This window comes from Physcomitrium patens, chromosome 22 (genome assembly GCF_059467195.1).
Source record: "Physcomitrium patens ecotype Gransden chromosome 22, ASM5946719v1, whole genome shotgun sequence".
Classification (NCBI taxonomy): domain Eukaryota; kingdom Viridiplantae; phylum Streptophyta; class Bryopsida; order Funariales; family Funariaceae; genus Physcomitrium; species Physcomitrium patens.
In genome coordinates, this window is record NC_143431.1 from 13288661 (window position 1) to 13360749 (window position 72089).

At 33.5% G+C, this 72089-nt stretch overlaps 1 protein-coding gene, 1 long non-coding RNA gene and 3 other non-coding genes across 5 annotated transcripts; 2 read left to right on the top strand and 3 right to left on the bottom strand.

Moving 5' to 3' along the window:
- Window positions 1–44420: 44420 nt before the first annotated feature.
- On the top strand, window positions 44421–47016 carry LOC141044785 (putative glycosyltransferase At5g25310). The gene is made up of 5 exons (XM_073530349.2): window positions 44421–44727; window positions 44898–45223; window positions 45335–45507; window positions 45605–46273; window positions 46382–47016. Exons 1-5 carry the CDS (start codon window positions 44421–44423, stop codon window positions 46725–46727), a joined length of 1821 nt encoding a protein of 606 aa, XP_073386450.1. The 3' UTR covers window positions 46728–47016.
- Window positions 46993–48051, top strand: LOC149986662 (uncharacterized). The gene is made up of 2 exons (XR_016499985.1): window positions 46993–47228; window positions 47353–48051. It is a non-coding gene; the product is annotated as an uncharacterized LOC149986662 (long non-coding RNA).
- A 167-nt stretch (window positions 48052–48218) lies between these two features.
- Window positions 48219–48306, bottom strand: LOC141044792 (small nucleolar RNA U36a). Its single transcript, XR_012216497.1, has one exon. It is a non-coding gene; the product is annotated as a small nucleolar RNA U36a (small nucleolar RNA).
- A 40-nt stretch (window positions 48307–48346) lies between these two features.
- LOC141044791 (small nucleolar RNA SNORD14) lies at window positions 48347–48468 on the bottom strand. Its single transcript, XR_012216496.1, has one exon. It is a non-coding gene; the product is annotated as a small nucleolar RNA SNORD14 (small nucleolar RNA).
- Window positions 48469–48521: 53 nt separating this feature from the next.
- Window positions 48522–48611, bottom strand: LOC141044789 (small nucleolar RNA Z103). The gene has a single exon (XR_012216494.1). It is a non-coding gene; the product is annotated as a small nucleolar RNA Z103 (small nucleolar RNA).
- Window positions 48612–72089: the final 23478 nt, after the last annotated feature.

The following is a 72089-nucleotide window of genomic DNA, read 5'->3' on the forward strand; positions in this document are numbered from 1 at the left end:
TGTCGTCGTCAAGAAGGATTATGTTTATATTGTGGAGAACCAAAGCACACTGCTTAATATTGTCCAAAAAATGACGCAATCATAAAATGAGGAGTATGGCTGTGAAAGAAGATAATATGTCAGAAAACGAGTTTGTCTAGCTAAAATAGGGACTGTGCAGTTGGAACCTTGCACAACATCTAGTAAAGGTCCTATTCTTTCCTCAGAGCCTTTTCCTTGTTTTACATTAAATGTTATTTTAGGACCTAAATATTACAAAGCCTCTGCCTTATTAGATTCAGGATCCTTGGCGTGTTTCTTAGATGAAGAATTCACTAAAAGACATAGCATATCTTTAGTAAAGAAAACTAAACCTGTTCATGTAGAAGTCATAGATGGTCGTCCATTATCTTTTAGAGATATTACTCACAAAATCCTTCTTATAGAAGTAATAATCAATGGTCATAATAGCTTTGTAGTATTTAATATCATTAGATCTCTCTCTAATCCAATCATTTTAGATTTATCATTGTTAGAAAAATATAACCCTCAAATAGATTGGATTTTTCAAACTCTTATTTTTTTTAAAAGTATAACTAATAGTGTAGTTAATCAAGTAGAGAGTCATAAGTCTAGTTCAATTAAACCCGTATTTATAGGTACAAAAGCTTTCTTATATGCTGCTATGAAAGAATCACCATATATTATTTATGTCACACCTGTTTCTACTGGTAGAAAGACTTCAAGTGGCATTCCAAGCCAATATCAAGAATTTCAAGATGTATTTGAAAAAAAGAATGTGGATACACTCTCGGAACATCATCCCTATGATTGCTCAATTGACCTTCAAGAAGGAGCACAATCGCCATTCGAACCAATCTACAGTTTATCACAAAATGAGTTGGCTGAACTCAAGGAGTATATTGAAGAAAATCTAGCCAAGAATTTCATACACCATTCTAAATCTCCGGTAGGAGCTCCAATTCTATTTGTGAAGAAAAAAGATGGATCATTGCGGATGTGTGTTGATTATCGAAGACTCAACAAGATTACCATCAAGAACTGGTATCCACTACCTTTAATATCTGGACTTTTTGATCAGCTGAATCAAGCTAAGAACTATACAAAAATAGATCTCCGGAGATCATATAATCTAGTACGCATCAAAGAAGGAGATGAATGGAAGACTGCATTTTGAACTAGGTATGGACATTTTGAATACAATGTCATGCCTTTTGGACTTACAAATGCACCATCAGCTTTTCAACATCTAATGAATGATGTTTTTTGAAAGTTTTTGGACGATTTTGTGGTCTATTATCTAGACGACATCTTGATCTATTCTAAGAATCTAGAAGAACATAAACTTCATGTTCGTCATGTGTTACAAAAATTAAGAGATGCAAGACTCTATACCAAGATAGAAAAGTATGTATTCTATACTACTCAAGTCGATTTCTTAGGTTACATCATTTCAAATGATGGACTTATGATAGATCTTAAGAAAGTTCAAACTATTATAGATTGAAAGATTCCAAAAATGATAAGAAATATCCAATGCTTTTTGCCAACTACTATCGAATCTTCATCAAGGACTCTCTTGAGTTGCAGCTCCACTTACATGTTTGACTTGTAAAGACAAACTCTAATGGAATCAAGAAGCGAAAGTTCTTTTTGAATCTTTGAAGACAGCATTTGTTTTTGCATCAATCTTGTATCGTGTTGATTTTTCCAAAGCATTCTTTATAGAAACGGATGCATCAGACTTTGTTCTAGGTGTGGTTTTATCACAAATGGGAACAGATGACAAACTTCATCCAGTAGCCTTTCATTCAAGAAAATTCTCAGTAGAAAAAATCAATTATGAGATCCATGACAAAGAACTTCTTGCAATCATGGATTCTTTTCAAGAATGGCATCATTATCTAGAAGGCACTTCCAGTCTAGTCATTGCGTATACAGATCACAGGAATCTCGAGTATTTTATGTCAGCATACGTATTAAATTGTCGTCAAGTTCGTTGGAGTATGTCTTTATTAAGATTCAAATTCATCATCATTTATCGACCAGAAAAACAACAAGGTTTGTCTAATGCCTTGTTTAGTCGTTCTTATCTTGTACCAAAAGAAGGAGATGTAACTTTTGAGCAACAAAGAACGGTTCTCTTATAGCCGAAGCAATTTCATCTTTGAGCAATAAAATCAACATTGATTATTGATTTAACTTTTCTTAAGCAAGTCCAGTTAAGTATGTCTTCAGACCCTCTTGTTCATGATATCAAGAATAATTCTTCTAAATCTCATGATCCTTCTAAATTTAAATTCAAGAACAACCTACTCTATTTCGAAGGACACCTATATGTTCTAGAAGGAGAAGTATGTTTATGTATTCTTCAAGCTCATCACGACTTCTAGCAGTAGGATATTTTGGATATAATAAGACTTTGGAGTTGATATCTAGGGATTTTTGGTAGCCTCAAAAGTGGAAGGCAGTTAAAGATTTTGTACAATCATATGATGTTTGCTCAAGATCAAAAAATCCTCGTCATCGACCTTTTGGACTTCTTCAGCCATTATCCATTCTAGAACAATCATGGTCTTCTGTTTCTATGGACTTCATCATGGATCTTCTAATCTCAGGTTCTTATGACTCTATATTTGTGATAGTAGATCGTTTTACCAAGATGGCACATTTTGTACCATGTACAAAATCTATCATAGGTGAAGAAACAACTAAGCTCTTTCTTGACAATATCTATCACTATCATGGATTATTCAAAGATATTATATTAGATAGGAGAACTCAATTTGTATCAAGATTTTTGTGGACTCTTTTCAAGATTCTAAAAGTGGATATAAAACTATCTTCGACATTCCATCCTCAAACTGATGGACAAACAGATTGTATTAATCAAGTTTTGGAGCAATATTTAAGATGTACCATTAACTACCAACAAGATAATTGGACAATTCTTTTGCCATTGGTAGAGTTTATTTACAATAACACGGTACATTCTTCTACAAAATAAATAATTTTATTTGTTAATTATGGTTATCATCCACGACTTGATACTTTTAACTTTTCAAAAGTTGATAATCCTACTGCAAAAGATTTGGTGATTCATTTATTAGAGCTACATGCAACGATGAAGGCACAGTTAAAAGAAGCTCAAGAACAACAAAATATCAATGTAGATGTCTATTTAAAAGAACAACCACCGTTCCACTTGGGTAATAAGGTGTTACTACTTCGTCGCAATATTGAGACCACTCATCCTTGTGACAAGTTGGACTATCGAAGGCTGGGACCATTTTCTATTTCTGCACAAATCAATCCTGTTGCATATCGTTTACATCTATCGGAATCAACGAAAATCCATCTAGTATTCCACATGTCTCTTCTTGAACCATACAAGACAGTGGACATATCAAGAAGACGATAAGCTCTACCTCCTCCTATAGAAATGGATAATAATGAAAAGTTTGAAGTAGAAAAAGTCTTAGATTCAAGGCGGTGCCAAAATAAATTGGAATATCTTATCCATTAGCACGGATATAATATTAGTGAATGCACACGGGAGCCAATAAAGAATCTTACAAATGCAACAAAGGCGGTGGAGGCTTTTCATCAATGACATCTATCAAAATCAAGATGAAAACCTTCTTTATAAAAGAAACAAAATCTAGGCAAGATAATATTCTACTTTCAATTCTTGTTCGTAGCTTCTTTGTAGTTGTGACGCTCAAGAGATGGAGAACCAACAACCAGTGGATTCGACTCAAGAGCCTTCATTTACTGACCTATTGGATGAGACATCACGATTGTCACAACCTTGAAGATGATGTAATCGAGATGAAGATCTTCAAGAACGATATGTTCTTCCTCAAATAGATGGCGAGATAGAACGCGTTTGGTATCACGATTTGAGAAGGAACTCCCAATGTTTGGTGATTTTGCTAGAGGTAAGAACAACTCTGATTGTATTCCAAATGTTCTATTTGAAGGAAGTTATGAAGGCCTCAACAATGATCAAATAACTGGGTGGTTTTCCTGCCTTGGTATGAGACACTACCGATGGTTGAGAGGCCCTATCAATCATCTTTGAAGAGAACAAAGATCAGAGTATGTGGCGAATACAATTTGTCGCATCATAGATTTCTTCAACATATGATGACCGCTTCTCGTGGAACTCGTCCCTAGAAGGAGGGGTATTGTCATGGACATACTCATGTAAGCTATTAATTATATAAACAAATAGGTAGAAGTAAGTAAAAATAGATAAAAGTAAGTTAATTCTATAGTATTTAATATAGAAGCTTCCTAGAAGCTTCATAGATGCTGCTTTGACTTCATAGGTGTCTTTAATTGACTTTTTGGATTAGAAACGTGGTCAACAAGTTGGCCATGTGCCACACATATTGTTAGCTTGAAAATCAAGCTAATTATGTAGCCCACACGTAGAAAAACTTGCCTTGTAAGTCAAGGCATGTGTCCTACAAAGTCAACATATTTTGGAGGTCCTATAGAACGTTGCCATGTAGCCTCAAGTTAGATAGTATATATAGAGAAAAGAGTGAAGCCTTCTTCACTCTTGTCAACTCCTTTCTTGCTTCTAGTCTAGTTTCAAGGGTCTCTAGTTTTCTTGTCTTTTGGCAATAGGCATTCCAATTTTTCTTTCAATATACATACTTGTTTATTTATATTTTGTTACCTTTCTTTGAGTGAAGGCTCACTTATCTGAATTGTCTTTTCATCGAGTTCTTATCCTTGACAAGCATCCATTGTATTAACGTTCATTAAATTGATACTAGAACTACCATCCACCTGAATACTCGAGACCATAATACCATCAATTGAAACATCGATGGTTGGTGTACTTGGATCAAGGTTCATACTGACTTTACAAACTTCTTTATTGTGTTGCCTATGCCATGTTAACGAGGAATTCAATGTAAAATGGCATTTTGGTGCGACTACTAGAAGTTGCTTCTTAGAAATAGAAGGCCAAATAGCATCTAAATCCTTCAAAATGTCATAGGGTTCCATATTTAAGGTAATTCCTAATGCCCTCTTTCTTTTCATTGGGTTGACTTTAATTCCAAGAAGAAAGATATTCTTCCATCTTCGACTTGGAATTGGAACAATAGACTAAGCTTCCTTAGAATTTGCGCCCTCGAGAGGATCTTTCAATGAATATGATGTTTCTCAAAACTGCATAAAAAATGGAACAGCTTGAAACGAAGCCTCCGTGATTGAGACCTCATTCGATTGTCCAACCAATGTCATGTTGTAACATGACTATATGGTGAAAATATAAATAAAAAAGATTTTATTAATATTTAGTCATCTTAGATGTTAGAAATAGTGACCAATTCCAGTGCCAATATTCAGGGGCCAGTTAATGTCACCTCATTGCAAGCTATACCACTGTACGTGATATCAGCAATATGCTCTACCGATGTCATCAAACCAAGTACCCTCCATACCAACGAGACAACTAGGATCATTTTCTAACCCTACATGGAACAAGTCTAGTAGGTATATATCAGTGGAGACACTCAATATGCTTGATGGAAGTGCAAGAAAACCACTTCGTTATTTTCGTTGCAGACAAATTGGTCATTATGCTAGTGAATGTCTCAATCCCAAAGCCAGTAACGATTACACTCTAGTGTGTCGGAGTTATAAGTAGTCAGGGCATACTTATCAACAATGTAATGCTCCGTTTAATTTCAATAATCAGGATCAACAGATCCAAAGCCAAAGAAAAATTGAAGAGATAAATCAAGGTCCTCAAGTTACTCCGATAAATCGGGTGGAATGTGTCCAAGCCATTCTTACCATGAGTCGACAAAAGAGAAAAAGACCAATTCAACATTTGGATGAGCTTGATGCGAAGGGCCAATTTGACCCAATTACAAGGACATCCAATTCAGGTCCTATTACGGGCCTCTTATCTAATATGAGACGTGACTTGGTTGGGCAACCCAATGAGGTATTGATTACAGAGGCTTCAGTTCCATTTCAAGCTGTTCCGTTCTCTATGCCGTTTCAAGGAAATGTCCTTTCTATAGAAAGATCTTCTTAGAGGTGGAAATTCCATGGAAGCATGGTCTGTTGTTCCAATTCCGAGTCTAGGGCGGAAGAATAGGGGACGTCACGGAGTTAAAAGAAAAAAGGAGGAAAAGGAAGAAGGCATTGGGAGATTCGGATTTTAAGGTCAAAGAGCTAGCTTCAGGCTCCTTTGAAAGATGTAAGACTTAGTTTTCAGAGGGTTTGGGAGGATTTTGGCAATCGTTGCTCAAAGTCAGTGTTTGTATTGTGATTTGGGTTTTTTTTTGCAATAAAGTTAAGGTTGATACTCTTGACTGTTTTACAAAATTAGAGAGACATCTGTGGTTGAAATTTTAGAGGTGACTAAATGGTTGAGTATGCCAAGTGCATGCAAAAATTTGTATTAATCTAACTATACGGATAGAGGATATTTGATCATTAGCGTAGAGAGGTATCAAAAATTGATATATTGAGATTGTTTAGGATTTTTGTAATATCTAGAGATCTACTAGCTGAAATAAGGTGAATTTTGACGTGATAAGTCGAGGACTTAAAGGTGGAGCTACACACAAGGTTTGAATGAGAATTAACAGTTGGAGAAGGAGAAATTATAAGTCAAGATTTGTCATCAACTTTCTAGGTGACTGTCAAGGGACATCAGTGTGGATTTATAGCATTTTCTTGCAATCTGTAAGTTAGATTGGATTGAAACTTCTTAAACATTTAAAAGACTTGCAAAGACACTAGTGGTAGAAGTTTTACAACAATTGAACGATCAGATTGAGAATTATAGCTTGCCGAAGCTCTGTGTATAGGGTTAGGGTTAAAAAATTAAAAAAATAAAATAAAAAAAATTAAAAATTAAAATAAAAATACAAATAAAAAATTAAAATAAAAATACAAATAAAAAATAATACTAATAAAAATAAAATAAAATAAAACTAACAAATAACAAAAGAATTTGTACTTATAATATCTTGAAGTTATTAAAAATAGTGTTTCTAAGTACTTTGTATTGGGATTAAGCTTTTACATTGAAATTCGAAATAGTTTGTATTTAGATGGTTGAAATCCACTAGACTACTTGGATACTTGCAAAACATTATTATATCTTCTATATCCAAATATTTGGTGCATTTTTAATCTACATAGCACATAATATGACATTAATAGTGAACCCGACGTGAAACGCTTAAGGTCAGAGGTATTGGAATTCATTTATTTTTATTTTTATTTTATAGAGAACGAGAATAAAAATTTTGAAGGAGCTTTGGGAGGAGCTTCAAGTGGAGCTTTTGGTGGGGTTTCTTCTAATGGACAAGATATGTATATAGATCCATCCGTTGCTAGTATGTTTCAAGCCTTATCATTATCTATGCAGCAACAATAAAGGAGTAATTGCAAAGAAGCTTTAGCAACCAAAGCATTGCAAGCAGTGGTCAATAAAATTGATCAATTTGATGGAAGGGATATTTCAAAGTATTTAAGATTTTATGTTTGGAAAATAGAATTAAATTGGGTTTTTGAAAAGAAGATGGTTGAATTATTTGGACTTGCCACGATATCGGAAATAAGACAGCATATTACATCAATTATGGAGTATTATGGAAATTCATGGGAAATTTTTTCACATGTATTGAAAGATGAATATTTCTTGAAGGACACTGATCGGGTTACTAAGAAACTATCTCTAGAATGGATTGAGTGGCCTAATAATAATTTGCAAGCAACAAAGCTACTAAGGAAATTTGAGAGACAATATTCTCAATTATCGAAGGTAAAAAAATTGACATTAGAGCCGAACAAGGTTGAATTATTTCTTCAAGCTGCTGATGGAGAGTTACTAGAGAAATTGGAGTTGTTTCTTGAAGACAAAGAAGAAGATGAAGGATTGACAACAAAGTAAAAAAATATTAGAAATGCGGTGGGTTTTCTTGCAAAAGAGAAAAGAAGAAGGATAGGAGTAATATTCCAAAAGCAATACAAGCACCTTAAATTCCAATATATACAACACGACCAATAATGCCTACTGTTCAACCTTCAACATCTTTATCAAAGAAAGGAGATATAGAGATTGAAGAAATTATATGTAGAATGCGAGATCTTCAAATTAAATTGACAAGACTTGAAGAAAATACTTCTACAAAAAATTTGAAGAATGTTTCAAAATAAGGATATATACAAAGATGTATCTGGTGTGATGATGCTTCATATACTAAGGATTGCAATGAATTTAATAATATGGTACAGTAAGGAATTATTTACTAAAAAGATGGAAAGATTGTATTAAAAGATACAAAGGATCTTTTTCAAACTAATTTTGGTAAAGGAGGTATGAGAGCATTGATTCAAGATTATTTAATAGAACATGGAATAGCAACATCAAAGAATGCAAGTTATGGTGGTAGAGTAGATGATGACTTTGGTGGAAGTATAGAAACTAGTGAATTTTGGACTTCTGACATTTCTACAATGCTAAAAGGAAAAATACCTAGAGAAGCATTATTGAGGTCTGGAGCTACAATACAAGATGCAACAGGTTGAAAAGATCTTGTTGAGTCAATTTTAATTCATGCATATATTGCTAAGAGCCAACATGAAGCTTTGATGGAAGAAAAGAGAAAAAGAAATTTTGATGATACAAGAGAAGGAAATTCTTGTAAGAGGCAAACTCGAGGAAACAAGGTTCGTGAGGGGGCTTCACAAGAATTGTCTATAAAGGATACTTCAGCATTATTGGAAGAATTAACAAAAGAAACAAAAGATAAAGGTAAATCAATTGCTTATAAGCTACTTTCTGATATTAAAGTGGCAACAAATTTAAAAGGGGTGTCAGAAGAACGTATATTAAATACTAAGATGGAATTCACATTGAAAGAAATTTTGGGAATCGCAAAGAAGGAGTTTCATGATATTATCATTGACAGCATTAAGCAAAAGCAACAATTAATGGATGAAGCTAGAATGAGTCATGCTATTGATGCAAGATTATATTAAGATGAAGAAAAGGTTGATAATGGTTACAAGCAATCAACAAATAAAAAAAAATGGATATAATCAACGAGTACATTTTGAAGATTATAATGATAAGGAAATAGAAGCTTCAAGCCATTATACTCGAAAGTATTGAGCAAGGGTAACTATTAAAATATTGGTGAAAGTAGGAGATATAGAAGAACCAATTTTTGCTTTAGTTGACTATGGTTCTGAAATAAATCTTATGTCTAAGGATCTTTATAAGAAGCAAAAATGGCCAATTGATATGGAACATGGATGGACAATACGAGCAGCTAATAACACATGAGGCAAATTATATGAAGCTTGTCCTGATGTCAAAATTTGGATTGGAGATATTGTGACAGAACAACATTTCTTTGTTCAAGATACAACATCTTATCCATTGATTTTAGGACAATCTTATATTATGACAATTTGGATAGAAACAAAGGTACTTAACGATGGTTCTGCTCATGCAAGGATACATAGTGAAGATGGAAGGAAAGTTGTACAATTTCTAACAGTATTTCTTAATCATGAACGGAATCGAGATAGGTTGAGAGAGAAACCATTGCTAAGGGTTGTTGAAGGATTTAAAGATTTTGAAGAAGTACCACTATAAAGCGGGATTATGGAGGTACAAAAGAGGAGGTACTTTTGCGAGATGAAGGTACCTTTGATGCAAGTTTTATTGGTATTTTTGAGGATGGAAATATTATATATAAGAAAATTGATGATTTTAAAAGAAAAGAAAGAAAAAGATTATATAATATTGAAAGAGAATTACACAAGTTAAGGACATTAGAAGATGATGAGAAGATTTTAGGTGTTTATGAAGAAAATGGATTGGAAGATTCTTTGGAATTAATTGTATCTATTGAATTAGGAAATAATGATAAGATTGTGGAAATTCACTCGAGGAAGGTTTATACTATAATTGAATCTTTTCAAGCACCAAAAGTTATTATAGAGACAAAATATAAAACAATAGATAAAAAGTTAAAACCTGTTGTTGGACCTTTACCAGAAGATTCTAAGGAATAAATAAAAGAACCATCTAAAAAAAAGAGTTTAAGAGATCCAAAGAAGATTGGACATCAGTTTATAAAGGAGAATTTTGAAGAATTGAAGATTGGATGAGATGGTTCTTTATTTCCAACAGAAATTGAATATTTTAAAAAAATATTTTCGAAACGAGGTAAATCATTTGGCTTTGGATCTGGTGAAATAGGATGTGTAGATCCTAATATTGTTACTCCTATGGTTATTTTTACAATACCTCATGTGCCTTGGAACTTAAGGCCAATTTCCGTGCGGATAGCATATTTATCTAAATTGGTGGAATTATTGAAAGAAAAGTTGTGAATGAAAATTTTGGAGCCTTCTTTTGCTCCATATTCTAGTCATTGGTTTATGGTGTTTAAGAAAAATAAATCATTATGTTTTATTCAAGATATGTAGCCAATGAATGCAATAACTATAAGAAATGCAGGTATAGGATTTTTAGTAGATGAATTTGTAGAAGCGTTTGTGGGAAGGACAATTTATTCAATGTGTGATTTATATTCGGATTATGATCAATTTCAATTTGCGCATGGAAGTAGAGATCTAACAACAATGAGAATGCTTCTTGGATTACTTAAAATGTATATTCTCTCTCAGGGTGCTACTAATTCAGTTGTACATATGATGAATGGGATGAATAAGGTATTAAGAGACTTCATTCTTGAAAAAACTATACCTTTTTTAGATAATGTTTCTATCAAAGGATGTAAAAAAAGAAAAAAAGATGAAACTTTAGATGAGAGAGGGTGTCGCAAATATGTTGTTGATCATATACAAGATTGTGAAAAGATTTTAATTCAACTTGAAGAGATTTATCTTATACTTTGAGGAGCAAAAACTATATTTGGAGTGCAAGAAGTTCTTATTGTTGGATATTTGTGTGGATTTTATGGGAGAAAGCCAGATCCAAGCAAAGTTGATGCAATTGGAAGGATGAAAGATTCATGTGACTCTTTAACAGAAGTACGTAAGTTTTTAGAGGCTTGTGTATTTTATCATAATGAAGCAATGCAGAAGCTGAAGGTGTTATTGGTGACACCTCCAATTTTAAGAAGAATTGATTATGACTATAATAAATAAGTAATTCTTATTGTGGATACTAATCCTATTGCTATTGGATGGGCTATGGGTGAAGATGATTCAAGTAGAAATAGATTTACAGTTCGATTTGGAGCTAAAGTTTTAAGTACTCATCAACGTGCATATTTGCAAGTCAAAAGAGAACTTTGGGGAGTTATTTCGGCTATAAAAGATGAAAGGGATTATTTAATTGGTGCAGTAGTAGTAATTGAAACAAATTGCTTGCTATTACTTAGAATGATTACTAATTGTTCAATGCCGAATATTGCAATGTTAAGATGGATTGCTTATATTAAGTCATTTTATTCGGAATTAAAGCATGTTATTGGAAAAGACAATTTAGTAGCAGACATGCTATCTTGAGCAAGATATGAAAGAGAAGACAAAATGGTTGAAGACATTGATGATGTTGGATCAAAATTCTATTCAGTATCAAATCTTAACAAAGAAGATAAGCTATATCTAGAAGAATTTTATGAAAGACAATTATTGGATATTGGTCATTACTTGAATACCTTGACTAAGCAAAAAAATTGGTCTGTAGAAAAATTTAAACAAATAAGAAAAAATACATATGGATTTTTGTTTCAAGAAGGATTCTTATGGAAGAGACCAAAGAAAGGAATTGGAATGCCTTAAAGAGTGATAGGCAATAAGGAAGAGAAACAAAAATTATTAAAGGGGTTTCATGATAGTTTATGGGCAGGACATAGAGGAATTTGGGCTACTTTTGCTAAACTTAAGGAACGATATTGGTGGAAAAATATGTATTGAGATGTGTTCTTATTTATAGAGTCATGTAAAATTTGTTAAGCGTATTCTAATATACAACATTGAGATGGACTTTATGCTACATATCTTCTAGCTATTCATTTTAAATGGATTATTGATTTGGTTATTATGCCAATCGGGTTATTACAAATGAGATATTTGGTCTTAGTTCGTAAAGATTTATCAAATCAAGTAGAAGGAAGAGCATTGAGAACAAAATCTACAGAAGGAATTTGTAGATTTTTGCTTGAAGATGTTATTTGCCACTATGGATGTGTAGGAAAAATCACTGCAGATCATGGAGAATTAAATGCACAAGAAGCTCGTGAATTCTTTGAAAGATGTGGAATTAAATTATCACTGACTACTGCTTATAATCTTGAAGGAAATGTAAAAAGTGAATGTAGTCATCCACCGATTGTGAAAGCATTAATTTAAGCCTGTAATGATAAGGGTAGAGAGTGGCCACGACTTTTTTCATTTGCATTATGAGCTAATTGGACAATTCATAGTTCAATAATGAGATATATGCCTATTGAGCTTATGACAGGTCAAAAACCAATTATGTTAATTGAAAAAAAAGTATCTACTTGGAGTATACTACCATAGGAAGATAGATTGATAAGAGAAGAACTTCTAGCTATTCGAATTCAACAATTAGAGCAAAGATCAAAAGATGCGCTAATAGCATTAGAAAGGTTAAAAAGAGCGAGGTTACAAAATAAGGCACGATTTGATAAGTAGCATCGATTGAAACCTAAAGCAATTGAAGAAGGTGATTGGATTTTGGTCTATGATAGTAGCTTGGACAATCAATATAGTACTTTAAGAAAGTTTTCTTAACGATGGTTTGGACTGTATGTGATAACAACTGTTCAAGATAATGTAACTTACTCATTATGGAAGTTAGATGGAATAAGGTTAAAAATACCAATTAGAGGGAAGCGAGTAAAAATATTTAAAAAAAGATACAGAGAAATAAATATAGAAGACCTTGATGAAGATATAGATATTCCTCAATAGGAAGATGAATTTGACTTAAATAGTAAAAGTGATTTAGACAAAGACTTGGAGAACATATTAAAAATAAAATAAAAAACTAGATTATTTAGTGCATTGTGATTGCTCATTTTACTTATTTTGGAAGAAACCTCCCAGCATAAAGCCGTATAGGGGGATTCGAACATGGAGAATGACCATATATATGAGCTCTAATTGTTAGGGTCACGCAATTAACCGCTACTACTAAATGCTTACCATACTGAAGAACACTTAACTTTTTCTCCTACTGTCCACTCTCTCATATCAATACAATAACATCCACAACAACGATTTCAGTACCCTATGTAATTCATGAATACACAAGCATATCCCAAACCCTAGAACGAACAACTTTCAATCCACAGAATCTAATCAAGACAATTCTTTCAATTACAATTCTTCTCCACTAAACTTATAACCTTGCGATAAATAGTGACTGGAAACTTCCATACATTCTCAATCTTTCACAACAATTGATAAATAGTGATCCATAAATAACTTCATAAATCAAATATTAATTCATTAAATCAATTCTCTTCACTAAAATCAACACTAACACAAAAGAAACAAGAAAATTAAGAAGAAGAGATAGCACCAAGCTTATCCCCGGCTCAGTACTATCGTAGTCTGGTATTTTTTTTTCCTCTCCCATCCTCATTATACTATCCCAAGATACCAACTCCTATACTACAGATAATAACTACTTTTCCTGACTATTCATCCATTCTATCTGCTGAACCACCTTTTCAACAGTTATCTATCCTTATTTACACCATATACTAGGTATCTATATTTTGAAAATAACTACTTATTCTACATAGTCCTACTCCTAACTGTGCAGCATCCTTGCAAACACTCAATTGATACCTATCTAAAAATTATCTAACAAAACTCTACAAAAATTACGATTCCTCTGGCCTATCTAATTAATCAATTGCCGCAGTATCTGTTATTGGTTCCACCGATTCCAATTCCAATTGTAAATCTTTGTCCTCTTCCAATCCTTCCATTGACTCCTGCCTTAACTGAGCTAAAAGGTCTTCATTGTACTCACCCAGTTCACAGACTTGAGCTTCCAATTTCAGGATCTAGGCATCTCTCAATTCCAACTGGCACTGAAAGTGACTCTTCTCTTCTGGAACTTCGGGAACTGGCAACGTCGATACTTGTGCTTGACCAATATTGACTAAATCCTCTGCCAATCTTGTCACTTTGGTGTTCAAGGCCTCCATTTCAGCCCTTAACTACTCCGTTTCACATCTGTATTGGTCACTCAATACCAATTTCTCTTGCGCCAATAACTCGGTCTTTTTTCATTCCATTACCAACTAACCCTTCACTTTTTTCAGTTCCAAAATTGAATGATTGCGAGCCTGGAATAGTTCTTGCCTGTGGGTCTCCACCATGCGCTCTCTTTTTTTGTCCCAAGCTTCCTGTTGTTCCCCAATTTGTCACTCTAATAGCAGCTTAGATTCTACATTTGCTTGGATGATCCGTTCTTGCTCTTCAATTCTTTGTGTCTGCTCTGATATCACCTTTTTGCTTGCCTCTAATTCCAGTTTATCACTGCCCTCTACATCTAATGCTTGTACCATACAATGTATTTGTAAAATATACTTCAATAAAGAATTTTTAAGATGTACGCCTTCCGACAGTCGGCCCTATAGAAACGCTAACTAATTGATATCTAACAACATCGGGACTTCATTCTCCTCCTCCACCATTGAACGAATCGGATCCGTTTGGGGTGCCACTAGATGACTGGATTCTCCAGTTTTATGTATTACCTCCGTTGTATTGACATTCTGTGCCAACAAATTCCATTCTCGCTGTGGAGGCACTGGCACTAGTTTAGAACTTCCCTCTACTGGCGATATTTGCCGCAATGTGTATGCAATCACAGCATACACATAATTAGAATGTAGCAATGCTGTAAACTTTCATATTTTGTGCTTGGCTCCCATTTCCGCATGAATATGGGTTGCTACATAAGTTGCCCAATTGAACACCATCCCTTCAAACGTCCCTACTACTACAAACATTAACCGTTTTGAAATATATGTGTTGTGTCGATATAACCCTAGATGCCTTAGCACAAAGCACAATCATTCTATGAGCTCTAGTGTAATTGCCTCAGCCGTCCGCCAACCTTGGTTCTTCTCAAATGATGACATGCCACTTTTGAAATAACTTCCTGGTCGGAAGTCACTGAACTCCTTAGCACCCACCGCAATCTCTCCTACTCAAAGAAATAGTATTTTTTCGAAGATCTTTTCATCAATACTGATAATGCGTCCTTGTACTACGCTCGATCCATCCTGTGGATCATAATTCGCAATGTATTCTTCCACTAATGCCACATTAATTGAAGGCAAATTATCTGACCTTCGTAAAAACTAAAACATTTGTACGTTTCGAAAATCTCGTATTCTCCTTGGCGTCCAACAAATCTCCAGCTTCATAGGCTCTATATTGGTAACGATAACTACGGATGGTGGTCCTAAATTGCATTTAGCTTTCACATTTCGGCCACTTTCTTCTCTGTCCGTAGCTCTCTTTGTACTCTTCATCGCCATGACGCACACTCTTTCAAGCTCTAACCATCAATACTACGCTCCAGTATTCCAAAAATACCCGAAATTATAACACCGAAAAGAAACAATAACAGAATGCGACAACTGAGAATGACCATAAATGGGTGCCCCACTCCTATTCTTTTACCTAGTGGTGATAACGACAATATGTTACCTCTACTGTCCGTTTCTCATCCCCGTCCCATCTGACACATTAGTAATTACTAACTATCCTTTCAGCCGCCTCTACACCTTAACGCACTTAATTAGGTCTATCCTAAGTACATTCGACGTGACCTCCTCTAGAAATTGAAAACCCATCTCGGATTTTATGTATGATATAACCGTAATCGGTTCCCGTTAATGCGGGTACTGAATCGATGATCCATGAAATCCTCCAATTGAACAGACCCATTGAAAAATCCTTCAATCACACGATATGGCCCATGCCAGCGAACTTGAAATTTGCCTGAAAAATGATTAAACCTGCTATCAAACAACAATACCAAATCATTGGGCATAAAATTCTTCGGACGCAGTTAACTATCATAGTAACTCTTCCGCCATTTTTGAGTTGCTTCCATGTTGAAGAGAGTTGTAGCCCGTATTTCATCCAATTTGTCCAACTCTACCAACCAATATTGAAGTGATTCCTTATCTCTAAGACGTTCATCCAACGCAATGCGCAAACTCTGAACTTCCAATTCAATGGATAATATTGCTTCTTGCCCGTACACTAATTAGAATGGTGTAGAATTGGTAGTCACTTTATATGCAGTATGATACGCCCACAATACCGCAAACAATTTAGTATTCCAATCCATTTCCGTGCCCAAAATTATTTTTGTTAAAATCTTACATAGAATATTGTTGGTCTTTTTCGTCTGTCCATTGGCCCGAGCGTGATATGGTGTTATTTTCTTGTGCTTGATTTTGTATGTGTTCGTCAAGGTTGCTATGGTAGCATTTATGAAATGGGTGTCATGATCGCTAACCAATTCCTTCAGACACCCAAATCGAGTAATAATATTCTCATATAGAAATGTAGCCACCGTACTGGCATTATCATTGCGGATAGCAATAGCCTCCGCCCATTTGGTTACATAGTCCGTAGCGACTAAAATATACCACTTTTGTCCATGTCTCGATGCTGGTGTAATGGGTCCAACAAAATCAATTCTCCATTTCTCAAATGGTGCCTGTGCCAAGATTGGTACTAACGGCATTGCTGAAGTACCCGTGGGTCGACCAATTCATTGACAGGGATCACAACGACGAACAAATTGGTGTGCATCATAAAACATTGTGGGCGACCAATATCCGGCTATTAAAGCCTTGCGAGCAGTACTGTCTCTCGCAAAATATCCACCACAACTATCCAAATGACATCCTTCCAAAATTGTACGAACTTCACTTTGAAAGATGCAACGGCGTAAAATTCCATCCTGCCCTTGTTTGTACAAGGCATCTCCAATCATGGTATATGGCACACTTTTTAAAATCAGACGCTTCTTTAATTTTTCATTATAAGAAATAGGAAAAGTTTGAAACGTTAGATATTGGATCAATTCACCATATTCGAATGTAATGACATCCACAGCGAATAATTGTGCATCCAAAAGAGCATCGTTTATCGGCTCATTATCTAATATATTAGATAAATGGGATAAGTAATCCGCATTGGCATGTTTCTTGTCGGGTCAAACGTTAATTCTAAAGTTGAATTCCTGTAGAAGTAACACCCATCGAGCAATTCATCCACTCAATTGAGGTTTATTTATCATGTACCTAAGCACATTATGATCAATGTGGAACACAAATGAGTATCGAAGGAGATAGTAGCGGAATTTTTGTACAGAGTAGATCATTCCGAGGGCCTCTCGCTTGGTAGTATTATAATTTTATTCTGCAGCAACGAATTGTCGGCTCGCATAATATATGGGATGATCTAACTCTTTTTCATCCTTTTGACTAAGAACGAATCCAATAGCAACATCGGACGCGTTGTCAGAATAGAGAGAATTTGCCTCAAGAAAATGCTGGGCTTCTGGCTGTCACTAATTATTCAATCAAGCTTAAAAATAAGGGAAGCCCTTAGTTTATATATAATTTTTTTCTTTTTGAGTAATTACACCAAATACACAATCCTCAAGTAATCCATAACTTCCAAAATATGATAAAATCTTCTAAATCCTTGTTTATTCTTATGTGGAGATTTTTCTGAACTTCAACACCTCATATCGCTTAATCCGACCGTCCAAACAAACTCTAATTTTACATGAAGTACTGATGTATTCTTATTAACTTCTACAACAATTTTCAACCGCAAATTCATTGTAAATCTTGAGATATCTTGAAATCCCTAACAGCCGCTTCAAACCCTTGTCTTTATACATCCGCGTGCAATTTTCTTCATATCTCACAAAATATAAGCTTAAATGCCACAAAATTTGTATGTAAAGCTTCTTAACACAAAATTTCACATTCTCCCAAAAGTTTGAGCCAAAAATTTGTACGAAAACTCAAGTTAGGGCTTCAACCATTACTACAAACAATCCCGCTTACTTACTACTTTTGATTTGGAAGCATCGCCTTCAACTCCTTACAACTCCTTCATATGAACTTCAAAAGCAATAATCCTTTCCTGAAAGATGTAGGCCTTAAAATCGTCGTTCCAGTCGCACCTTCCGATCTTCAAAAGCTAATGTAAAACTCCTCGTACTCTCAAAAGAGTAACAATATATCTTAAATAAACACCTTAACTTCAAACGGTTATAACTTTTTCACCCTAACTCCAAATCCCCTAATTTTTGTACAAAAATTGTTCTCCAAACCCTAAACTTTACAACTTTGAATGCCCTCGAAAGAGGAACTTTAATCCCTAATAAGGCCTCGGATAGCCTCCTTAAAGCCTATTGGGCAGGATATTCGACCAATAGGGATGAAGTGCTCCATTCCTTGCCTTCATCCGACCATGCCTTGCTTTCATCCCTTTCAATTAGCGTCCTACTAGTTTAGATTTTCATCCTTAGGTTTCCACCTTCTCCCAAGGCTTCATACTAAAAATTTAGGTCCTATATATATATATATATATATATATATATATATATATATATATATCAAAATCAAAAGAAGTAAAGAAACAAAGTAAAGTTTCTTATACCAGATCCTTTTAATTTAATCTACTAGCCACTCTAACACACATCTAGATTTATCAACATATAATATGTTTTAGCTAATTTTTACATACTGTAAGCATTTACAGTACGACAGCATCCACATAGACATGAAACGGTTTGTCCAACAAGGTGTTACAAGAATTGGGACAGATACCAATTTTTGTTTCAATTCATCGAATGCGAAAGTACAGTCTTCAGTCCATATTGGGTTAGACCCGTCTGACAGGGGTTTCTTTAAGAAGTGGGTTAACGGTTGACAGATAACCACAAAGGATTCAATAAAATGCCGATAGTAGTTGACATCGTCGATGAAATCGCGCATGGCTGACACCATATCTGGCTTTGGTAACCCCAATATACAAGTAATTTTATCGGGGTCTATAGCAATATCTTCAACAGAGACAATGTGTCTCCATAGCTTTTCCGATGGTATTCCAAATTGACACTTCTCTGAATTTAGAGATATCACAAACTTGTCGCATTGATTCAAACAGTTATCCAAGCATGCTAGATGTTCAGTCATTGTGTTAAAGGTGTAGAAATCGTCCAGAAATATCTCCATTGATAAACATAGGTAATCTTGAAACGCTTGTGTCATTACTCGTTGAAAAGTAGCCGAGGCATTATATAACCCAAATGGCATTACTTTATAGGCGAATGTGCCCCAATCTGTGGTAAACGTAGTCTTCAACTGCTCTTCTTTGGTAATTTTAACTTGATTATATCCCGAAAATCTGTCCAAAAATGAGTAACATTCATGTCCGACCACTGCGTCTAAAATACTATCTGTAAATGGTAACGAAAAATAATCCTTCTTAATAGCCGCATTTAACTTTCAAAAATCTTGACATATCTTGATTTTTCCATTCTTCTTCGGTACTATCACGATTGGTGACACCCATGCACTATGTGGAATAGGATAAATAAAATCCACGTCGAGAAGTTTATCCAATTCTTCTTTCACTAAAAAGAAATATTTTGGGTTAAGCCGGTGTTGTCTTTGACGAACTAGAGTAACACCCTCCTCCAGAATAATCTGGTGCTCACACACGTCGGCTGGAATCCCTTTCAAATTCGCATACGACTATGCAAAGGCAGATTTGTGACAGACAAAAAACTGTTTCCAAGCATCTAATTTTGTATCGATAATATCGATATATACTTTAATTAGCTGTGGCATTTCATTAGTGCCCAAGTTAATTAATTGACACACAGGGTCTTCAACAACCTCTGATTTAATTATCTTCTCTTGATCTAAATTTCTTGTATTATCCGACATATGGAAACCACCCAAATCTGGTGCCAATGTGCTGACTCTATTGACTGCGAAATTGTTCATCCAGTTGGCAAGAGCATGATCCGAGTTAGTCGCATCCTCCTGATGCAGTAGATATTCACCAAGACTTCCACATTGATAGATTCTTGCCTTTGCTGTTGAAGTGTTTTGTCCTACCTCAAATTGCGATGAACCTATAGCATCGTCATCTACCTCAATCGATTGACTCTCGTTGTTCGATGTAAATTCTGATTTTGGCAATTGAGATTCTCCATGATATTGTACCAGATACATCTGTAGAACAATCTAGTCCCATCCTTTTCTAATTGTCAATGTGCCTCGGTCCCAATCGTTCTTAGCTTGGGCTTGATAAAGCCAAGGTCTACCCAATAAAATGGAATACGATAATATAGAACTCTGTAATCGAAATACAATATAATCGATTTTGTATGTCAATCCCACGATTATAGTGGCAATATTGCGTAAGATTCCCATTGACTTTACCCGACTATGATCTGCCATTCGTAAGACCAATGTCGTAGGTAGCAATTGTTTTAGATCCAAGTCCTCCATTGTATTCGCATTCATTAAATTCACACTGGAGCCACCATCGACTTATACCCTTGGAATTAAAACGCCATCGATTGATACATCGATTGTTGGTGCTCCCGGATCTGGGTTTAAGCTAACTTCATGATTTTTTTTAGTAGGGAATCTTCATCGTATTAACGCTGAATTTAATGTAGATCGACATTCCGGTGCTACAGCCAAAAGTTGCTTCATTATAATTGAAGGTTGAATAACATCCAAATCCCTCAAAATGTCGTAGGGTTTCATATTGAGAGTAATTTCCAATGCTCTTTTGCATTTCATTGGTTTCGATTTTACTCCGTTCTGCAGCAATTCCTTCCTAGCGATTGAGATTACCGTTGGTAACTTTGCTAATTTATCTACCACTAAAGGTTCCTTTAATACATAAGATCTTTTATTGGGCTGTACAGGTATTGGTACTTGGTCAGTTGGGATCGATCTTGATGGTCCCGGCAAATTAGCATGTGGAATCGAATTGGGTTCCTCAGTCTGTTGAAGTCTCAATATTGAGATACGTCCCAATTTTGATATTGGTTCGTTTAGCCCCATGGACGGTGTCGTGTTATAACACGAGTATACCGTGAAAATATAAAGAAAGGGGATTTTTATTAATATTCAGTTACCTCGAATATTGGGAGCAACAACCAATTCCAGTGCAAATACTGAGTGGCCATTTTCAGTCACCCTGTTACAGTCAGCCGGGGCATACTGAAATGCTCCATTCGATTCCAATAACGGAAGTCAACAGGAAGAGAAAGGACCAATTCACACGACGGGTGAGCCTAGTTCGAAGAACCAATTGGATCCAATTTCAAGACATCCAATCTAGGTCTTCTTACCCAATATGAGACCTGAATTGGTCGGGCAACCCAATGCAGTCTAATTATGGGAAAATCCAGGTCTTACTATGGACCTCAGCCAATCTGACGCAAAGGACTAATTTGATCCAATTACGGGAATATTCGGGTCTTATTACTGGACTCTTACCCAATATGAGACCTGAATTGGTCGGGTGACTCAATGTGGTCCCGATTACAGGGCTCCGATTCCGTTTCAGGCTGTTCCGTCCTTTGTGTCGTTCCGGGAACGTCTTTTCAGTAAAAGGATCTCTTAAAGGTAAAAACAGAGGAGAAAGCTCTGACGGCAAGAGCCAATTCCAGATCCAAGACGGAGGATTGAAGAAATTCAGAATTAAGGTTAAGAAATGAGAGGGGAGAGAAGAAGTTTTGGGGAGTTTTTGAAGAATCAGAGAGCTAGCTTCATGCTTCGGGCGGAGAAAAAAGACAGAGAATTGGATTTTGGGAAGATTGAGGTAATCGTTGCTGAAGTCAGTGTTGTAATGGTGAATCGAGATTTTTAATGAAGTGGGTTTGATTACTCTTGACTGTTTTGTGAAATCAAGTTACATCTGTGATGAGGAATTAAAAGGGTGTCTATAGGATTGAATATGCGGAGTGAATGAAATTTATTGGGTTAATCTAACATGACAGTCAGTGGATACAAGATCGTGAGTATAAAGCGGTATCGAAGATTAGCAGTTTGGGTTGTTCGGGGTTCTCTGTAACGTCTAGAGACCTACTGGCTGGGGCAAAAAGGACTTCGACAAGCAGTCAAAGGGCATCCGTATAGATTTACGGTGTATTCTTGTAGTTGTTTATATTCCAACAGTCAAAAACCGATAAACTGCTTGAATATTGGCGAATCTCCATACTACCTTCTACAGCTAGACGCCTGGCGTGTTCTCGAGCAGGAAAGCACGTAATATGACAATGGCGCTACTTGTTTTCCTGCGATTGGTTCATCCATGTCCTGAATTAGATTCTTATCTTTTTGTTGGCCTCTGATAAGCTTTGCGTTCACCACCTCAACACGATGTACTAGTGAGTCTCATTGAACAGGGCCTTTGTCCTCCATTGGTTGGCTTGTTTGCATTTGTTGGTCCCGATTATTATAATTAAAAGGTGCATTGCACTGCTAATAAGTATGACCAGACTGCTTACAATTTCCATATATTGGAGCATAGTCATCACTAGCCCTTGGATTAGGACATTCATTAGCATAATGACCAATTTGTCTGCAACGATAGCAACGAAGTGGTCTCCTGCCAACTCCTTCAAGGATATTGGGTGTCTCTACGGGTATATAATGGCTAGGTCTTTTCCATGTCGGATGAGTAAAGGATCCTGGTTGAACAATTGTTACTGTAGAGTCTGGCATTGGCTTCGTCATGGGTGGATATTGATGGTATCTTGCTTGGTTCATCGCCGATCCGTGAGTATTGGATACACCTTCTTAATGAAATTCAGAGTTGAAGAAATTAGAATAATTCCTATTTTGTTTATTCGCTCAATTTCCATTCCAGCCAAACTTATTATTCGTTTGTACTTGATTGACATTCCACAAAGTTGGTTGAGACATTATTTGGTTATTGAGTTGTTGTTGCTTCTGTAAATTCCAACAGTTGGTGGTAATATGCTTGCCTCCACAAAAGGTACATTGTATAGTCATTTGGGATGGTGAAGGACATTCTATTACTAAATGACCTTGCCCCTTATAATTGCTGCACCAGACATTGGGATGCATATTGGTTGGTTAATGCCTTTTTTTCTTTATCCTTGGCCAGATTCACAGCCAATTCATCCATTTTTTTCGTCAATGTTAATAGCAATGACTCATTGGATTCCCTTGATACCAATGCATTTGGCAATTCCTTTGTAGGTATTAGTTTCTGATATGCAAAATAAGGCGCATACGAGTGTGATGATGATGGTGGTACAGCTTGCAATAGAATGGCATCCACTATTCCTTGTGGAATTGTACCATAATCATTCCTTCCCAGATAACTTTCCGATGCATCATTCAAATTTGTCATTTGATAACCTCCTTGAGATGGAATCATCGTGGCTCCAACTGTTAAGTTTTGGTCATAGTGACATTCCTCCTATACTTTTGCTCGCTCAAGAAATGATGCAATGGTGGCTGATTGGGCCTACTTTACAAACATTTTTAATTCTGGTGGGTGTAGTCCATTAACCAATATAGACAACACAAATGATTCCGGTATTTGGTTATTTGGCCATTTTTGAAGTATATCCGCTATACGACCATAATATGACTATATCGCTTCCTCTGGTACCATTCTGCTGTTCATTAATTTTTCTCTAAGACGTTCTTCAAAACCAATTGGTCGAAAATGGGCTAAAAATATATTTTTTAATACCTCCCAATTGATAAATTGTCCCACAGGTTGGCGGTTATACCACTCAAATGCTATGTCTTTCAATGTCGTTGGCAGCCATCTCAGCCAAATGTCTTCTGTTCTTCCATTATTGGCTACACATGTCGTCAAGAATTGAGATAAATGTTGATCTGGATCCGCACCTGGCAAACCCCGAAAAGTAGATAATGGCGCAACGCTAGTCATTCGATCGCCCACTACACCCATTTGAACTTCAATCGAGACTGTTGGTCCTCCGAACGTCATTAAAGATGCTGGTGTTCTGCTCAATTTCTTATTAAAATAAAAACTGTCTCCCACAAAAGTCTTTTTTGGACTTCCAAGCCTTCGTGATTGGCTATTATTATCTCCAAATAATTTTACTAGTTGAATATGAGGTAAAAACGACAGATTTTGATATACTTTGAATTGGGCTTTATTGGCAAGTGATTTCTACCAATCTTCAAAACCAGTCTTATTAGGATCGGACGTATTTCCAATTGAGAAGATACCCAGTGGGGTACCTAATTCCTCTGTGCCTTCCTCGTTTTTCATTAACGGCTTCGAGAGGTTTGCTGGATTATTAGTAGCGCTCCCCGCGAGTGCTCTTGGCAATTTCTTTAACGATATGTACTTCTGAAATATTAGAGGTCGATCGTCTTCTGGGTATGATGAAATATGCCAAAAATCATGCAACCATGGCTTAATCCAACTTTGTCGATGCTTCTTTTTTAATTTATGATCTTGCTCATTACGCAACAAATTTCTTGCTTACGATCGCTCTGTTCTTTCCTTTGATTGCTTTATTCTCTTTGCTGTTAAATTCTCATTCTTAATAACCATACTCTTTCATTATTTCTACTGAGTTTGCTTCCTAATCTCCTTTATTGCTTCAATAGTTAATTCCTAACACTCAATAATGTTGTCAATCCCCAGCAGCGGCGCCAAAATGTGATTGTTTGTTTTACTTATTCCAAAAGAAACCTCCTAGCATAAATCCATATAGGGGGATTCGAACATGGGGAATGACCATATATATGATCTCCAATTGTTAGGATCACACAATTAACCGCTACAACTGAATGCTTACTATACCGAAGAACACTTAACTTTTCTTCCTACTGTCCACTCTCTCGTATCAATACAATAACATTCACGACAATGATTTCAATACCCTATATAATTCACGAACACACAAGTATATCCCAAACCCTAGAACGAACAACTTCCAATCCACAAAATCTAATCAAGATAATTCTTTTGATTACAATTCCTCTCCACTAAACTTACAACCTTGCGATAAATAGTGACTGGAAACTTCCATACATCCTCAATCTTTCACAACAATTGGTAAACAATGATCCATAAATAACTTCATAAATCAAACATTAATTCATTAAATCGATTCTCTTCACTAGAATCAATACTAATACAAAAGAAACAAGAAAATTAAATAGAAGAGATAGCACCAAGCTTATCCTCGGCTCAGTACTATTACAATCTAGCATTTTCTTCCCCTCTCCCATCCTCCTTATACTACCCCGAGATACCAACTCCTATACTACAGATGATAACTACTTTTCCAGACTATTCATCCATTTTACCTGCTGAACCACCTTTTCACCAGTTATCTATCTTTTTTTACACCATACACTAGGTATCTACATTCTGAAAATATCTACTTATTCTACATGCATACCAGAGGATGCACATGTTCAGAGAAGGTGGATGTCGTGTTGTAACATGACTATATGGTGAAAATATAAATAAAAAAGATTTTATTAATATTTAGTCATCTTAGATGTTAGAAATAGTGGCCAGTTCCAGTGCCAATATTCAGGGGCCAGTTAATGTCACCCCATTGCAAGCTATACCACCGTACGTGACATCAGTAATATGCTCCACCGATGTCATCAAACCAAGTACCCTCCATACCAACGGGACAATCAAGATCATTTTCTAACCCTATATGGAATAAGCCTAGTAGGTATATACCAGTGGAGACACTCAATATGTCTGATAGAGGTGCAAGAAGACCACTTTGTTATTTCCGTTGCAAACAAATTAGTCATTATGCTAGTGAATGTCTCAATTCCAAAGCCAATAATGATTACACTCCAGTGTGTCAGAGTTGTAAGTAGTCAGGGCATACTTATCAACAATGTAATGCTCCGTTTAATTTCAATAATCAGGATCAGCAAATCCAAAGCCAAGGAAAAATTGAGGAGATAAATCAAGGTCCTCAAATTACTCCAATAAATCGGGTGGAATGTGTCCAAGCCATTCTTACCATGAGTCGACAAAAGAGAAAAAGACCAATTCAACATTTGGGTGAGCTTGATGCGAAGGGCCAATTTGACCCAATTACAAGGACATCCAATTCAGGTCCTATTACGGGCCTCTTATCTAATATGAGACGTGACTTGGTTGGGCAACCCAATGAGGTATTGATTACAGAGGCTTCAGTTCCATTTCAAGCTGTTCCGTTCTCTATGCCGTTTCAAGGAAATGTCCTTTCTATAGAAAGATCTTCTTAGAGGTGGAAATTCCATGGAAGCATGGTCTGTTGTTCCAATTCCGAGTCTAGGGCGGAAGAATAGGGGACGTCACGGAGTTAAAAGAAAAAAGGAGGAAAAGGAAGAAGGCATTGGGAGATTCGGATTTTAAGGTCAAAGAGCTAGCTTCAGGCTCCTTTGAAAGATGTAAGACTTAGTTTTCAGAGGGTTTGGGAGGATTTTGGCAATCGTTGCTCAAAGTCAGTGTTTGTATTGTGATTTGGGTTTTTTTTTGCAATAAAGTTAAGGTTAATACTCTTGACTGTTTTACAAAATTAGAGAGACATCTGTGGTTGAAATTTTAGAGGTGACTAAATGGTTGAGTATGCCAAGTGCATGCAAAAATTTGTATTAATCTAACTATACGGATAGAGGATATTTGATCATTAGCGTAGAGAGGTATCAAAAATTGATATATTGAGATTGTTTAGGATTTTTGTAATATCTAGAGATCTACTAGCTGAAATAAGGTGAATTTTGACGTGATAAGTCGAGGACTTAAAGGTGGAGCTACACACAAGGTTTGAATGAGAATTAACAGTTGGAGAAGGAGAAATTATAAGTCAAGATTCGTCATCAACTTTCTAGGTGACTGTCAAGGGACATCAGTGTGGATTTATAGCATTTTCTTGCAATCTGTAAGTTAGATTGGATTGAAACTTCTTAAACATTTAAAAGACTTGCAAAGACACTAGTGGTAGAAGTTTTACAACAATTGAACGATCAGATTGAGAATTATAGCTTGCCGAAGCTCTGTGTATAGGGTTAGGGTTAAAAAATTAAAAAAATAAAATAAAAAAAAATAAAAAATTAAAATAAAAATACAAATAAAAAATTAAAATAAAAATACAGATAAAAAATAATACTAATAAAAATAAAATAAAATAAAACTAACAAATAACAAAAGAATTTGTACTTATAATATCTTGAAGTTATTAAAAATAGTGTTTCTAAGTACTTTGTATTGGGATTAAGCTTTTACATTGAAATTCGAAATAGTTTGTATTTAGATGGTTGAAATCCACTAGACTACTTGGATACTTGCAAAACATTATTATATCTTCTACATCCAGATGCTTGGTACGTTCTTAAGCTAGATAGCACGTAATACAACATCGAGTCAAGTTTCATACTCGATAAGAGACCCATTGTCATACTGTAAATACTTACAGTATATAAAAATTACCTAAAACATATTATATATTGATAAATCTAGATGTGTGTTAGAGTGGCTAGTAGATTAAATTAAAAAGAGTTGGTATAAGAAACTTTACTTTGTTTCTTTATTTCTTTTGATTTTGACATTAATATATATATATATATAGGACCTAAATATTTAGTATGAAACCTAGGGAAAAGGTGGAAACCTAAAGATGAAAATCTAAACTAGTAGGAAGCTAATTGGGAGGGATGAAAGCAAGGCATGGTTGGATGAAGGCAAGGAATGACGAACTTCATCCCTATTGGTCAAATACCATGCCTAATGGGCTTTGAGGAGGTTGCCCACGACCTTAAGAAGGATTTCGGCGACTTCAAAGGAGGCATTCGGAGATTAAAAGCTAGAGTTGTAAAGTTTTGGAGAAAAATTTGTGTACAAAAATTAGAGGATTTGGAGTTAGGGTGAAAAAATTATAACCGTTTGAAGTTAAGGTGTTTATTTAAGACATACTGTTACTCTTTTGAGAGTACGAGGAGTTTTATAGTAGCTTTTGAAGATCGAAAGATGCGACTGGAATGGTGATTTCAAGGCCTACATCTTTCACGAAAGAATTACTGCTTTTAGAATTCATATGAAGGAGTTGTAAGGAGTTGAAGGCGATGCTTCCAAATCAAAAGCAGTAAGTAAGCGGGTTTGTTTGTAGTGATGGTTGAAGCCATAACTTCAGTTTTCGGACGAATTTTTGGCTCAAACATTTGGGAGAATGTGAAATTTTGTGTTAAGAAGCTTTACATATAAATTTTGTGGCATTTAAGCTTATATTTTGTGAGATATAAAGAAAATTGCACGCGGATGTATAAAGACAAGGGTTTGAAGCGGCTGTTAGGGATTTCAAGATATCTCAAGATCTGCAATGAATTTGCGGTTGAAAATTGTTATAAAAGTTAATAAGAATACATCAGTACTTCATGTAAAATTACAGTTTGTTTGGACGGTCGGATTAAGAGATATGAGGTGTTGAAGTTCGGGAAAATCTCCACATAAGAATAAACAAGGATTTATAAGATTTTATCATATTTTGGAAGTTGTGGATTACTTGAGGATTGTGTATTTAGTGTAATTACTCAAAAAGAAAAAAATTATATATAAACTTAGAGCTTCGCTTATTTTCAAGCTTGATTGAATAATTAGTGACAGCCAGAACCCAGCGTTTTCTTGAGACAAACTCTCTCTATCCCGACACCGTAATGGAACCTGGATTGGATGTCCCTATAATTGGATCAAATTGGCTCTACGCATCAGGTTCATCTAAATGTTGAATTGGTCCTTTCTCCTTTTGATGACTTCTGGTAAGAACAGCTTAGACACATTCCACCCGATTTACTGGAGAATTTTGACGACCTTGATTTATCTCATCAATTTTTTCTTGATTTTGGATCTGCTGATCCTCATTATTGAAATTGAATGGAGTACTACATTGTTGATAAGTATGCCCCAATTGCTTGCAATATCCACACACTGACGCATAATCATCACTGGCTCTAAGATTGGGACATTCATTGGCATAAAGACCAATCTATCTACAACAAAAATAACAAAGTAGTCTTCTTGTGCTTCCATCAGGCATATTGGGTGTCTCCACCAGTATATACCTACTAGGCTTGTTCCATGTAGGATTAGAAAATGATCTTGGTTGTCTCATTGGTACGAAGGGTACTTGATTTGATGATGCTGGTGGAGCATATTGCTGATACCTCTACTACTCCTTCCTGTAGGTCTAGGGATTTGATGTAGACCCCTGATTAAAATTGGAACTTTGAAAGTTATTGAATGCTTGATTTTGTTGATTAGATCGATTTCCATTCTATCCAAACATATTTCTCATTTGAACTTGATTGACTTCCCACTAAGTCGGTGGAATCATGGTCTGATTATTGAATTGTTGTTGCCTTTGCCAATTCCAACAATTAGCTATTAAGTACTTTCCTTCATAAAATATACATTGATCCATCATTTGTGATGGTGAAGGACATTCTCTTACCAAATGACTATAGCGCTTACATTTACTATACCATACATTAGTCCTAGTGTTGATAGGCTTGTGCCTCGTCTTGTTATTCTTGGCCAAATTAATAGCCATTTCTTCCATTTTCTTCGTCAGATTCAATAACAAGGCTTTATTGGAATCTTTTAGGGCTAATATTATTGATAACTTTGTTGGTTGTTGTTGATATGGAAAATATGGAGCATACGCTGTTATTATGTTCGGTTACTCTTGTAATAGGGTGACATTAACTGGCCCCTAAATATTGGCACTGAAATTGGCCACTGTTTCTAACATCCATGGTTAACTACCCACTGATCCGTTTCAAGTCGGATTTTGATAGCTGCCTTGAATTGGAATCATCGTGGCATCCACAGTTAAAAATTGATCATAATGGCATTCCTCCCAAACCTTAGTTCTATTAAGAGATGCAATTATCATATTTGGTTGAGTCTCTTTTACAAACATTTTTAGTTTGGGTGGGTGCACTCTGTTGATTAATATGGACAATACAAAAGCCTTTGGCATTTGGTGATTTGGCCACTTGCGGAGTATATCTGCCACACGACTATAGTATGATTCCACTGCTTCTCTTGGATCCATTTTGCTAGTCATTAATCTTTCTCGAAGTTAATCTTCAAAACCAATTGGGCAAAAATGGATTAAAAATATATTCTTCAATGCTTCCAATTAGAAAATTGATCCACTAGTTGACGATTGTACCATTCAAACATCATATCTTTCAAGGTTACTAGCAACCATTGTAATCAAATATCTTCAATTCTTCCATTATTAGCTATACATGTTGACAAAAACTGAGAAAAATGTCGATCGAGATCCGCACCCAAAAAATCTCTAAAAGTAGGTAATGGAGCCATGCTCGTTGTGCAATCGGTTACATCACCCATTTATATTGCTATTCGAACTGCTAGACTATCCGTCGCTATTGAAGAAAACAATGTTCCACTTAATCTTTTGTCAAAACAATCGACACTTAATCCAATTGATTATTTTGAATTTTCAAGTTTCTTCAATTTACTATTATTATTCCTTACTAAGTTATTCAGTTGAATTGGGGGTAAAAACGATGGATTTTGAAATACACTAAATTGGTCCTAATTGACCAATAATTTATGCCTCTACGGAACCAGTTTTGATGGGATTGTAAGCTTCTGTTATTAGAATTTTATCCAATGGAGTACCCAATTCTTTTGAGATTCTCCCACTCGCAGTTAACAGCCTCAAGGGAAACACTAGTCTATTGACCAAATTTTCTACATGTACTCTTGACAATTTTTCTAACGGTATATATTTCTAAAATATTTGATGTCAATCAGCTTTTGGATATACTCGGATATGTCGATAGGTATGCAACCATGGTTTAATCCAACTTTGTCAATGATTCCTTTTTAACTTCCGTTCTTGTTCGTTATGTAACAAATTTCTTGCTTGTGATCTCTCTATTCTTTCTTTCAACTGCCGTATTCTCTTTACCATTAAGTTCTCATTCTTAATAAGCATATTCATTTATTATATTCTATTGAATTTGCTTCCTATCTTCCATCTAACTAAACTGGCAGTTAATTCCTAACACTCAATGCTATTGTCTATCTCTGGTAGCGGCACCAAAATATCATTGTTGTTTTACTTATTCTACAATTTCTTTTAGAATAAACTTATATAGGAAAATTTGAACATAGAGAAAGTCTAAGTGCATGAATTTTACTTGTTAGGGTGACACAATTAATCATATTCCGAACCACTAAAATACCAAAAAATATTATAATACTTTCTTCCAATAATAATACTCCTTCATCAATTGATAACAACAATATGCAACCCTGCACTCTCAAAAGACCGCTCAAAACACATAATTTCCATCCAACACCAGAATTAACAGACTTCACTCCAATTAATCTAAATTCACATAATTTCTATAATCACAGACTTCCTCTGTCCAAAACACACACAACTCTCAATAAACAACAATCATAATCATCTAATAACTCCTCATATAATTCAATTACTCAGTATTCCAATTACATAATCAATAACTCATAAATCAATCTCTGATTTATTCCATAGACTCACTTCTCAATATTCAGAAACTATCCATTATTCTTCAACAATAAAAAAAAAACAAAGAGGTAGTACCAAGCTTAATCCCGATTCATGACTATCATAGTCTGGCTCTCAAACTAACTTCTACAACTCCTATATATTGACTCTCTAAACCTAGATTTTAATCATAATCGTATAATTAACCACTTTTAATAACTAAGTTAACCATCTGTCTTCTTGAACTGACTATTCTATGGACTATTAGTCTATTTTACTAATATCTTATAGAAACAAACTAATATCTATTCTACAAGCTTTTACCAAAAGACAAAGAAACTAGAGACTCTTAAATCTAGACTAGAAGGAAAAAAAAAATTAACAAGAGTGAAGAGGGCTTCACTCTTGCCTCTATATATACTATCTAACTAAAAGCTACGTGGCAATGTTCTACAGAACCTCAAATATGTGTTGACTTTGTAGGATACATATTTTAGCTTATAAAGTAAGTTTTCCAATCTGTGGGCCACATAGTTAGCTTGTTCTTCAAGCTACCAACATGTGCGGCACATAGCCAATTTGTTGACCATGTTTCTAATTTAAAAAGTCAATTTAAGACATCTATAAAGTCAAAGCAATATCTATGAAGCTTCTAGGAAGTTTTTATAGAAGATATTATAGAATTAACCTATTTTTATCTATTTTTATCTATTTTTATCTAAATCTTATAGATAATTATCGGTTTACATGTGTATGTCCATGATATTACTTCTTCTTCTAGAGACAAGTTCTACAAGGAGCAGTCTTCATATATTGAAGAAATCTAAGATGCGGCAAATTATATTTGTCACATTCTCTAATCTTTGTTCTCTTTTAAGATAGTTGATAGGCCCTCTTAGCCATCAATAATGTTCCATATGAGGGCAAAAAGACCACCTTGTTATTTGGTCTTTGTTAAAGCCTTTGTAACTTCCTTCAAATAAGACATTTGGAATACCATCAGGGATTGTTTCTACCTTTAATAAAATCACCAAACATTTGGAGTCTTTATCAAGGTCGTGATATCAAATATATTGTATCTTACCATCTATTCAATAAAAGACATGTCATTTTTGAGGATCTTCATCTTAATTTTGTCATCTTGAAGGTTGTGACAATTGCAATGTGTCATCTGATAAGTCCTCAAATAAAAGTTCTTGAGTTGAATTATTTTTCATCTTGATTTAAATAAATGTCATCAATGAAAAGCTTCCACTACCTTTACTGTATTTATAAGATTCTTTATTGGCTTCTATATGCATTCATTAATATCATATTTGTAACAATGGATAAGTTATTCTAATTTATTTTAGGATCGCCTTGAGTCTAAAACTTCTTTAACTTTGAACTCTTTATTATTGTTCACTTCTATAAGAAGATGTAGAGTTTGTCTTCTTCTTGATATGTTCATAGTCTTATATGGTTCAAAAAAAGACACATGGAAGTTATAATAGATCTTCATTGCCTCTTATAGATGTAATTGATAAGCAACTAGATTGATTTATCTATAAATAAAAAAAGGTCCAAGCTTGCAGTAGTCCAACTTATCACAAAGTCGAGTAGTCTTGATATTACAAAGAAGCAACCATACCTTGTCACTTACATTGAATTATGGTTGTTCCTTTTGATAGGCATTCACGTTGATCTTTTGTCATTCTTGAGCTTCCTTTAATTGTACCTTCATTTTTGTATATAGCTCTGACAAATAATTTGCCAAACCTTCTGCCACAGGATTATCAACTTTTGAAAAGTCAAAAGTATCAAGTTGTAGATGGTAACCATAATTGTCAAAAATAGATGTTTTTTCTTTAGAAGAATGCATCATATTATTATAAGCAAATTCTGCCAATGCCAAGAAGTTTTTCTAATTGTCTTATTGATAATTGATGGTACAACTTAAGTATTATTCTAAAACTTGGTTTACATAATGTATCTATCCATCAGTTTGAAGATGAAAGGTCAAAGAAAGTTTTATGTCTACTTTTAAAATCTTAAAAAGAGTTTTCTAAAATTTTGGTACAAATTGAGTCTCCCTATCCAATATAATATCTTTTGACAATCCATAATATTGATAGATATTGTCAAAGAAAAGCTTAGTAGTTTCTTCACTTGTTATAGATTTGATGCATGGTAGAAAATGTACCATTTTGGTAAAATAATCTATTATCACAAATATAGAATCATACAATCCTAAGACTCAAAGATCCATAATAAAATCCATAAAAATAGAAGCCCATGGTTGTTTTGGAATATGTAATGGTTGAAGAAGTCCATAAAATCAATGCCGAAGAGTTTCTGATCTTGAATAAATATCATACAATTGAACAAAGTCTTTTATAGCCTTCCATATTTGCAACCACCAAAAATCTTTAGATATTAGCTCCAAAGTCTTCTTATATCCAAAATATCCTTCTACTGAAAAGTCATGACATGCTTGAAGAATATGTAAACGTGCTTCTCCTTTTCGCACATATATGTGTCCTTCAAAATAAATTAGGTTGTTCTTGAATTCAAACTTAGAAGTACCATGAGACTTAGAAGAATTATTCTTGATATCATGAACAAGAGGATCAAAGGACATATTTGATTGAATTTGTTTGAGAAAAGTTAAATAAATAGTCAACGTTGATTTCACTACTCAAAGATGAAATTGTTCTGCTTTGAATAAAGTTGTCTTTTATTGATTAAAAGCTACATCTCCTTCTTTAGATATAAGATAAGAATGTTTGAAAAGGACATTAAATAAACCTTATTATTTTTTTAGCTAATAAGTGATATTGAATTCAAATCTTGACAAAGATATGCTCCAACAAGCCAAGTGATGATTTAAAACACAAGTTGACATGAAATACTCAAGGTTCTTATAATTCATATATATGGTGATTGGTCTAGAACCACCTTCTAGATAATAATACCATTTTTAGAAAGAATCCATAATTGAAAAAAGCTCTTTGTCATAGATCTCATATTTAATCTTTGCTACTAAAAATTTCTTAGAATGAAAAGCTACTGGGAGAAATTTATCATCTATTTCTATTTGTGATAATATAGTAGTCAAAAGAAAGTCTGATGCATCTCTTTCCATAAAGAATATCTTAGAGAATTCAATGTGATATAAGATTAGAGCAGAAACAAAGGTTGTCTTTAAAGTTTCAAATACTGCTTTTGTTTCTTGATTTTATTGAAGTTTGTCTTTACAAGCTTAACGTATAAATAGAGTTGTAATTTGAGAGAAGTCCTTGATGAAGATCTGATAGTAATTGATAAATTCCAAAAAACATTGGACATCTCAAACCGTTTTTGGAATCTTTTAATCCATAATAGTTTGAATTTTTTCTAAGATCCATCATAAATCTATCATTTGTAATAATGTAACCTAAGAAATCAACTTCAATAATATGGAATACATACTTTTTTTTTTTTTATTTTGGCATAGAATTTTGCATCTCTTAATTTTTGTAACACATAACAAACATGAAGTTCATATTCTTCTAAGTTCTTAGAATTGATCAAGATGTCGTCTAGATAACAAACAATAAAATTATCCAAAAACTCTCAAACAACATCATTCATAAGATGTTGAAAAGTTGTTGGTGCATTTGTAAGTCCAAAAGGTATGACACTATATTCAAAATATCCGTACCTGGTTTGAAATATAGTCTTCCATTCATTTCTTTTTTTTGATGCGTACTAGATTGTATGTTCTTCATAGATCTATTTTTGTATGGATCTTAACTTGATTCAATTGATCAAAAAATCCAAATATTAAAGGTAGTAGGTACTTGTTCTTGATGGTGATCTTGTTGAGTCCTCGATAAACAACACGCATCTGTAATGATCAATCTTTTTTCTTCACAAATAGAATTGGAGCTTCTATTGGAGATTTGAAATGGCATATGAAGTTCTTGGATAGTTTCTTTTTAATATATTCTTTAAATTTGGCCAACTTATTTTGTGATAAATTGTAGATTGGTCCAAATTGCAGTTGTGCTTCTTCTTGAAAGTCAATTGAATAGTCATAAAGACAATGTTTTTGAAAAGTATTTACATTATTTTTTTCAAATACATCTTGGAAATCTTGATATTGACTTGGAATACCACTTGAAGTCTTTGCACCATTATAAATGTTGTGGCATTAATGACAAAAGGTGATCTTTCTTTTGCAGCATGCAAGAAAGCTCTTGCACCTACAAATATAGGTTTAATTTTATTAGACTTGTGATTTTTTACTTGATCAACTATACTCTTAGTTATACTTTTAGAAAAGTCAAGAATATGAAAAATCCAATCTACTCAAAGGTTGTATTTTTTTAACCATGATAAACCTAAAATGATTGAATTAGAAAGAGATTTAATATTATTAAATACCAAAAAGCTATTATAACTATTGGTTATTACTTCTATAGGAAGGATTTTATAAGTGGCATCTCCAGAAGATAATGGGCAACCATCTATAACTTCTATATGAACAAATTTAGTTTTCTTTATTAAAAATATGTTGAATCTTTTAGCAAATTCTTTATCTAAGAAACATGCTAAAACTCCAAAATCTAACAAGGCAAAGGCTTTATAATGTATAGGTCTTAAAATCATATTTAATATAAAATAAAGCGAGGATTTTGAAGAGAGAATAGGACCTTTATTAGATATTGTATAAGGTTCCAGCCATACAATTCCTATTATAACTGGACAAACTCGTTTTTGATATATTGTCTTTTTTGACATTTCTTCTTCTCATTTTATAATTGTGTCATTTCTTTAGACAATGTTGAATAGTGAGCTTAGATTCTCTATAATATAAGCACAATCCTTCTTAATGGTAATGAGTCTTTTCTTGCTTAGTAAGAGGTTTGAAACATACCACATTAATCTCCATATCCTCTACTTTTAAATGTATGTATTGAGGAGGCATTGGTGTTGCCATTGAATTATAGTAATATTGAGGCCTACTTATTTGACTCTGAAATCGAAATTCAAAAAGTCAATTGTCACACTTCATAGCAAAGTCAATTGTTTAACTTAATGTTTGAAGATTAGATAAGTTAAGAATCAATTTCTTTAATTCATATTGTAATTCATAAAAAAATTGGCTAATAAATGTAGCATCCTTTCAATTAATATCAGTTACAAGTTGTCAAAATTGTGAAGCATATAATAATATAGATCGATTCTTTTGTCATAAAATATGAATTTTGTTGGTTGCAACATAAGTTGTATCATGTCCTCTATATATTGATCAAAATTCTACTATAAAAGCTTCCAAATTATCTAATATTGGATCTTGTCATTCAAAAAAAGATAAAAATTATAATAATGTTGAATTTGAAAGGAGTGTACTAATGAATCTAACTTGTGATCTTAGAGTTGGACAGCTTTGGAATCAAAATTTAATCACAAGTTGTACTTCATTACTAAATCTTCAAAATTTGGATCTTATACCATCAAACTTCTCAAGCAAGACAACTCTTGGATTTCTAGTACTGGAAAGATGTTCTTCCATAGGAAAAGAGACATGATTGTATGCAAATGTTGAAGTAATTTCAATCATATCTATATCATCACTTCCTCTCATTCTTCTTGCTCCTTGTAGTGGTGGTAAATTGAGTTGATGCATTGCAAGCATTAATTCCCTCAATTGTTCTTACATCTGTACCATTACACTTTTTATTGCAACAAGCACTGCCATGCTAATACTCAAAAAATAAATATCTAATATTGATCAAGACAAGCAGAAGAGGGGACTTGAGAATAAAGAAGATACTAAGAATAATATTAGTTTAGAAGAAGGTAATCCGCAACTTCTTATATACTTATGTTTTATTAAAAAAAAATGATAATCTATTCTTAATCAAGAAAAGATAAAATTTTGATATTATAAATGTACTCTTGTCAATTTTTTAATGACATGAATTGGAAGAAGATGCATAAACCTAAAAAATTTGTGTTAAAAGAAAAGTCACAAAATACCAATAAAGTAGTATGTATATTAAAAAAAAATTAGAATGGCTATTGCTAAAAGACCAAGAAATTAGAGACTCTTAAATTTAGACTAGAAGCAAGAAAGTAGTTGACAAGAGTGAAGAGGGCTTCACTCTTGCCTCTATATATACTATCTAACTAGGAGCTACAAGATGATATTCTATAGGACTTCAAATATGTATTGACTTTGCAGGACACATGCCTTAGCTTATAAGGCAAGTTTTCTACGTGTATGCTACAAAATTAGCTTGTTCTTCAAACTACCAATATGTGTGATATATGGCCAACTTGTTGACCATGTTTTTAATTTAAAAAGTCAATTAAAGACATCTATAAAGTCAAAGCACCATCTATAAAGCTTCTAGGAAGTTTTTATAGAAGATATTATAGAATTAACCTATTTTTACCTATTTTTATCTAAATCATATATATAATTATTGATTTACTTGTGTATGTCCATGACAGTGTAGGCAAGTTAGTTTTAGAAGTTTTCAAGGTATTTAAGAAGTGAGGTTTTTCTTCTTTCTTATCTTAATTTGAGAAGCTGCTATCCTTTGTAAGACGAAATTTCACCATTCAATGAAATTGATGCCACACAATAAGTACAAGAGGTGGAAAAGAAGAACTTCCAATTGTATAATTGTGAAGTCAATTTAAATCTTGGTATTTATACTTCAATTAATTTTAAGCCTTTCAAGCAATGGTTACCAATATTAATAAAAAGATTTAATAAAATTTAATATGGTCCTCAAGGCTATTTGCAAGATTTCTACTTAAATCTCAATACTTTGTTCAAGATCATTTATATGATTCTTAATTATTAATTTTTATGTAATTAAAAAATTATAATTAATTAGAATAAATAAATAAATAATTAATTAGTTGAAACTTATAAATTATTACTCCTTAAGTAATTAATGATAAAAATAATTGATCAAGTTATTACCATTAATCTATAGTAAAAGTAAAAATCTTAAAGGTTAAATTAAAAATATAAGTTAAAAATAAAAATTAATAGATTAAAGATTAAAAGTTAAAAATTTAAATTATAAAAGTTAAAAATTACTATAAAAATAAAAGTAAAAGCGAGACTAAAGAGAGATAAAAGTGAAGGTACCTTGATAACACCGAAGAATTGAGGGCAACAAATTCTTCCTACTCCAAACTTTTTCAAAAATCGTGATTAGCTCCAAATTGAATGAATTTTAGTTTTTTACAAATTTAACTTAAAGATGCTCCTTCTCTAATAAATTTAATTTCAATCTAGTATCTAAGCTCCAAAAAATGATTCTTCAAAGTTGAGTGACTGAGACTATTATGTCAGGCAACCTTCTTCTACTTGGAAATTAATTAAAAATTCAGTTTTTATTTAAATTTAGTAAAATTTATGCCATTAAAAGCTCAAATTAAAAGTGAACTACTTTCTAAAATTTCAAAATTATCTAATTCAGATGCACTAATAAATACCTTTTCAAAGATAGGTGATCTAAATTACCAAGGCAGGAGACCCCCATGCACTCAAAATTTCACCAAAATTTCGCCCTTACTTTAAATCAAGCGACCCTTATCTTATTAGAAAGCTAACACCAAAAGCTATAATCATAAAATATTTCACATTGAAACTAAAAAATTTAATGGCTAATTGAGAGGAATCTAAGGCTCTTAAAACCCTTAGAGTATTTGGGAGGCCGAGGGAGGTATCTTCTATAATGATGTATGTCTTAAAATCCAATGACCATCATTCACTACTTAAGATCCATGCACACTCAACAAAAAAGTTCACAATGAGATTAAAAATCAAAAATAAAATTAAGATTAGGATTTAAGACCAAAATTTGGCATGGCTTTGCCTTTCACCAAAAGAAGAAAAAGAGAGGGCTTAGAGAACTAAGCTAATTTTATACAATTGAGTAGTAGCTTGTGAGAGGGTGGCTACATCTCTATCCTTGATTTCTAAGATTTCTAATGTAGATCTACTGCCTTCATTCATCTAAGAGCCAATTGCATTACCAAGGCTGATGGCTCTTATAAGTGGTCAAGAAAGCACTTTTTGATAAATCTAACTTCACCATTATATTCAAGACATCTTTTTATGCTAAGATCAACTACTCACATGCCTCAATCTATGCTTAATTGCAATTTTTATGAAAGTTTTTGTCCACAAGGATCTTAGCAATTCTTGTAAAATTCTTCAAAATGAGAATTTCATTGCTCTACTTGTATTTTGAAGGAAAAGGTGCTGATCTTGTTTTCTTCACTCTAGGGAGTAAATCCAATGCCACCATTGCATTAGAAAGGCTTCCATTAATTAGAAGAACCACTACGCTGCTTGAGTTTGTTGAATTTGGAAGAAATCTCAAAACTGTCATTGCTAAATTTTATTAGATCTTTTAGAAAATTATAATTCTAATTCACTCTAAATCATATGATATGATTGTAGGTGAATTCATAGGCTCTTAGTCAACCCTCATAGTAGTAACTAGCAACCTGTAAATTATTAAAATTAATTAAGTTGTTATTCTAATTTTCTAACTTTTATTATTTTGATCCTAATTAATCTAACTCAAGGAATTAGGTTATGATTTATACCATCAAAGGTTGCAATCCTAAAAATCCTATAAGACTAAATTCTATTTATATAAATCTTAATCTAATATGCTTAATTATCATAAAATAAAGAAATAACAAAAATTTAAATTTTGGAGCATAATTGAGAGCTCACATCCTTCTATGAAGTTTTGTCAATTGCTTTCAAATCTTTCTATGAGTCCATTACAAACTCCAAGTCAAGTGGTTTCTTTGGCATAATTAAGATTGACTTTGATTTCTCCATCAAATCAATCCAAAGTACTTTCTTTAAATAATGCAAAGAAGGTCTTAATTTTCTTCATATCATTCTCAATGTTATTGGCCAAATGTCAATGCTCCACTTCTTTGAAAAATCTTCTTATAGTTTTCTTGTATTTTGTGCTCCTCCATTTCTTATATTGATTAGTTTTTGCTTTATAAAAACTTGACTTGTCTTTTTGGATTTCAAATAAGGTTTCTTTCTTTACATTCTCCTTCATCAATGAGTCTATTAAAGGTTCGTTCATTTCTATCTTCTTCTCAAATTCTTTGTTCTTTTCTTCTATTAGCATCTTTATCATTTTTCAACTTTATCAAGAAAAACAATAATTTTTTTTGACTTTCGATCCCTCTATTGAATCCTTAGAGGTTTTGGAAGCAACTTGCTTTTGTAACCATGGATTTCTTCCCTCTCTTTGACTTTCTTCATCCACACTTTGAGGATCTTGATTTTCTTTTGAATTCTCTATTTGTTCCTCTTGCTTTTCTTGAACCTCTTCTTCTTCATTTATCTCTAAAGGAAGAGGGGGCTCTTCTTGAAGTAAAGGTTTTTTCTTCACCAATCTTCTCTTTGGTTTTCTCCTTTGATCCACTTCTACATCATATTCATTGGTCTCAAGGATTTCTTTATTTTTTAATTATTAGAAAGTGGATCTTGTAGTTTTCTTTACCATCTTAACTAATTCTACTTGCCTTAGCCAAAATTTCATGTAGAAATATTTCTTTAAGTTTTCATTCCCAATTTCGACCTTAAAGGCTTTGATACCATATGTAATGTTGCCTGGCTTTGAGCTTCTATTCAATTCTTAAAACATCCAATGAAACAACGTTATTCACTTAAACACAAATATGAAAATAGATCTAAAATAGTCTAAAAAGGTCCCCACGAGGTTCTAAAACAAAACGAGATGGTATTGGACTTTTGTCTTGAAAACAATCATGTTGTGATCCAAGGTGGCATTGCAATACTATGCCATGGTACGACTCTGCATCAAGGTGTAGGGCAACCTAAAATATACTATACCACAATTCTAGTCCTGATTTACTAAAGCTCAAGGTCTCACCACGATTTTACCTCGTGGTATCACCTGTTGACGCCAAAGTCTAGAAGTCACATTGGGTGTTGCCCTTCACCTCCAAATTGACTCCTAACTTCTAACTAAGTCTAAATTGTAGTTTAGACTCTAAGAAGAAGATGTCATAGGCACTTTCCTTAAGGCAACAGGGACTCACTCCAAATTACTAACAATTCCTCACCCCACCTTATGCACCACACAAGATGTGAGGTGCATAAGGTGACCTTCCCAATGGCTCTTTTTCACCTTGCCGGGCCATTCCCCTTGGCATAGAGAATGCCTTGGCTCAACTTACCTCTTCAGTTTTCCCACGGGTTTCTTTAAACAAGCACGTGAAAGGGTCGACTTTTTCAACCCTAACACAATGTAGCAGACTCTGGTGGCTTTTGGTGAGCAGGTCTTGCTCTAAAGAAGGCAGTTCCATGCTGCTTTAGAGCAGCGTAACGAACAGGCTAAGCTACGAGGATGATGACAAGCCGGAGGCAGAGGTGTTGCTCCAATCATCTCTGCCTCCCGGTAGCTCGCTCGCTAGCTACATGTGTATGTATGCATCCAGATATCGTCTCGTCCTTTGTTACCCACTCTCTCGACCACAGCCTGCGTGTTGTGCAGTACATTGTAACCGCATGGCTATCAATGATGGACGGGTTTGCTCAGGTGGAGTTAATCGTTTGAGTAGAATCTTATTTTCACGTTGATTCGTGTTCTACTCGCAATTAAAGACGTGAGTGGTCATCAAGGATGCTACCAGCGCGGAATCAGAGGGATGAACGTTGTGATTGAAGTGTGCGAAGCTGATTGCAAGCCGGGTGTGATCAGATCTTCTTGTGAGTGTAACGTGCGAGTACGAAATGATTTCCAGGATGCACACCCGAGTGAAAAGGCCATTGAGGAATTGAAATTTGGTAACCCGTAGGATGTGCACATGTGCTCCCAAAGTGTGAGTTTCCCTCATCAGCCGAATGAGTTTGGAGGGATGCGATCATCTCCGGTGATCGAATTCGAACTTCTGCTCTCCGTTTTTGGTTATGATCAACAAGGTGATCTGAAAACGTCCTGGCTCTGACTCCCACACACATCACTGCATCACTTCGCACAATTTGTTACTTTATTCGTGGAATTCCGGACAAGAATGAATCTGTCTGCGTGAGTAAGATCGATCCTCGCTCGTGTATGTGAATTATTCTTTAGCCGCCACTGGCTTCCAGGCTTCTTCGAGCAGTAAATCTATCCACCGCGTGCGCGCTCCTCTGCAGTTCCCGCACAGTCACGCAGAGTTTTGTCTGGTCTGATTCCACCCCTGTGCTTCGACCTCAGGCTTGGAAAAGCAGGTGGCCAATGCGGTGGCAATGGAACAGATGTAGAGTGATTCTTTCAGTGTCACTAATCGTCAGTTGAGATCGCATCAGCAACTGATCGATGGAGGGATGGCATGCGTCCAGCCTTTGAAGCCTTTCACGCTTTACCTTGTGAGGTGTTTGGCATGGCAGCAAGAAACAGATGAAGGAGAAGCCTGCAAGCTTGAAGGTTGCGAGAGCTGATGATCGACACATAGCACGAACCACGACAAAAGCATGGACATCGGGGCTGAGTCTATAAGTGAGATGGCCCCGCAGCCTTTTCTTTTCCGTTCCCTGCTCTCCCGGAAGTTGGTTGGTTTTGTTGCAAAGTGGTCAACCCATTCTTCTTGCGCTCATCTCGCGCCGGGCAAGCTCGCTCTCTCCGGACGCTCGTGATTCCAAAGCCCCGAGGTGCAAGTTCCTTATTTCCATCTCCAGCTGGCTGAACTATCTCCACTTGGTAGTCTCCCGATTGTGTGCCGCTGTAATTGAGTGAGAAGCCGGAGATCATCGCGCATGCTGCGCACATGCGAGCCTGTCGACGCGATAAGAGCGCAGTTGTGATTGATGCAGCCGTTCTTCTTGGGAGCACTCCGCGACAGCATAATAGGTTTCGGGGCCTTTGCAAAATTTAGATAGACCTCGAGGTGAAGCCCGACGCTCGTCTTTTGGGTGCGTTGTAGGACGGTCGAAGTAAATTACGTGCGAAGAATGCCTTCAACATTGGTGCTGGTTTCGTGGGAAGTTGAGACCGAAGTTTGCCAAATCGTGGGGCAGGGTGGTTAATTGTTGGGGGCGGAGCGACAGGAGTCGGTTCAGCCTTGTGGTGTATCGAATCCTAGTATGGTTTTCGGGGCATACGCCTCAGCGTTTCAAGTGGAGCATTGCTTTTCAGGTAAGGGGTGAAAACCATCAGTCTCGATGATGCATCACACAGATTCGTCGGAGGTCCAATCGGTGTTGCAGATTGTGAGATTGTGAGTTGGTCGTGGTAAGATATATTCACATATATTTACTTCAGCTTGCGTGCCAAATAATCGCATCTCATTGTTTCCCAGTCTGCGCATGAGATGTTCTGTTCGGAAGATGAGACGACAAACCGGCGCGCAAAGAACTGGGATCCTGTGACGTAGCCCACAATGTCCTGCAGAGGTATTATCTTGGGAATACGAAAACGTTTCGTTTTTGCAATCCACTAACAAGGTTCTGCAGCTGGAGTCTCACAGCCAGCAGCGATCGATCCGCTGCAACAAATTCGGCCATAGAATAAGCTCAAACTGTTTGGCAAGAACATTCTTTCCCTAGTTTTTGAGACGATGTTGTTCCAATGACAGGATTCGAAAACTTCGTGCTGGGAGAGGTCGCGAAAATCCCTCCACGCAAGATGGTTTCGCCAGGGCCTTACATTGTTGCAGCCAACCCGGAGACAACGTACCTCATTGCGCTTACGTCGATGGAGGTGATTAAGGTTAGGAGAGGGTGAGAAGTCATTGGCCTCAGATGGCGCAGAATAGGATGCAGCTTGTAGGGTGCTGCTGTGGGGGAAGGCAACTCAATCAGCCCGGGGAAAGCCGAAGCGTGATGTACCGATGCGCTACTCTCTTGACAGTGCAAACCACGCTCGTGGTGGTGTTATTCCTCATAGGTGGAGTCCTTGTGCTGGATTCCTACAAATGGCGCCAGATCTCGATTCCTTGGTTTTCTGGGCTCTCCGAAGGACCTAACGCAGTGTTGCAGCAAGGGAATGCTGCGCACACACTGTCAGGAGCTGTCCACACGGAAAGCGTCGACGGGAAACCGGCGCAAGGTACCTTTACATCACCAACTTACATCCGAAGTCAATGTAAATGTTCATCATGCAATGAGAGATTGAGCTTGGCATGCAGCATGTCAAGACCGCCGCTGAGCATGGTTGAGACCAAACCCTCTGCACGAGCCTGCTTCTGATTATGGCTGTGTGGGATTCGCATTACACAGGAAGCTCCGCGAACTTCACTACCCCTGCTATTGGCGTTCCAAGGAATCGGGAGGACGCCGATCACTTGCCAACTTCATCGCCGGCACCGGTGATCACACGTTTGGATGCGCCGTCTCAACCAACGGTCCCCACTCATGCTTCACCTCCGCGACCAGAGATTCAAAGCCCTTCAGCTGAAGCCGATGCAGGGACCGCTTCGGAGACAGTTCCGCGTCCATCTCCTCTTCTGCCGGAATTCCACAACTCTTCAATTTCGGGCCCCATCCCTGAACCCTATCTCGAGACAGCTGCACATCCACCCCTGGCATCACCACGGACTGCCAAGGTTGGTTCACAGCACCGTTTCCAAGGCTAAATTCGAAAGTTTTGGATTCGGGAGTCGTCCTAGCATCCTTCCTGAGATGACTGAACCGATCCTGTAGCGTGGACTGTGCAGAAGCCACCGGTTCTGTCGACAGCGTTAGATAAGCTGGAGTATGGCCTGTTGCAGGCGCGATTTGCAATCCGACACGCGTACCTGGCGGCAGATAAGAATGACACTCCGGTTGACGGTGGCCAGGGTTATGACCCACACGGAGACGTGTACAAAAGCCATGCAGCCTTTCGTCAGTGAGATCTGAATCAAACCCACCACCTCCGACTGATAATTCTCCCAGATAGCGACACAGTCCGCTGTTGCTGATGTGCGGTGTTTGGCGTGATACAGGAGCTACAGGGAGATGGAGAGGCGGTTTAAAGTGTACGTATACTCGGAAGGGGAGGAGCCGCTGGTGCACAATGGACCCTGCAAGGAGATCTACGCCGTGGAAGGCAGGTTCATTCAGGAACTGCAGGGAGACAATCCCTTCGTAACCCACGATCCAGACAATGCTCACGTGTATTTCCTTCCCTTCAGTGTGGCCATGATGGTCGCGTACCTTTACGAGAAAGAGTCCGGCGACATGGATCCGCTCCGGCTCTTCGTGGGAGATTACGTGGACGTTCTGATGCACAAGTACCCATTCTGGAACCGGAGTGGCGGGGCGGATCACTTCATGCTTTCGTGCCACGATTGGGGACCGCTTATAACGAGGGAAAATATGAACCTGGGAACGAGGTCCATCCGTGTGCTATGCAATGCCAACTCCTCCGAAGGATACGTGCCGTGGAAAGACGTCAGCCTCCCAGAAATCCATCTGGTGGGAGGACACATCCCCGCGGAGCTTGGCGGTCCTCCTGCCAAAGACAGGCCGCATTTGGCCTTCTTCGCGGGGCGTGACCACGGTCCTGTCCGCCCCCAGCTATTCAAGCATTGGGAGGGCAAAGACGATGACGTGATTGTGTACCAATGGCTTCCTGCGCACCTCAAGTACCACGAGCTCATGAAAACAAGCAGGTGCAAGCTGATGTCGCAGTCTTCGGGTTCACTTCTTAGATTCTTGTTTTTCTGTATCCTTGGAGCGAAACAATTGCTTCAACTGAGATTTCACTTGCGTGGTGGCAGGTATTGTATTTGTCCTGGAGGATACGAGGTGAACAGCCCCCGAATCGTGGAAGCCATCTACAACGAATGTGTGCCGGTGATCATCGCCGACAGCTTCATCCTGCCATTCAGCGATGTTCTCAACTGGGAGTCTTTCTCTTTGCACGTTAAAGAGAGCGACATTCCTAACCTGAAATCCATTCTGCAAAACGTCACCATGGAAACTTACACGTCCATGCAGGAGAGGGTGTCGCAAGTGCAGAGACATTTTGTACTCCACCAACCGCCCAAAAGATACGACGTGTTTCACATGATTCTCCATTCGGTGTGGTTGAGGCGTCTAAACCTTCGTGTCGGATTCTCATAGCTGAGATGGTTGACTTATTTAGATCCTCACCGCGGAAACAAAACCGTTCCGCCGCAGAAGGTCGGGAGAACATGTGGGAAGGAAACTAGAGTAGAATGTGAAGCTATTAGTTAGCCAGCAGCTAATAATCCAGTCGTGTGATCATGTACACATGCTGGCACACAGCGGTTGCTTTAAGTTGAAACGCTAATGCACCTGCAGGCCAAGAAAGTGCTGTGCGCAGCTTGTACAAGTGATCAATGAAACTACTGCTTCAATCGAAAGCATGCAGCTTGACGTTATCAAACTATTCACCATGGGGGAGAAATTCATGACCTGGCAGATGACGTCATACAGCTTGGTTTCTGCTTACAATGTGTATTTCGCAGCCCCATGCATGTCTCAGGAAGAATTCACCAGTAACACTTCAGAGAACACGGGAGCAGATGAGTATTTCGACGATATGAAGATTTCCCTCTGATGAATCAGTGCATAATCAGGCGAAGCTACTAATTCATCGGTGTAAGCGTAACTGCTAACATGCTGTGTTTCACAGCTGTCAGTCGAACGTGGAACCAATAAAAAAACATAGTAGTGCTTTGATTTCAAGTTGATGGCCATTTTCTGTGTTCTCTTTCTATTGCAGGTTCACTTGCTCCTGCACTCTTCGCAATTATGTGGAGTCGTAGCGAAGGAGAATTGTTTTTCATTGCAGCTCATTTTGTCGGATTCGTCATTTTGTGCATTGGACCTCTTTCAACTCCTTCTCTTGGATATTTCGTACTTCCTGGTGGTTGGAGACAATTAACAGCAGTCGAATTTTGCTGTCAGCAATAGGTGTTGGTTGGGATAGATCCCAGACAAGTTTCGTAGAATTACTCTCTTCTTTTATTAAGACATTGTGTCCTATAACTGTTTACAATTTTCATGCCCTACTCGTTTGTGGCATGTTTTGACTATTTACCTTTGGTTCATTTGATACTTTTAATATCGATTTCTGCTAGTGAGCAAAGCTTTACTTACATCCAGCTAGTTTTTTTTCCTTCGCTTAGAAATCTTGCTCTTATATTTCAATGACGAGGGTTTAAGTATCAAATCATTGAGAAGGGTGCGGTTGTGGGTCTTCGGGACAAGCGAATCTCGTGGGATGAGCTCTCAGAGGTACACCCTTCCGGTGTCCTGTTTCACCCATTCACCGTGCACTTACTCACCTGCTCACTGCACAGGGCTCCACATCGTGAGTCTGGGTTTTCCGCGGTCCGCCTGCTTCCATTCTGCCATTGACGAATAAACCCAAACAAAAACATAAATAAATGAGCACGCCTGACTCGCTTGACCACGCATCCGACATTCCTCCACCCCATCCACTCACCCCTTGCAAACCTCAGTGTGTGTAACAATGGAATGATCACAGGCTCGAAAGCTTCACTCCGCTTTTGTCATCATCGGTTCCTCGCAACACCTCACTCCCTCCCCCCGACTCCCCACGCTCTCTGATCGCTCCCCCGTGCAAGGCTCATCCGAAGAAATTCAACCATTTTGTCCGTTTCACCTCAGCGGGTTTCCCCTCAGAAGCGCGGGCGTTTTCTAATCATCGCCAAACACGGCCCACTCACTCTACCACTCTACCACCCCCACAGAGTCTCAGATATCCAAGGAAGGTTTGGAAGCTGCATTAGCTCTCCAGCCCGGCGGGGCGAAAGCTTTAGGCGGCCACTGCGAATGTTTGAGAAACAAGCCTATGAGTTCATCGTCACCGACTCTGCCCCCCTACCTCACCGCCTCACACCCACCACTCACCCACGCAACTCCCCCAGGGATCAGATTTCTGGCTTGGCTCCTTGGAGCATGAACGCACAGCTCGAATCAGTGTCGATCATTTGGGGAAAGTATCCTCATATCCCCATGTCACCTACCACACGCTAACGTCACGCGCCTCACCCACGCAGGCTGCTCAGAGTCGGCCATGGTTTTATGGTTCGATTCATGCCAAGCGGTGTCCTCACTGCTATTCAGTAGAGGGAGCTGTCAATCCTCACCGCAGCCTCCGTTCGCCCAACAAACGCCACACCGCGCCCGCGCCGCCCCCCTCCCCCGCATCGACACATCACCGCGCCGGGAAGGGACGCAGGGGAACCGCCTCACGCACTCACAGAAACACATCAGAAGCGCAGGGACGCGTCACTTGCTTTCGCATCGGAGGGAATCCGACTAAGAATCTGCACCTCATCCTCTGCGACCACCCCTCGCTCGGACTCTCAACATCACACACAACTCGCCACGCCTCGGACCCTGTCCCGACTCCCCCTCCACCACCGATGCCCTACCAAGTCCTCCCCGTCCCATTGCTGCCCGACCCACTCCCGCACCTGTTTCAATTCTGGCACCTCACCTACATACATATACTGCTCATTGGCACCCCCACGGCGCCTAGCACTGACCCCCAGCCCTAACCCTAACTCTCCAATCCAACGCGACCTGCCCACGGTTCCACCCAGCGCACCCGTCACCCCCCGCCCACGACCGGAACCCTCCGGGTCCGCCGGCGCGCGCTGGAGCGACAAAGGTTCGGGGTGTGCCAGTCCGGACGTTGCAGCCGCGAGGAACTCTTCACGTCAATTCTGGGTTGGGTTCCATGCTGGGTTCTCAACCCAACCCTCCCCTTCTTTTCTCTTGGTGGAAGTCATCACGTTTCATGTGATTCTGTTGTTTGTTGTTCTTGTTTTTTCTTCCTTCCTTTTCTTTCTTTGAGCTGTTAGACATTCTAAAGTGTTTCAATTCCTGTCTACTTAATGCCAATTTTTTCCAATTTCACTATGAAATTTGCTGGATCTCCTCACAAAATCTACATTTGCATATCATGGTTTGTGTGCATAAAATCATGATCCAAGCAAATTTTATGTGGTTAATTCAACAATATTTGATTGTGCATATTTTGTGTATGTATGTAGGTGCTTATATATTTATGTATGTACATATGTATATATGATGCAATAGAATATTAGATTTAAGAAGTTAGAAATTTGCAATTATTTTTAATGTTCTAGATTATTTATATTCTTTGGGATAATTAGGATGTATTTTTTTTTTTTATTAGAAATGCCAAGTAGAAGCATGCCTCATTATCATTGAATAGTTAAATACTCTACAAAACAAATAGACTTGAATGAAATATGAATGTGCTTGTATTTAGTTCAATTGAAACAAACAAATTTTGTTTAAATCCTATTTTGTGGTCTCATATGTGGTTATTAATATCTCTCAATCTACAAGGCATCCAATAGCAATAATATAAATATCTACACTAAGAATTATGTGCAAATTGCATTTATTATTATATCTATTTTAAACTTGGAGATTTTATTGTAGTTTAATAATCATTAGAAACTTTTGGAAAATGGTGATATCTATTGCAAAGCATAGTTTTACTTCAAAGCCATTGATGTTGGCAATGATATTATTCAAAATCACTAATGTTAGTTGATTTGTTAAGTATTTTTATTTTATGATATATTTATTTACATAAGTCTTTATTGCTTGTTGACACTAATAAAGTCAACTAATTGAATAAGTTTGTTAGATGAAAAATCACCAAAATAAATTAAATTAAATACATCTAATATAATTTGGCACTTGATTGTAAAATAGATGGGTTTGAACAATTTAAGAACTTTGTCACAGACATATGTTTACAATAATTATTACCTAGATGATATGAATAAGTAGAAGTAGGTAAATATAGATTAATTTCATAATATATTCTAGGGAAGCTTTTAAGAAGCTCTATAGACATTGCTTTTACTTTACATGTATTTATAATTGATTGGTAGGTTAGAAACTTGGTCAATAAGTTAACCACGTACCACATGTGTTGGTAGCTTGCAAAATAAGCTAAGTATGTGGCGTCCATATAAAAAACTTGTCTTAGAAGTTAAGATATATGTTGTGCAAAGTCAACACGTTTTGGAGGTCTTCTTGATTATTGCCACATAGCTCTTAAGTAGATAATATACACATGTAGAAGCAAGAATGAAGCCTTCTTCATGCTTGTCAACTCCTTTCTTGCTTCTTGTCTAATTTCAACAAGTCTAGTTTTTTTGTCTTTTGGCAATAGCCATTTTAATTTCTTTTTAATATACATACTTTCTTATTTTTATTTTGTTATACTTCTTTGAAAATGTCTCACTCATTTATTTGCTTTCATTGAGCTCTTATCTTTGATAAATTCACAAGAATATACTTACAATAACAAAGTCTTTTCTTTTTTTGATTAAGAGTGGATTATTCATTTTTCTTGATAAAACATAAGTGTATTAGAAGTTGTAGATTACCCTCTTCTAAATTGATATTGCTTTTAGTATTTCTTTGTTCTCAAGTCCTTTCTTTTACTTCTCTTAAGTGACATTAGGCATCTCTTTTTTTCTAAATGTTATTATGGCAGAGCTTGTCAAAATAAAAAATACAAGGGCACAAGTGCAAAAATAATTGAGAGAATTAATGCTTGTAATGTATCAACTCAATTTACCACCACAAGTGTTAAGGACATGAAACTTCAAGAAAGAAATCCTTAATACACTCTTATGTCACTCAAAAGAACCAAAAAGTCACTTAAAAATGATATGGTATTAAACTTGAATGGCTATTGTCAAAGATTAAAAGACTAGAAAGTCTTGAAACAAGACTAAAGACTAAAAAGGCATTGATAAGAGTGGAGAAGGCTTTACTCTTGCCTCCATATATACTCTTAACTAGGAGTTACATGACAATGTTCTATAAGACCTCCAAAACATGTTGACTTTGCAAGATGCATATCTTAACTTACAAGTCAAGTTTTTTAAATATATGCCACATAGTTAGCTTGTTTTGCAAGCTATTAATATGTGATTAACTTATTGACCAAGTTTCTATCCTACCAATCAACTATAAACACATATAAAATCAAAACAATATCTATGAAGCTTCTAAGAAGCTTCTCTAGAAAATATTATGAAATAAATCTATTTTTACTTACTTCTATTTAATCATATAGATAAATATCATAATAAATATGTATGACCATGATATTACCTCCATTTCTAAGATGAGTTCTATAAAGAGCAATCATCATGTGTTGATGAAATCCAAGGTGTGACAAATTATATTTGCCACGTACTCTGATCTTTGTTCTCTTCAAAGATGGTTGATAGGTCTTCTTAGCTATTGATAGTGGTCCATACTAAGGCAAGAAGACTACATTGTGATTTGATTATTAGTGAGGCCTTTGTAACTTCTTTTAAATAAAATATTTAAAACACTGATAGGAATTGTTCCAATTTTTAATAAAATCACCAAACATCAGGAATCTCTTCCAATATCAAGATATCAAATATATTGTATCTCGCCATCTATTTGAGGAAGGAAGTGTCATTCTTAAAGATTTTCATCTTGATTACATTGTCTTGAAGGTTGTGACAATTATAATATTTTGTCTAATAAGTCAGGAAGTGATAGCTTTTAAGTTGAATTTACTAATTGTTGGTTCTCCATCTCCTTAGCATTACAAGTGCACAAAAGTACCAAACAAGTGTAGAAGATAAAATGCTATCTTTTCTAAATCTTATTTCTTTTATAGCAAAGATTTGTTATTCTTCATATTGGTTTTGATAGATGATATTGATGAAAAGCTTCAACTCTCTTTGCTACATTTGTAAGATTCTTTGCTGGCTTTCATGTGCATTTACTAATATCATATTTATTCCAATGAACAAGATATTCCAATCTATTTTGGTGCTGCCTTGAATTTAATTCTTTTATCTTGAATTCTTGATTATTATCCATTTCTATAGGAAGAGGTGGCATTTGTCTTCTTCTTGAGATATTCATTTTCTTATATGGCTCAAGAAAAGACATGTGAAATACAAGATGGATCTTCATAGACTTTAGTAGATGTAATTGATAAGCAACATGAGTGACTTCTTCACTAATAAGAAAAAGTCCGAGCTTATAATAGTCCAACTTATCTCAAGGATAAGTAATCTTGATATTACAAAAGAATAATAATACCTTGTCACTTACATTAAATCATAGTTTTTTCTTGCGATAAGCATCTATATTGATCTTTTGTTGTTCTTGAACTCCTTTTAATTACATCTTTATTGTTACATGTAGCTCTAACAAATAATTTGTCAAATCTTTTGTTGTAGGATTATCAATTTTTGAAAAGTCAAAAGTATCAATTTTTGGATGATAACCATGATTGACAAAAAAAGTTATTTGTTGAATAGAAGAATATATTGAATTATTGTATGCAAACTTTGCTAATAGAAAAAGTGTTGTTCAATCATCTCGATGATAATTGATGGTACATTTCAAATACTACTCGAAAACTTAATTTACTCATTTTATTTGCCTATCAATTTGAGGATGAAAAGCCAAAGAGAGTTTTATATCCATCTTTAAAATCTTAAAGATGATTCTTCAAAATCTTGATACAAATTAAGTCTCTTTATCTAATATAATATCTTTAAGAAATCTGTGATAGCAATAGATGTTATTAGGAAAAAACTTAGTCAATTCTTTACTTATGACAAATTTTGTACATGATATAAAATGTACTATTTTGATAAAATAATCTATTATTATAAATATAGAATCATACAAATCTGAGACTGAAAGATTTGTGATAAAATCCATAGAAAAAGAAGACCATGATTGTTCTAAAATAGATAATAGCTAAAAAAATCCATTAGATTGATGGCGAGGATTTTTGGATCTTGAACAAATATCACATGATTGTACAAAGTCTTTGATTCCCTTCTGTATTTGAAGCTACCAAAAATCTCTGTATATTAGCTCCAAAGTCTTATTATTTTTAAAATATCTAGTTGCAAAAAAGTCATGACAAGCTTGAAGAACTTGTAATTGTGCCTTGTTTTTTGAAATATATAATCATCCCTTGAAATAGAATAGATTGTTTTTGAACCCAAACTTGGAAGTATTATGAAATTTAGAAGAATTATTCTTAATATCATGGAGAAGAGATTCAGAGGACATACTTGATTGAATTTGCTTGATAAAGATTGAATCAACAATCAATATTGATTTTATTGCTCAAAGGTGAAAATGCTCTAGCTTTAAGATAATCATTCTTTATTTATTAAAAGATGCATCTCTTCTTTTTGGTACAAAATAAGAATGTCTAGAGAGAGCATTTGACAAATCTTATTATTTTTTAAGTTGATAAGTGACCTTAAAATCAAATCTTGATAAAAACATGTTCCAACGAGCTTGGCAATGATTCAAAATACATGCCAACATGAAGTACTCAAGGTTCTTATAATCTATATATATAGTGACTAGACTCAAGGTGCCTTCTTGATAATGATGCAATTTTTGAAATGAATCTATGATTGCAAGGAGTTCTTTGTCATGGATTTCATAATTAATCTTGGTTGCCAAATTTTTTTGAAATGAAAAGATATTGGATGGAATTTGACATCTACTCCCATTTGTGACAATATTGCATCCAAGGCAAAGTTTGATGCATCTGTTTCTATAAAAAATATCTTAAAAAATTCAACACAATATAAGATTGGTGCAAAAATAAATTTCTTTTTTAAAACACCAAATGATGCTTTGACTTATTCACTCCATTCAAGTTTGTTTTTACAAGTCAAATATATAAATAGAGCTGCAACTTGAAAAAAATTCTTGATGAAGGTCTAATAGTAATTGGCAAAGTCCAAAAAATATTGCACATTTCTTATTATTTTCAGAAACTTCTAATCCATGATAGTCTAGATCTTTTTTAGATCTATTATTAGCCCTTTGTTTGAAATAATGTATCATAGAAAGTCAACTTGAATAGTATAGAATACACACTTTTTTAACTTGACATATAATCCTGCATCTCTAAGTTTTTGTAATACACAACAAACATGAACTTCATGGTCTTCTATGTTTTTAAAGTGGATTAAGATATTGTCTAAATAACAAATGATAAAATTATCAAGAAATTCACAAAAATCATCATTTATTAGATGTTAAAAAGCAGTTGGTGCATTTGTGAGTCCAAAAGACATGACATTGTATTCAAAATATCCATACTTGGTTCAAAACATAGTTTTTTATTTATCTCCTTTTTTAATGTGTACCAGTTTATATGCTCTTCATAGATCTATTTGTGTATAGAATTTTGCTTAATTGAATTGATCAAAAAGTCTTAAAATCAAAGATAAATGATATCTATTCTTGATGGTGATCTTATTGAGTCTTTGATAGTTCATACACATCTGCAAAGATTTATCTTTTTTCTTCACAAATAAGATAAGAGCCTTCATTAGAAATTTAGAATGACATATGAAATTCTTAGCCAAGTTTTCATCAATGTATTCCTTGAGTGCATCCAACTCGTTTTGTAATAGGCTAAAGATTGGTCCAAATAGTGATTGAATTCCTTCTTGAAGATCAATGGAACAATCATAAAGACGATGCTTTAAAAGAATATCTACATTTTTTTTTTCAAAAATATCTTAGAAATCTTAATATTGATTGAAAATATTATTTGATATTTTTTCACCATTAGAAATGGATGTGGCATATATAAGAAAAGATAATCTTTTTTTTGTGGCATACATGAAAGCTCTTGCATCTACCAATAAGAATTTGGATATAGTAGACTTATGTATTTCTACTTGACTAACAAAATTTTGGATTAAACTATCAAAAAATTAAAATTACAAGACATCCAATCTATTTGAAGATTATACTTTTTTAACTAAGATAATCTTAAAATAATTAAATTAGATAAATATCTTATTACATTAAATATTACTATACTATTATAATCTTTAATTGCCACATCTAAAAGGACAATCTCATGTATAACATCTCTAAAAGATAAAAAACGACCATCTATGACTTCTACATAAATGGATTTAGTTTTCTTAACTAAAATCATTTCTTATTTTTTGACCAAAACTTTGTATTTAAAATAGGTTAAGGCTTTCAAATTTAATAAAGTAAAGAATTTGTGATTTTTTGGTCCTAAATAAACTTCTATTGTAAAACAAGGTCAGAGTTTTGAGGAGAAAATTAGACCTTTACTAGAAATTATATGAGATTTTAGCCGCATGGTCCCTATTGTAGCTGGAAAAGCTTGTTTTCTATTACATTGTCTTCTTCAGTAACCATATTTGTCATTTTGAGGTTACATTGTTTCTTTGGATAATGTTCATAAATTATCACAAACATATACATGTAAGCCAAGAATTACATGTATAAATAAGTAGAAGTAAGTAAAAATAAGTTAATTCTATAATATCTTTTATAGAAGCTTTTTGGAAGCTTTATAGATATTACTTTGACTTTATAGATGTCTATAATTGACTTTTTGGATTAGAAACGTGGTGAACAAGTTGGCCATATGCCACACATGTTGTTAGCTTGAAGACCAAGCTAACTATGTGGCCCACACATAGCAAAACTTATCTTGTAAATTAAGGCATGTGTCCTACAAAGTCAACACATATTGGAGGTCCTATAGAACATCACCACATAGCCCTTAGTTAAATAGTATATATAGAGATAAAAAAAAAGTCATCTTCACTCTTATCAATTCTTTTCTTGCTTCTAGTTCAATTTTAAAAATCTCAAGTTTTCTTGTCTTTTGATAATAAGCCATTCTAATTTTTTTTAATCTACGTACTTTCTTATTTTTATTTTGTCACTTTTTTTTTGACATAGATTTCATTGATTTATGCATTATTTTTCAGTTCATGTCCTTGACAATAGTGTATTTAGTATCTTTATAATATAAGCATAAGCCTTTTTAATATCGTCAAGTCTTTTCTTACTTTGTGAGGGATTCAAAACATATTGTATTAATTTGCATTGATTTTGGCTATGATGAATAAGTTTCTAAAAACTTGGAAGCTGCTATTATTATTTGATTTTTTTTCTCTCCAATCAAGTGTTTATTCTTAACATCTTTTGAATAATCAATTGTTGCATACAATGGCTTGAATAATAAATTGTTCAAAAGATTTTACCTTTGATATTATCAATAACAAATCTTTGACATTATCCTTCAATCCATATCAAAATTGATTGATAAGGGCTTTGTCATTATGATCTACATTGCAAGTAAGGTTTTAGAATTTAGCAATATATATGGTGGTTGACTATGATCTTTATCACAAAGATAAGAGCTACTCTCTTTTTATTACTTTCTCCAAATGTGGCCGTAAATACTTTTAGAAATGAATTCAAATCATAAAAGAGTCATAAATCCTTTTCCATTAAGGATGCAAACCAAGAGAGAACACTTCTTGATAGAAGTCTACCTATGAATCTGATTTGAGTAAATCCATCAAGATATTTGAAAGAATGCAATCTTAGATAGAACTTGACTTGTTGCAAAAATCCTTGAAATTTTGATCTTATTTCATCAAATTTCTCAAGCATACTAATCCTTGTCTTTGCCATACTTGTAAAAGAAGAACTTCTTAAATTTGGTTGTGAAATCAATCTACTTGCTTCTTTTAATTGTACAATTTTTTGATGTAGACTCTAAACTTCTTCCATAGGTGTAGGAATAGTATCTCAATGATTTACATTAGAAATACATAGAATTTTTACTCTTAGAGTGTTGATAAGCTCATGAAGATCTACAATAGTTGCAAATCTATTCTCACTTCTTTTGAGAGTAGCATCCATAATCTTTTCTTCTATAGAAAATTCAAAAAAATTTTAAAAATTAAATAAGAGGAGGATAATCTGCTATCTCTAATATCAAATGAAAATTTCTATAAACAGAGATAATTCTTTTTCTTTAAGAAAAAAATCAAAGTTAAAAAAGAAGATTGTTTGTTGAAAGGTAGATAGTCTGTAACCTTCAAAATATAATAATAGAAGTGGAATAATCTAATTACTTCTAAAATAAGATAAAAAATAATAAGTTGGCACTCTTATCAAATAGTTAAGGACATGAATCTTGAAAAAAAAAATACTTAATACATTCTTATGTTACTCATAGTACCAGAAAGTCACTCAAAGATGATATGGTATTAAACTAGAATGGCTATTGTCAAAGATAAGAAAACTAGAAAGTCTTGAAATAAGACTAAAAGACTAAAATATTATTGACAAGAGTGAAGAAGGCTTCACTCTTGCTTTCATATATTCTTTTAACTAACAGCTATGTGGCGATGTTTTATAGGATCTTCAAAATGTGTTGACTTTACAAGATACATATCTTAACTTGCAAGATAATTTTTTTTATATATACGCCACATAGTTAACTTTTTTTATAATATACTAATATGTGATAAACTTATTAATTAAGTTTCTATCCTACTTATCAACTACAAATACATGTAAAGTTAAAACAATATTTACGAAGCTTCTAGGAAGCCACTCTATAAAATATTATGAAATAAATCTATTTTTATCTAGTTCTATTTATTCATATAAATAAATATCATAGTAAATATGTGTGTCTGTGACAACAAGAAGGAAAAAGAATGATACAAAGTAGAGATATAGAGATGATTGGAGCTGCTTCAACATCTATACCAAATCATGTCATTTTTTCTATGGTGGAATAGTATGAGTATAAAATTCACTCCTTAATCCAAATTACAAGATGGCCTTAATTAAGAGTTGCTTGTAATTGGTGGTATGAAGTAGAAGTAGCAAGAATAACAAAAAAAAGAAGCACAACACAAAAACAAGTGAAACAAGTGCAATCAAGCATTTGTACATTATAAAATTAATCATAGTCTATTCATTGAATTTTTATCTGATAAAAAGTAAAAAGTAAAAGTAAAAAATATATTTTAAAAAAGATAATTATTTTATCTTTTTAATGGTATAAGAAGCATATAAATCCGAGTTACTATAAGTAAGTTATGAAGGTTTAAAAATAATAAGTAAATAAATAAAAAGTTAAGTGAATAATTTTTACGTCAAGGATAATTTGGTTAAAAAATCAAGAGTTCAAGCTTCACCAAGGCTTACAAGTAGTATATTAGAGTGTCTAAAAGAGGCCACAAGGCCTTAGTCTTATCTTCCTAACTACCTTCAAGGTGCTACAACCCATATGAAACTTATACACATCTTTTCTTGCAAGGACTATACTAGCTACTAGTCTTCCTATTTTCTACTAGTAAAACCAATATTTTTGAATTTTTGACTTCATTGTGGTGTTTAAAAACACCCAATTAGCCTAGGAATCTTGTATGGCCTTCAAATCTTACTCCATTTCTTCATAATGGCTCTCAAAGTGGTAAAATTTATTTTTACCAAAGTCTTAGAAATTGCTCTAAAAATTCCTAAATATTTTTAAATAAATTCTAAAAATTCTTATGATTATTTGAAAATATCAATATCAATTCAAATCTATATTTTTCTACCTTTATAATTTTTTATAGTAATAAAATAAATTTAAATCTATTATAAGTTCTACTTTTTATATAAATGATTAAAAAGATATGGGATTCTTTTTCATGCTTCTTCTAGCTACTAATTAATATTTATAGTTTTTTTATACATAATATGTATAGATAAAAGGCCAATATGAATATTAAAATTAATAAATAATCCTTAATATTCAATAATAAATAAAAAATATTAAACTAATTAAGATAATTGCCTCTAAGACTTACTAAGACTATTTCTACAACTAGCATTGTAATTTTCTATTTGTTTAAGGATTTCTACACTACTTATAATATATTATGGTTTTAAGCACTCTAAATACATCTTTTTATCCTACACAACTAGTGAGTCAATTTGATGACTTATACATAGTTACCATCTGGGATGACTTGCAAAGAAGAAGAACCTAGAATTAATTGTGTAAAATCTGCTACTTAAAAAGTGACATAGCTACAGAAGCTATCAATTCTTTTTAAAATAAAAATGAGTGAGCTATTGCTATTTTATATTTCAACTAAGTTGGATTGATCTAACTTCTTATCCAATAAAAACAAAGGACTTAAAATATATACTAACTAAGACTTTTAAAGACAAGAAAATATTAGAATTTTTTAAAAAAATAATATTATAGAATCTTCTCTAATCTGAGAAGAGCATGACATCAATCTTACAAGGCTTATATCCTTTGATTGTTTATTATTGGTCTTTCTTGTACTAATACTAGCTCATTGAAATAACTTATTTTTTTCAACTGAGTTCAAACTTGGATACTTCATTAACAGTTCCTTATTTAACCAACAATTCTACAATCTTTAGATGTTTATACAAGACTTAACTACTCTTTTCTAACATCCACCAATTTTTATTTTCTAAAAGTTTAATCAAGCGTTGTTCTTATTTTTTTAGAATATGTAGATTTTATTTTTTATTTTTTATTTTTTTTAATTTTTTTTATAGAAAACTAAATTGAATAAAAGATAAGATGAATAAATATATGAATTTCTTCTCTTGAATTCTAGAGTTTTAGTTTCCTAAATTCTATCCAATTTTGATGATTTTTCATTTAATGAGTCAAATAAGAGTGAATTTAAGGATGAGCCATTTGATCACATGTATGAAAAAAATCACACTTTGTATTCTTTACATCTATTTTTTGAAGTTTTAGTGAAAAAATCTTCTCCATTGAGAGTTTGTAATCAAATTGAATTGTTTGGAAAGACTTTTTTTGACTAGATATGATTCCAATCATATGGCATTAAATTTATTTGAGAAATCTAGTCTCCTAGCATCTTGTAAAAAGACCAACATGTTAGGCCTAAGAATTCTAATCTTATGTCATTGTCAAAGGCAATTTTTCTTCTTCTCAAAATTACCTTTGTATGTTGAGTACTTTGTCTTCTAGCCTCATCAAGATTTTCTAATCATTTGAGTTTATTAATTAAAGACTATTTTATCAAGGAAATATAAAGAAAAAGAATCTCAAATTTGATTGATAAAATAACTTCTATGCCATAAACTAAGGAAAATGGGATTGCTTGGATTGTCACCTTAAACGCCATCCTATAAATCCATAAGGCTGCAAAAAGTTTTATGTCCCAATCTTGTTTAGATGTTGTCATTGTTTTTTTGAGTATATTAATCAATGTTTGGTTGACTCGTTTTGAATAGTCACTGGTTTGAGAATAATAAAGAATAATCTTTCTATGATTAATTTTAAATTTTGAAGTCAAGTCTTTTATCACCTCATTCAATATATATATATATATATATATATATATATATTTTTTTTTTCTATCACTAATAAAGATTTTTGGATATCCAAATCTAGTGATAATATGCTTATAGAGGAATTTGGCAGCTTGCTAGGAATTGCTAGTTTTAACTACTTTTGCCTCAGCACACTTGGTCAAATATTTGGTGGCTACCACTATGTGTATTATACCACTAATAGAATTGAGATGAATCTCTCCAATGTAATGAATTCTCTATTTTCTAAAGGGAACTAAAGGTAAAGATATACGGAGAGGGAGACTCATTTTTAAGTCATTTCTAACATATCATTGATATACATCATATATTTTTATATATTTATGAGTATCTTAAAATAATATAGGCTAATAATAGCTAGTTTTAAGATCTTTTTGGTCAATTAAAGCTTCCAAAAAATATCCCTGACATGCACTATTTTGACATGCCGATAAAATAAAATGAATTTCTTTGTCCATCATATACTTCTTTAATATCTTGTTGCCTCCATGTCTATATTATTTACTTCTAATTATAGAAAAGTATCTACTATTGATTCTTACCTTCTTATATTTTATTTTAGAAAGATGAGAAAGAAAGGCTTAAATTCTTAAAAATTTGGTAATTAATTCAGACTAAGTGGGAGTGGTTGAATTAACAAACAATCTTTCATCTATCAAGGTGTCATCAATTGGAGCTTCACCAATTATTTTTGACAACTTAGATAAATAATTTGCTTGCTTGTGTATTTTTCTAAGCTTGTATTCTATTGTATAATTGAATTTTTCTAATAGAAGCATCTATCTTATAAGTCTATCACTCAAATCAACCTTGTTAATAAGGTATTTGATTGCCAAGTAGTCTACAAAAAATACTACCAAATTTAAGAGTAGTATCTAAACTTCTTGACAAAAAATACCATAGCAAGGCATCTTCATTCTATGGTAGTATAATTTTTTTTTATTGGATTCAATTACCTACTTACAAAGGCTATGGAATAATTTTTACTTTTCCCTCTAATTGTTTGATATAAGGTGCTTCTTATTGCCGCCAACAAAGCATTACAAAATACATAAAAGGATAATAACTAATTAGAGGGTCTTAAGATTGAAAAGGTATTAAGTTTTTCTTTTAGAGTATCAAATGCATCTTGGTATTTTTTTCCTCACTCAAACTTCACTTCTTTCTATATGAGTCAAATTATGGATATGTGTGATTGCTCATTTTACTTATTCTGGAAGAAACCTCCCTACATAAATCCATATAGGGAGATTCGAACATGGAAAATGACTAATTGTTTAAGCGTTCATATTAGGGTCACACAATCAATTACCTCCTGAATGTATCGTCTCTATTTTCAATATCTGAACACACAAGGAAACTATAATCTCTTCCTTCACCTTATCGGTCTCTTCTTTACAGCAATTCAGTCATACCAATAACTACTATTTCTTCCAATATATTCACCCTCATAATCTCCAACTGTAATACTTCGCCGTCACTGCTTTCAGTACATAATTACTCTCGTTCCAATCACTGGAATTCTTCACATAGAACTGCCATTCACATTACAGTGTTTCATATAAATACAGACTCATTTTTTCTGCTGAACTATAATGAGATTTCAGCATTCAATCTTTCTTCTTTTCAAATAATACCAATTACAATTCCATTCCATAATTCACTTCATAATATTTAGAAACTCTCAATCCCCTTATTCAAAGAAAATAACAAATAAAGAAAAGAGGTAGCACCAAGCTTACCTCTGCTCACACTATCATAGCGATGGCCCAAGGCTCATGACTATCATAGGCTGGCACCTTAATTAACTTCTACAACTCCTATATACTTTCTCCTGATTCTCCAGATTCTTACCATAATTCTATAATTAACCACTTTTAATAATTAAATCACTTATCCGTCCTCCTGAATTTCCTATTATATGGACTATTAATATATTTTATCAATAACTTTCAAAAATGAATTAATATCTATTCTACTATATGAAAAGTGTAGTATAGTCTTATATAACTTCCCTATACTGTTGAATGTGTCCTAAGGTTCTTCATACCTCTTTTATCATTGAAAGAAGATTTAATTTTACAATTACCTTGACTTTCTCTGGGTTGGATTTCCTATCCTTTTTTGATACTACATATCTTAGTAGGACTCTCTTTTTAACTGTGAGGAATATTTTTTCAGGATTTAATGCTATCTTAGCTTTTTTACACTTCTAAAGATTAGTCCTTACATAATCTTAATGTATTGTCTTAGAAGATTGGGTGCTAAAATCATCAATCAAAACTATCATTGATTTGTATATTGGATCTAAAAAGATATATGGCATTACTCTTTGAAATGCTACATGAGCATTGCAAAATCTAAAAAGCATGATCACATAGATGAATGTGCTCCAAGGTGTAGTAAAAGCAGTTTTATGGCGGTGTCGTAATACGTGAAGTCTTCCTTGAAAATGCTCCAGGCACCTGTCTATGGAAGGTAGAATGGAAATTGAAACAACAAAATCCTAATTCTAATAAAATACTTACAATGTACTAATTAGATCATAATAATATTAAACAAGCTTTAATCAAATTCAAAGAAACCTCAAAGAAATTTCAAAGAAATAATAAGAAATCTTAAAAAAATATTAGAATGATCAGAAATATTTCTCAAATACATCTCATTTCAATCTTAATTTAATCCTAATTAAAATCCTATTGGACTTCATTCAAAAATTAGGCCAAAAATAATTAAATCTTAAATCCTAAATAAATCCTTATAAAATCCTAAATCCTAAATCCTAAACCAAATCCTAAACCCTAAATCAAATCCTAATCAAATCCTAAACCAAACTCCAACTAAATCCTAAACCAAATCCTAATCAAATCCTAAACCAAACTCCAACTAAATCTTAAATCCTAAATTAAACCCTAACCAAATCCTAAATCTTTAATCTAAATCTAACCAAACCCTAATCCTAAATCAAATCCTAACCAAATCTTAACCCTAAATTAAATCCTAAACCTTAACCAAAACCTAATAATTCCTACAACAGATTTAAATATCAATAATTATTGAATAAACTATTGATCTTAAGTAAATTTTGTACTTCTTAAAAACTAAGTTGAAAACAAACACACAATTTTTGAAAGGGATCAGAATTACCAAATAGATGATAACTTCAAAAATATGCTCGGGTATTGGCCAATCTCCTTCTTCAACCTTAATGCTAATCTCTCAGAGCCAATATCTCTTGTTTTCACTGTTCGATTGATTTTAAAATTTCCAAACATATAGAAAAACAAGTCTCATATCTTCTCACATAAATTTCACTCCAATCCAACCAATAAATTGCAAGAAATCTTAAAAACTCTTACTAGACCTAAAATTCTACTTTCTGAGATCTTGACCTTCTTAAACCTTAATAATCCTTAATTCAATAGTTAAATCGAGCTTAAATTTGCAACACATATTAAATACAATTATAACCATTAACTTACAAAATTTCATTCATATATCTATTACAAAACTCTTGAAAACACCCAAAACGTAAATCCTATTTTATTTTATAAAATCCAAGTCATCCAAAACAAACCTTGACTTTGCAAATTCTTACAAGGTCAATACAGATCCAAATCACCTAAGACCAATGCTTATAAAAATCTTATCCAATCTTCTATCAAACTCCACTCTCTGATCTGCCATAGAATCCCAGAGTCGTCGTTGAGACTCGGTTTTGTGCCTCAAGGTTTGATTTTGACCCTAGTTTATAACCAGCCCTCTCTGGGTATAAATATCTAGTTTTTCTAAGTAAATTTTGCTAGAATTTACTCTTAACTTCCTTCTTAAGATATTTGTATTATTTATTTTTTCAATCTACCTTATTTTGCCTTATTTTTGGCCCTACAAAGTAAGTAGAAGCTATTTTTTCTAAAAGGGCAACATTACTACTAAAATTTTTACTACCTTCCTATCTTTTATCCATTTTTTTCTACTTTTTCTTTTAACTTGGCTCTTCTATAATAAGATCTATATTATCATCTTTTACCATATAGTCATGTTACAACATGACAACAATCTTTTTGGACTATGGATATTTGATTGTATTCTAAATATCCATCCATAGATGTATAAAGTTGATGACTTGCCACTTCTTCTAAAAAGATATTAATAAATAGCAAAAAAATGATATTTTTTCATGCACTTGTTAAGTTTTCTATAGTCTATGCATACTTGGAGTTTATTATTATTATTATTATTATTATTATTATTATTATTATTATTACTATTATTATTATTATTTCAAACACCATAGATAAAACTTAATCTAAGATCTTCATTTGTTGAATAAATTAGATTTGGAAGATTTTTTTTCTTTGCCTTGACAATTAATTGAAGATTGGAATTTTTTATTTTATTTTATTTTATTTTTATTTTTTTTATACCTGACTTGACTTGTATTGAAAAGGAGAAGGATTCTATATTGGAATATTTTGAGAGGAATGCTTTTAAGATCCTTTTAAGATCATATTAATTTGTCTCTTTAATCCATAATTAATGATGTATAACTTATCAATTCATTCTTTGTCAATTGACTTTTCACTTTGATAAATTTTGGATTTTTATTTTTTAATGAGACATCCATTAATTTATAGTTAAGATTATTTTTTTGAGCTTATTCTATAAGATCTTTATACCAATTATTTAGAATTTGTGGATAGATTGCCACATCAATTCTAGTTGTAAGGCTACTAGAAATTTGTTTAAATTATAAAAAAGGATTAAAATCAATCTCATCAATTATGTCTTCTAATTATTGACTTTGAGTACCATCAAAGTTCACCTCTAAGGCATCTTCAAATTTTATGTCATCTACTTACGTTGCTAAATCTACATCTATTTCATTGTGTCATTACATAGCAAAACTATCTATAAAATTGATTGTCATTATTTCATTTACACTTAAAGTAGGATGTTCTGCTAATTATTAGATAAATTTTCCATCATCCTTCCAATCGTATAATCCAGGGCCCATGCAACTAAATGCTATAGGTTTGACTATCTTGGATTGAATACACTTATTTTCTCTCAAATTAGCAAATCTTACTTTTTTTTTTTTTTTTAATTCTTCCTTAAGTTGATGAGTATGAATTTTATCATCATCAAAACTAGTAGAGATTCTTCCTAGTACTAATCTTTGGAGTTGAATGAAGATCCTTATAAGATTTTTTGGGAGGCCATAAATAATATGAGATTTTTTACTACTTCAATCAATTTTTACTTCAACTGCCTTTAGCCAAGGTCTAGTTAATAGTAATAGATAAGAATTCTTGCTTGAATGTATATGAATAACATAGAAAGTAAAGAAATACTCTTTATGATCTATTGTCATTCTACAGCCACTAATCTTACTTAAAAGGTTGTCTTGGCTTTAATTAGCTATATTACTTACATAGGAAGAAGGATCAATTATATTAAGGCCCAATTTTTCCATTTTTTGTAGGGGTATTATATTTAATCCACTAATTCCATCTGCAATTGTGTAGGGAATGATCTTGTCAACCGTTGAGACCTCCAATTCAATTGTCTTGATTTTCTATACTCTTTGAATTGTTCTTATATGGACTTGAATTATTTTTTTAAATCCTTGATATTTTTTAATAGGTATTATTGTTTTATAAATCCTTATCATTAATAGAGATACCTCGAACAATTGAGTACTAGTTATATTTGCTTTAATTTTTTTCAAGTCTTTTTACAAATCATAAGTCTCTTTTTGATCATTTCTTTTTAATAATTTTAGAATACTACATTCTAGTTTTTAGACTTTAAGACCTTTTTTTTCTTTAATAGAAGGAAATTCCTCTACAAGGATTTTTTCCTTTACTATCTTGATTTTTGAAGTGGTAGTAGGTTCTAAATCATGGAACAATTGTCCTGATTTCTTCACATTATCCATTGCCTCTTTTGTGGCTTCATTTAAATCAAAGAAGTTAAAAGAATCTTCTAAATTATTCTTACTTTCTATTGAAGTCAAAAGAAGAAGGGTAATATATCTAGACGTGGTTATAATTGCCAATGCTATTATATTAAGAAGCCCTTTAACCTTACTAGAAACTTCCTTAAGAAAAATTTAATATCTGTGAGAAGACAACAATTGGTCTTGAATGGATTAAAAATCTTGTTCTTTGGTTGGTATTTCCAAATACCTTACATCTTATAAATTTTATCTTTCTCTTTGTTGGCCATATTGAGTTTGGCCAATGCTTAATAGAATAAATCCTCTTTATATATTTAAACTTAAGGAAGGATATTGGATATGACAATCATTAATATAATAATAAAATAAATTAGAAGGTCTTAAAGTACTATCTAAATTTGATATTTTTACCTCCTTCAAGTGATCCTAGGCTTACTATTAGTAATTTTCTTGTGAAAATTTTAAAGGAACTAATTTGTTACATTATCTACATACTTTTATATGATGGTTTCTTCCACAATTTCTATATACTATTCTATTTTCTATCCAACAATTTTTTGGTGGATGGCTTTTTCTATAAAGGTGGTGCACTTCTTGTCATTGTCATTGCTAATTTCTAAAGTCTTGGATAATATTTTTTTGAGGTTGGAATTGGAATCTATCTTATCTTAGTTCCTATGAGGTAAGACATATGATTGCTATCTTCTTTGATTTTGATGGTAATTTTACTAGTTTAAGCAAAATAAACTAATATGCCTTAGTTGATTGTACTTAGTTTATCAAAGCTTTGAAGTGTGTCTATTAGATTCTATAGAAAGAGGATTTTGATTTTAATTTTGATTCTTAATTAAAAAAGTTATCTACTCTTGCATAGCCTTCATTTGTTGAAAAAGTTCATTTTAGAACCTCCATTGGCTTTGAAGGACTTCATTCTTAAAGTCTTTCTTTCATATATTTTATCTTGTGGATGTATGAATTCAAGAAGGATGGAGGGTAGTTTAACCTCTAAAGGTGCTGAATAGTGGTCTATTTATTGAAATTGAGTTTCTACAATCCCATTCACATGTCCTTGAGAATTTCTTAAGTTATAGGCATGCATAGGAATAAAACTAGGAATTCTATGGTCTTCCTTCTTTCACATTCGCTCTTACTGCTTATCAATGTTTTCAACTATCCAAGCTATTTTTTTGGCCTCTTCTAAATTATTTGGCCTTTCTTTGAGTTCTATCTTTCAAGGTACTTAAAAACTACAAAAGATAATAATCCATATTAGTTATTAAAGACATCGTAAGAAGTTTTATAAACCTCTCTATATGTGCCAATGGATCATTGTCTCTAGTTTCTTTAAATATAAGGAGGTTGTAGAGCATAGGAACTACTTATAAATCCTTAGGAATTACAAATAGCAAATCCCTTAGTTGAACTATAGAATTAATGAATATAGGAGTGGATGTAGATTTTCTTTGACATTCCATTAGAAAAGAAGGAGATGTTGATCCTTCTCTCTCTCAATTTATTTCTACAACCAAGTTAGAAAAATTAGGATCTAATCATTTTTTTCCTAATCCTTGGTCTAAATTTAATTCAAATGGGTTTAGAATAAAAATGCCTTTTGACATTAGAAGAGAAGATTGCTTGTCCAATCCTTCAATCTCTATTTTTTTGAACTTTGGTTTGTTTTTCTTGCCAAAAAATTTCAGATTTTATATAGATGGAGATTGTGTTAAGTTCCTTAGATCTAGTAGAATGATGCATCTAGACAAGTATAAACATACCATTCAACTTAGCACAATTTTTAATCTACCTTATTCTCCAACAATATCAATTTTTGGCTCCTCCACCTGTAATCCACTTAAGTACCTTCCAATAGGGAAGGAAAATGAAAAAAATAATAATAATTAAAGTTAGAAATAGTCTTGCATGGAGTGATAGTGAAGCAAGCATTTCTTCTTTAATTGCTATACAAAACTACCATATGTAGGAGTGATCTTAAGCAATCTTAATTGTAAAAAAGAATTCAGTATTGGGAGAGTAAGAAGCCCAAATTCTTTCTTTTTCTTGCCTTTTTACAACAAGATAGTTAGGAAATTATCTACTATAATAGTTAATAATACTTTTTTATTAGAAAAAAAATCATTCTTTACAAGAAAATCATACCATGTTGAAGAAGGACTCATCTACTTGCATCTTCAATCAATCTAACATATATTAAAGAATTTCAACGTGGACTTCCTCCTATCCAATTCAAATTAACCGATTTTTAAAAAATTATTTTTGAATTGCATTAAGAAAGGATTCTAAGGCTCCATTGATCCTAAAGAAAATAAAATCTATAAGAAGGTTTAAAAGGTTACCTCTTCTTGAATCTTCCACCTAGATTCTACCCTCCAATTCTTAGCTCTTGTTTCTTATATTTAAGCAATTTTTCAAAATTTCAAAACAAAAAATAATCGATAAGGTTCAAGGACTTACTTTTTTTTAAGCTATTAGTACTTTCTTTCTTTCTTCTTATACTCCTTGCCCTCAAATCACAATTTCTAATAACAAAATAAATTTAAAACTAAATGAATTTTATTAAAAAGATACTCATCTTGGATTATAATTTGAATTTATTGGTCTTCACTCTTCTTCTTTTTTTCTTCTTTTTTTTTCTTCTAAATTCCCTCTATCTAACTTTTCTACTTATTCCTTTCTCTTAAATTTTTTCTTCTTTTGTTGATAAATAATTCTCTTAAATTCTTTTTAAATTCTTTCTACACTACTTTTGTGAATAGAAGGGATACAAGGGGTGGAAAGAGTGATTAAATCTTCCTACAACTAGAGAAAAGCACTCAATTAGAAATTTACAAAGATGAAAAGAAATGATATGAGGGATGGAGGGAGTGATTAAATCTCCCTACTACTAAAAGATGGCTGTCAATTAGAAAAATTATAAAGAAGGGGAGTGATGAAACCTTGAAGACAAGCTCTACTTCTTTATGCTTTTGGAAGTGAAAACCAACTTAAGAAAACCATCAAATAATGCTAACACTAACAATAAACTAATCAAATATTACTTAAGGTCAAAAATAAAAATATTACATAAAAAATCAATCAATGAATAAATAAAAAATACATTAAATTTATTCCAATATATAAAATTTATCATGCACATAATAAATAATAATAATAATAATATTAATAAAAAAAAAATAATAATTAAATAAATAAATAAAGATAAAAAGCTAAATAAAAGTAAAAAAAAAAGTAAAAATAAAAGTAAAAATAAAAGTAAAAATAAAAGTTAAAAATAAAAGTTAAAAGTAAATTAAAATTATCAAATAAGTTCAGTTTTTATTAATTAATTAAATAATTATTTAAATTTAATATTATTATTTTTATTTCTATTTTAATTTTAATTTATTATTATTATTAATTTAATATTGATTTTTATTTTTATTTATTTTTATTATGATTTGATATAATTAAGAAGAAGATTTTTAACAAAATTTTTTAAAATATATCATGAAATCCAAAATTCAAATGATAGAAGAGATAGAAACTTAAAAGATGCAATAAGTAAAAATTGATTGATGAAAATCTGAGAACAATCAATATTCAATTCTACAATAAAATTCTTGACTATCTTATAAAGTAGGAATTTGAAATGCTTTGTTTACAATAATTAGGAAGAGATATAGAGCACTAACTGATAATAATGTCTTATTTGAATTTTTTATTTAATTAAATCAAACAAGATAATTACAACAAACAACTTTATATTAATACACACTATTAGAAGTACCACCCTCTCAATAGGTGCACTAAAATGTGTGTGTAAAATTCACTCCTCAATCCAAATTACAAGATGGTATTAATTAAGAGTTGCTTGTAATTAGTGGTATAAAGTGAAAGTAGTAAGAACAAGAACAAAAGAAGCACAACAAAAAAACAAATGAAACAAGTGTAATCAAGCAATTGTACATTATAAAATTAATTATATTTTGTTCACTGTATTTTTATTTAATAAAAAAATGAAAAATAAAATTAATATTTTTAAAAAAAAGATAATTTTATTGTCTTTTCAATGGTGTAAGAAACATATAAATCTAAGTTATTATGAGTAAGTTATGAAGATTTAAAAATAATAAGTAAATAAATGAATAGTTAAGTAAATAATTTTTGCCTCAAGGATAACTCGCTTAAGAGATTAAAAGTTCAAGCCTCACTAAGGCTCACAAGTAGTGTATATAGGTGTTTAAAAGAGTCCACAAGGCCTTAATCTTATCCTCCTAACTACCTTCAAGATGATACAATCTATATGGGACATGTGTACCTCTCTTCTTACAAGAACTACACTAGTTGCTGGTCCACTTATTTTTTACTAGTAAAACCAATATTTTTGCATTTTTGGATTCCCCATGGCATTTAAAAACACCCAATTAGCCTAAGAACCTTGCGTAACCTTCAAATCTCAGTACATTTCTTTACAATGGCTTCCAAAGTGATAAAATTCATTTTTACCAAAGTCTTAGAAATTGCTTTAAAAATTCCTAAAAAATTCTAAATAAATTCTAAATTTTTTTATAATATTTTTATAATATTAAGATCGATTTGAAGCTATAATTTTCTACCTTGAAAATATTTTATAGTAATAATATTAATTTAAATCTACTATAAATCATACTTTTTATATAACTAATTAAAAAGATATGAGATTCTTTTTTATGATTCTTTTAACTACTAACTAATGTTTATGGTTTTTTTATAAGTGATGTATACGGATTTAAGACCAATTTAAATATTGATTTTAATAAATAATCCTTAATACTCAATAATAAATAAAAATACTAAATCAACTAAGATAATTACCTCCAAGACTTACTAAGATCCCATTTTTACAACTAACATTTTAATTTTCTATTTTTCTAAGGATTTCTATACTAATATCCATATATTGTGATTTTTAGCACTCTAAATACATGTTTTTATTTTAAAAAAACTAGTTAGTTAATTTAAAGACTCATGCCATACAGTAGTTGGTGAATCTGACGTAAAACATTTAGAGTAGAAAGTTTTGAAGAAATATTTTTGACTTTCTATTATAGCTTCGAAACAAGGAAGTAGAAGTATGAACTATATTAGAGATTACTATTATAGCTTAATCTTGCTACAATTCAAATATTTTAAGCATTTAATTTTTATATATAATAATAACAAGTAATAGAACATAAAGAGGTAGTAGCTACCAAAGCTTT

Excerpts from the sequence above, each read along its gene's own strand:
- LOC141044785 (XM_073530349.2), top strand. The coding sequence starts at position 44,421 with ATGGCGCAGAATAGGATGCAGCTTGTAGGGTGCTGCTGTGGGGGAAGG. Across the intron at positions 44,728-44,897 it reads CGACGGGAAACCGGCGCAAG|GAAGCTCCGCGAACTTCACT; the intron begins GTACCTTTACAT and ends CGCATTACACAG. Across the intron at positions 46,274-46,381 it reads GAGCTCATGAAAACAAGCAG|GTATTGTATTTGTCCTGGAG; the intron begins GTGCAAGCTGAT and ends GCGTGGTGGCAG.